The sequence below is a fragment of the Manis pentadactyla genome, chromosome 17 (assembly GCF_030020395.1).
Source record: "Manis pentadactyla isolate mManPen7 chromosome 17, mManPen7.hap1, whole genome shotgun sequence".
In the NCBI taxonomy this organism is placed as follows: domain Eukaryota; kingdom Metazoa; phylum Chordata; class Mammalia; order Pholidota; family Manidae; genus Manis; species Manis pentadactyla.
Window position 1 is genome coordinate 24,289,917 of NC_080035.1, and position 72,089 is coordinate 24,362,005.

Genomic DNA, 72,089 nt, shown 5'->3' on the forward strand with positions numbered 1-72,089 from the left:
CTGTCATTTCTACCCATTGAAATCCTATTTACCTGTCAAGCTTCAGCTAACATGTCACCTGCAAAGAAGCATTTTGTAATCTTCATCCCTCAGTACTCAGCAGGGACTGCTCCCTTCTCTGAACTCAGATGGTATTTTTATGCCACTCATACAACAGGTTACCATGCATTATAGTCATTTGCAACCCAGAAAGAATATATGCTTCTTGAGGATAGATATTATTTATTTTTCAGTCCCTAGAGTATACAAACGGGTTTAGGTAACCAATAAACAGTTGGTAAATAAGTATAGGGAAGAAAAAAGGCATTTCTTGTCTCCCACACAATTCAAAAAATAAAAAAATTCACTCACTTATTAAACATTTATTAAAAGATAAGGATATTTTATAATTTCATTACACACATTGGACCAGTTAATTCTCTTTATGATAGACTGATTTCACTGCTGGCTCTAATTCTTCACCCTTTTCTATATTTAAACCTAATAACTCACTTGACTTTGCAGCTTCTGCCATCAAGAGGATGACTGGGTGACGTGGCTGTCCTCCACATGTCTATCATCCCTTATCAGGTAGTCAGGCATGTCTTAGCCTAGGCACGCCTAGAAAAGCTGATAGCCTACTGATCCACACCCCAACATATAAGGAGCCCGGCCAATGTCAGCAAAGCCATTTGACAACCATTGCAGATGTGTTAGCAATAAGTACTTCATAACATTTACTGCTGTTTTACTCTGATACTCCTCTGAAAGCTCTTGCAGTCAACTACAGTATGAATATTTGTCTTGTAAAAAAGTGTACTTTTGGGTAGTGGTGTCTGTGCATCATCTGTAAGTTAAGGAATCACTTCAAATACTTTGAGACTGTACTAGCGGACTGAGTCAGAAGTTCCAGGACACTAACCTAGCAGCACATAGATTCGTGAGACTGCAAGCCAAGGTGAAGCAGAACAAGAGGTACATGGGATGGAATGAACTGATTCTAGGTTTTGTTTGAAATTTTGTTGATCTTTTAATGTTATACTTTCTGAATATATAGACTTCTCTTTCCCTTAAGCTACATATAAATTATAACAATTTAGTAGACTGTTATTGCAAACAGAAATTAAACATTTTAAAATCATATATTTTTCTCCTCCTGCCTGACTCCTCCAGAATTTGGGAACTCTCACTAAGGTTTCTTACATAGCAGTATGCTTGTCTGCATACGTTCATTATGAATCTATCATCCTTTTTACTAGAAATTGATTTAGAAACATTAGATATGTATCCAAAGTCTTACCTAGATGTTGTATTTGAGAATGATACTCATTTAATAGATATAATAGCTAGGCATTTCTAAGGAACTAATAAGCTTGACTTCACGGAGTCATTTTAGGAAAACTGGCCTGCTACCTGACTCACAGTGTTCATGGATTTATGTGTTACCTATTAGACAGGTGAGTAAGGAAGGTCAGTTCTTGGCAAACACAGGGTTCTTAAGATATTTGAAGACCACAGGAAGAGAGAAATTCACCCAAATTTAAAGGTAATATAGGTGAAATGTCACAGTGAGAACTTCGCTCGGCTTCCTCACCTCAGGAGGTTTTAAAAGTCCAATCTGAGATTCCTGATAAAAACTTCCAACACTGAAAACTGAAGGAGGCCAATATGGTAAATTATCATTCTTGTTACAACTGTGTAAAGAATCAGGTCAAATCTGATAAGACCAGCCTCATTTTATGATCACTAATACAATTTCTATGAAATTAATTATTATGAACATATAGAGTGGTAACTGTAGGGAGAAATTTCCTATTTCAATAGAAAACCATGCTTAATCTAAAGTCCACCCTGCCTGGGAAGGAAGTTTTGGTATCAGCCTGCAAATTAGTCTGGAACCTGTTACTTTACCAATCCCTTTCCAAATTTTCAATTCTTCCATTTTTCTTAATATGTAACTACAACTGTTCAAATTGATGTTTACAATTTTTCCTGACTGACATCACCAAAAACTAAATTCCAACTGCCCAGATCCCTATAGGGCTGGCAGTCACCTTCCAGGTGGGCTTTTCTGCCAGGATGTGAGGAAGCCCTGGAGCTGAAGCCCAGCTACTTGTGTGAGCCTCAAAGGACTCATCACCAGGAGACCAGGCATAGGCTGGATTCTTGACGGATAAGCCATTATGGGGCCCACTAAGGAAGTCCTGGAAAATGTTCCAGTGATATATGCCCTTATGTAAGAGACAGATAAGATATTTCTGATATTAATGAAATAATATAAAAAGATATACTTTTAATATATTTCAATAATAGCATTTTTTCCCCTCAGAACTAGAAGAGGTTTTCTTGTTTGTTTTTGTTTCCTTAGTTTGGATGCCTGTCAATATAGTCAATAAGAAAAAATAATAATCTGAGTTGTCTTGATTTTGTTTTTAGATTCCTTAAATATTCTCACTTGAATCTTCAAATAAATGTCACTTTACAATCTCATTATATTTCCAATAATCTTTAAGAAACTTGTGACTTAAAATGAGCAAGAAGTCAGTATAAAGAATGGTTTTAAAATATAAACCAGTCTTCTTGAGCAAATTGCCCCATGTGGTGAAGTCATAAACGGATCTTCTCTACTGCCTTGCTGATTGTAGTTTCCAATGACTTCATTATTATGGTGATTTGGCAGTTATTCTTAAATTGGAGTTTGATTTCCATACTTCACTGGACAATTCTCTAATTTCTCTAATTTTCAGGGTAACCTGATTAGAAATTTCTCTGTTCAAAAGGCGGGCCTGGGACATTCGCTCCAGTGAAATGAGGAAGAATTGGCAGACTTCCCAAAGTGAAACATAAATAATGACATTGACATAGAAGGAAAGCAACACGTGTATGTTTACTTTAACTTTTTTTTTTTACAAAGGAAAATGAATTGGGAGTCCAGTGAAAAATCTATGATATGGGATTCATAAAATTGTAACAACTTTTTGAATAGAAAGGCCAAACAGTTAAAAACCAAATATCCTTCATATCAATTTTATTAAAATATTTTAATGAAATATTTGGTTGGAAATTTATACTTCACTTGCTAGTAAAAGAATTACTATACATTTAATAGTATTAATTCTGCCATCTTGGAAAACATGAATTATCAAAAGGCTGTTCAAAGAGAGCCAATATCAAAGGCTTCTCCCAATAGAACAACATTCTAGTCAATTATAATAGTTGGTTTGAATAAAAAAATGAAAACTTGTTCAAAATGTCTTAAATAGATATTTCAGAAAGCAAATATATATATCCACCCACTAAGTTATGTGGCAAAAATAAATGACTATGTAATTTTAATACAGATGATATCTAAATAGATTTTCAGGATCATCAAATAGGTACAAACATTTTGCTGTTACACCTTCTTCAGCACATCTTAAGAACAATCAAGTTTTCAGCCTTGTCCACATGACACAAATATATCAGTTCTGATAAATACCTGGTCAATTTCTTTGATAAAGCTATGGATATGATTTCTTATTTCTTAAGAAGAAAAACAAGTTTCCAGCAAAAATAATTAGGAATGAATCAAGTATCAGTTAACAGACAAAATTCTAAAGACAAGACAAAGTAAATTTAAATCTTATCTTTGTGCCCTGATTGTTTTAAGAAGTTGAACAAGTTATTTATCCTTTGTAATCTTCATTTTCCTAATCAATAAAATTGGGATACTTATGATTAATATGCATAATTTGCATAAGGAGACAGAGTACTCAAACAGTGTTTCCCAGTTTTCTCATTTATGTGCTACTCTCACAAACCAGGTCTTTCCATCATGCCACTTTTCATATTTATTATTTAATATTTATAAAATTTGTATATATAATTAAATGAATACAATTACAAATACATTTTACAATAAAACAATTGAGTAAAATCCACTACTATTATCAACATAAACATAAAAATTCATGAAAAGTAAAACACAGTAGAATTCAAAAATTACATTTAGACTTCTTTTCCTAATGACGGCTCTGATCAAGAGACTTGAAATCTATCTGTAAAAACAAAAATAGGAAATTGGCAAGTTTTAGAATTTACCATTGGCAACTGAATCAAAAGACATGTAAGGTTATAATAAATAGAATAACTATTCACTATGCAATCCTTATTAATTTGTGTAAATGGAAACATTTTCCAGCTTGATCTGTGAGTCTGGAGATATTTTAAACATTTCAAAGGCTAGAAGAAAAAACCTACTAACTAATGTTGCTCATGAACATATATGTCAAAATTTTCAACAAAATATTACAAAGTTAAGTCCTATTTAGAAGTGATAATACAACTTGAAAAAGTGGGGCATGTTGCAGTAATGCAAGATTTGCTTAATGGTAGAAAATCAATTAATATAGTTGACAATAGATTAAAGGGCAGAGACCTATGATCTTCTCAAAGGTGCACAAAAATACTCAGTGTAATACACAACCACCTATTAATGATATAAACTCTCAGAAAACTAGGAGAAGATAACTTACTCAACCTGGTAAAAAGCATCTGTGAAAATACCAATAGCTAACATTTGATTTAATGATAAAATAATGAAAGCTTTTCTCCCTGAAGTTAGAAACAAGTATTAGAGCATAGACGTAAATTTAGGAAGATCACAGAATGCAAGGCTAACCTATGAAAAATCAATTGCATTTCTATATTTTAGCAACAAGCAATTGGAAAATAAAACTTTTAAAGATGGCATTCAGGACTTCTGCTTCTGACATGTCATGAAAAATGTCATGAAAACTGTATCTTTCCATTTGAGATGAAAAAAGCAAGCAAAGTATGTGAAACAATATACTTCAAGACACTGAACATCAGACAGTGAAGGACAATGATCTCTGATGGATAGGGAACAAATAATGTGAGTATTTTTATTGCAAAAACTTACTGCCTCAAGAGAATTTCCAAGCTGTGGTGCAGAGAAGGATAATTCAGATGAAGTCCATTGAGCTTCCTGAGTTGGAAGACTGCCCGAATATTCAAGGACAGCCAGGTGATATGAGTTTACTGGACAACACACCAGAGAGGAGAGACTTGTATGGAGAAGGATTCTGGAAATCTGTGAAGGGTCCTTTTCAACCTGGATAGCAGAATACTGTCTAGAACCAACAGGTTAGGTAATTACCTGATGCATGGAAAGAATGTCTAGAATACACTAGAGAGAACAGTGCTCTCTGTTCATATAAGAATGGGAATAGTGCATGTTCCCACCAACTACACTGGACAATATCTTGATTCACTGGGCATCAGCTAGAGTGTTCAGAACAGTTTTGCCTCAGAAGTAGAGAATAATTGGCTCTAGACTAAACACTGCTATTGTGATGCCTAGCAAATTTTAAAAACAAGACCAGAAGCTGCTTTGAAGTAATTTAATGACATCTCAGTAAAAGCTCAATATTCTTACGGGAATTCAAAAACATCAATCACTCAACAAGATAAAATTTTCAATTTATGTCATTCAAACAAAAATAAATAGGCATGTTAAAAAAGCAGGAAAATTCTTCCCATAATAAAGAGAAAGATTGTCAATAAAACTCTGAACTTACCAGATGTCAGAATTTATAGACAAGCCTAAAATCAGTTATTATAATTGAATTCTGTATGTTCAAAACTAAAGTAGAGACATGGAAGATATTAGTGACATAGAATATATCATGAAAATCTAAATCAAACATCTAGATACATAAATTATAAAAACTGATAAAAAATTACGTTGGATGATGTTAATGGCCTATGAACCAGCACTCAAGAAACTACCTTGAAAACATAACAGATAACATCCAAATTGACACACAGAAGGAAAAATGAATTAAAAAAATAAAAGAGCAGCAGAAAGCTTTGGGAAAAGTTTAGGTGGCCTGATTTATGCAATACAGAGTCCGTAAAAGAGAATAGAGAAGATAAGCAACAGAAAAAATATTTGAAGAAGTAATGGATGAAGACTTTCCACATTTGATGACAGCTATTAACCCACTGGTCCCAAAATCACAATGAACCACAGGTATAAGAAATTTGAAGATAACTTCATTAATGCACTTATAACTACAATTTAGTTATTGTTCCATAACAAATTACCCCAGAACACAGTGGCTCAAGACAATACAAAGCTGCTATTTCACATTTTCTGTTTGTCAGTAATCTGAGCTCAGCTTAACTGGGTCCTCCGCTTTGGGCGTCTCTCACATGTCTCAGTCAAAGTATCTGTGGGTGCTTAAGTCTCATCTGAGGACTCCACTGGGGAAAGATCTAGAGGCAAGTTCACTTACATGTTTGCAGGATTCAGTTCTCCAGCAGTTGTTGCTCTGAGGGCTTCAGTTCCTTGTTGGCTGTTAGCTGGTGATCAGCCTCAGTTCCTTGCCTGATGAGACTCTCCAACATGGCAATTTTCTTCATCAAAGCTGGCAAGAAGGAAAGTCTGCAAACAGAGCAAAGTCAGTCTCTTATGTAGCTTAATTATAGAGATAGTATCCCATCATTTTTGCCATATTCTATGGATTAGAAGCAAGTCACAATTCCGACCCACTCATTTAAGGGGAGGAAATTCCATGAGCATTTAAATTCCATTAGGTGAAGATACTTGGGGGTCTTTTAGAGTGTGACTACTGCAATAATAAACTTGCTCATATTCAGTATTTAAGAGAAAATAATTAAAGCAAGCAGAGGGAAGAAATGAAAGCAGTTATGGAGAGAGGGACAAAGAAAAAATATAATGTCAGAATTCTTATTAAAAGCAATGTAGAAAGAAAAGAGAAAATCAACATCTTTAAAATATTAAAGGAAAAGATACTATTAACCTAGAATTTTATACTTAGCAAATAAAATAAATATGAAATAGAGATTTTTTTCCAGAAATGTAGAAGTACAAAGTATTTATCACCATCACACCTGCATTACAGAACTATTAAAGGAAATTCTTCAGGCAGAAGACGTATTAGATATCTATTCATGAATAGCACACTTCCCCAAAACTTAACAGTTTAATAAGCATTTATTATTTCACAAACTTTCTGAGATTCAGACATACAGGAATGTCTTACCTGTGTGGTTCTAGGTCAGGGACGCTCGCAGACATTCAGGCATGTTTTCAGCCTGGGCTTTGGCTCTTTCAACACTCAGCTGGAGCTTGAGAATCTGCTACCAAGGTCTGGCAATCAGCTGCTAGCAGGTCTCAATCCCTGTGAGCTCTTGGCGTTAGACTTCTGTTCCATGCCAGATGGGTTTATCCATAGGGTGCCTGAGTGTCCTCATGACATGGCAGCTGGTTTCTCTCAGAACAAGTGATCAGAAACAGAGAGAATGAGAGAGAGAGAGAGGCCCACTCATATTGGAATTAACAATCTTTTGTAACGTAATCTCAAAAGTGGCATCTGTCACTTCTGTTGTATGTCATTGCTCTCGCAGACAAATCCTGATATAATGTGGTGGAAGACTACACAAGGCTATGATTACCAGGATGTGGGAATCACTGGGTCCTATCTGCTGTGTTGCTACCACAGTCTGCCCTTAAGCCCCAAAGATTAATGTATCTGCCTCCTGCAAATATACAACACCTTCCCCAGGCTCACAAAATCTAATCTCACTAAAGCATCACCTCCAAATCCAGAATCTCATCCTCTAAATTAGGTCTAAATCTGGATTAAGTTCTTTGGTTTCCTTCCTTTAGTACAGCTCAACTATGGCTTCTCTTAACCTGTGAAATTTGTTATTTGACCCCCACCCATCCAAAATATAATGGTGGAATATGTATAGGAAGTCCACTATAGACCTACATGTCCCAAAGTGGGGGGAATCAGAGGCACAGGGCAGAACCTCAGCCACAGCAGTTCTGAAATCCAGCCAGGCAACTTTTAGAAGTACCTTGATTCATTCTTGAAGCATGGGAAATATTCTCCATGCTCTCAGCTCTGCAGTCTGGGCTCTTGTTTTCATCTTCTCAGCCATTCTCCCTTTGCATGAAAGGTGTCCCATGTCTGTAGCTGAGTAATTTTCTCAGCCTTCTTCCCAACAGTGGAATAGGAGGGGGTGTGCAAAGGCCTCTTTTCATTGTGTCTGGTCTTTGTTCCTTGTCAGTTCAAACTGGCGATGTTTCTTCACACCTAAATCTTTTAAAAACTTTGTGAGTTTTCTGTGAATCTTACTGGAGTCTACTCAGTCCAACAAAAGCTACACAGACAAATCTGCAAGGATATGCTTAATCTTGGATGGGCCTCTGCTGAGGCACAGCTCCCTTGCTTTTCCTAGGAGCACTAATATTTAGGAAGGTATGTAAAACATATCCTTAATATTTTTGGAGAGCCTTTTTCCAGCTATGGCACTCTGAAGCCTCAGTGTCACTGTTTTTGAGGTCTGAACAGAATCTGAAAAGGAGGTTAATATATATATTGTAGTCACTTTTTAGGAATTATCATTTTATCATAGCAGTGTCCTGGATTTGATCTTTCCTCAGAAGCTATTCATTAATTATGTAGCATTTGGCATCATCACATTCCTGTAACACTATTTTCTCCCCTTATGGCTCCAGACTTTGGTGTTAGAATAATATCTCATGGGTACCTTTCTCTGAATATTTCACAATTTCCTCAGTCCTCACCTAACCCTGATCATAAATCGGTGAATGGTCCCTTCCTCTGTACCATCTGGGGGAATTCTCTTTCCTCAGTAACACTGACTGATAAAGTGTATTATTAAAAAGTTTGTTTTGATGAAAGGACTGCCATTAATTTTTTATAAATACCAAATTTTTTGTTTTAAGTAGCAAGTATATTTAATATTAGTATAAAGTAATATATAAATTTTATTGAAATTTAACATATAATATATAATATTATGAGCAACATATATGTATTATCTTTCAGTCCTCACAATAGGTTGCAAAGTGACTGAAATCAATCTAGCAGAGGTTCATGATTGTCAGGTTCTTTCAGTAAATATTAGCCCCTTATAGTGGTAGGCCATACAGAGTTATTTTCCAACTTCATGAACATGTAGTGTGTGAAAAAGAGGAAATTTTAGACTAAATTCTGCCAATGATACATTAGACCTGTTTTTAATAGGTTTAGTGAAAGGCCTACACTTTATCCAGAAGCACAAGTCAGGTTAGGAGACAGGGTCCTCTATGAAACAGGTGAAAAGCCAGTACTATCCAGATTTAGAGTATGAGCCCTACTCAGAAGGAATTAGAATAATCAGCTTTCCAGTTTCTTATAGCTCATTCATGTAACACGAGTGAGTCCCATAAATCTGTGAGAACCATAAAAATAAGAAGTTTTTGAACACCATTTATTTCACCAATGAAAATTAATTTCTAATATCTCTCAGGTTAATAGACATACTTTCTGGTACAGATTTCAATAACAATATTTAATGTGCCTGGGAAGCAAATCTGTTGATGTATTTCAAATGTTAATTAATCACCCCAAATGATAGATTAGAGGTAACATAATCATATACTATAATGCTTAGACAGAGGTATTTTTGATCATTTTTTTCTATCAGAAAATAATCACAGAGCCAACTGCTACAGAGAAACAAAGCTTTTCTTATAATGAATAAGAGATAAAGAGATCATGCTCAAAGAATCACTATAGCAAGTGTGGGAATAGGTTGTATATATAGTCTTATAAAGTACATTCTGTTTTATGTTTTGGTAGTTCACTAACATCTCTCTCTGTCTCTTTCTCCCTCCCTTTATCTCTCCTCTCTGTCTCTTGCCCTTGGTCTCTTACATATGTACACACACACACTCCCATTTTGCTAAACCATTAGATAGTTGCATATTATTTGATGTTTTTCCCCTGAACAATTAAGTATCTTCTAATTACAAAGATATTGACCTACATAATCATAATATAATTACCAAACTCAGAAAATTTAACATTAATACTACCAAAGCAAGAAATGTACCAGTCAAAAGTAAACAGGGTCCGAACAGTTTTATTCAAGGCTACTGCAATAGTGAAGAAAGATGAAAACACAGTCTGAATTCAACTCCACAGAAATAAAAATACTGGAGAGTTTCTAAGAGCTGGGGTAGGCCTCCATTTGTTAATTGGCCTTCCCAGAGGGAAAAGTAAACTTCCTCTAATCTTCAGGAGGACATGTATTTATAGTCTGAAGCAAGACACCTACCACAGTTAGGTTCCTGCTCTCCCACAAAGACTGGAGACATGGGCTCTGTCTTTGCCAAGGATTACATTTCAAAGAGACGGCTCCAAGATCCTTGAGAAAGACAGTCCTGGTCTGTAAAACTGACAAGAGGCTTTAAAAAGATTTGTGTATCGAAGAAACAGAGATAGAATGTGCAGTTACAAGTTTTCTAAAGTAAGTCACCTGAAGAAAGGGAGGGGAGGGATCTGTTAGGTTGGGCCACATGGATTCCCTTAGAGAGAGTGGCCTAGAGAGGGTAGAAATACACAGAAGGTCAGGGAGCTAGAGGCAGGAAGAAGTCTGTCTAAACTTCAGTCAAACTGAGGGAAATATTAAGACCATCTTGTTTAATATAACATTAACCATTAAATACTAATTATTTGCTAATGGAAAATCAATGTTAAAATTTCCTCGATTGTCCCCAGAGTGTCCTTTATAGCTATTTTTAAATTCAGGATCCAAGAAATGCACATGACTTATGTTTATTTTCCATGGATCTCTAGTCTCTTTACATCCAGAATAAAGTTTCAGCTGTTATTTCTGTGTGACAGTGACATTTGTGAAGAGTGCAGGCCAGTTGTTTTATGGAAGTCCATCTATACTGTCTGTTTTTAGGAAGTTAGCACACATAGGATATAACAAGTAGGTATTGTCAATGTCCTCTTTTTGTGAATGAAGAATCTGAAAAGGAGGTTAATTCTGTTGATCCAGATCATGTAGTTTCTAAGTAACTAGAAGAGTCAGGATTTAATGTAAGTAGTGAGATTTACTACTCCTAATCATTATAAAAGTATAATTATAATAATGCATGGTAAGTATGCAAAAAATACCCCAGATATGAACTTCTATTGTTCTATGCTCATTCATCAAAGAATAGATGGTCATGATTTATGTTATTCAGACATTACAGACATATATATATATATAAATGTACTTACACAAGTAGTGTGCATCCACCTGCCAGGCTTTGCTCCTGAGACTTCTGTATGCTGAGACACATAGAATCAAATAAATGCCTTAAAAAAATATTGACAGGGAGGAACAACCTAAGACAGGCACAGTCGCAGGGGGCCATCTGGTGAGAAAAATGGGGAGCAGCAGAGGTGAGGCTTAGAACCTCCCTCCTCCTGTTCTGAGAGAAATCTTCTGCATACGTGGATGTTTTATTGCCCTGGTCTAGCTTGGATTAACACATAGTCTACAGGCACACACCTGATCATCTACATTTGCTCTCTTACAACACTAAACTCTGTTTTCTACCTTTATCTCGTATCTACCTACCACTTCAGCATTTTATTAAAAATAATAATAATAGAGAAATGTGGTATCCACATATAAATCAAGTTTAAAAATCAAATGAATATTCATATTTGAACTGACTGTTTATAGTTCATAATGCATGAGCAAAACCGAAGGTTTCTGTGATGGCTGCCCTTGTACTATTCACTATGTAAGAATTTGTACTCCATGTAAGAACTTGTTCGTTATGCATCAGAAGATTGGAGACTGACAAAAATTAGGCTTGGGGTGGATTAATGATTGTGCATTGAGTATTGACCCCCCTATACAGAAATTTATTGTTGTTAACAACTATTTGATCAATAAATATGAGAGATGCCCTCACAAAAAAATATATATATATATGTATATGTATATAAACACACTTCCAATTGTAAAATAAATAAGTAACCGGGATGTAATGTATAGCATAAGGAATATAGTCAAAATATTGTAACAACTTGGTATGGTGATAGCTGGTACCTAGAATTATCATGTATATAAATGTTGAATCACTGTGTTGTACACCTGAAACTAATGTAATGTAATACTGTGTGTCAACTACCCTTCAATAAAAAAAAAAAAAGAAGAAGAAGATGTTAAAACATAAAAAAAAAAAAAATTGACATTAAAAGACTAAAAATAGGCAATCCAAATCCAAGGAAATAGATATACAATTAAGCTAAATATTTCCTCCATTAGAGCAGCTTAATCCAGAATTCAAAATCTGGAAAGATTTCTTAAAGGAGAAGTAATGAATTGTCATTCATTACTTTTTCCTGATAGTTAAGCTTGCAAATACCTAACAATAAATTTGTTTACTTTTAATTGATAGTTCAATAAACTAAAACCATTTTGTGACAATGTTAATAATGCATTTTAACTTTAGCAATTTTTAAGGTTTCACACAAATATGAAATAAATTGAAAGTCCAAATATAAGAATTCATGTACATCATAAAATGGTGGATTAGCATAAACTGCTGACCTCTTCCCTCAATAGCAGTCCTAAGTAAACTACAGAAGTGAGAGAGAAGCATGGATCTAAAAAACAAATATAAACACTGAGAAACTGCAAGGCAGATGAAGGACTGTCCAGGACTCATGTGGAGTGGCAGGAGCTGGTAACAGAACACCCCCAGAGAAGCAGTGGAGATGAAGTTTGGGGGATAACTTTCAAGTTCTGTTCTTACATCTTTCTCATAAACTCAAACCACCCGTTTTAGTGTTGGTGTGAAGATGTCAGGGCTGAATAAAGGACCCCTGTGGAAAGGACTAACTTCTACCCCAGACCTGATGAATTACGGTCTAATACTTCCAGTTCAAATTTTTTCATAAGTGATTTATGGCTGAGAATTTACCCAGAGACATTGCCATTTGACAGTCAGGAGAGGTGGTTGATTCTAGTTTGTAATGCCTGGTGTACATATCCCTGGAGTTCATAGCCACTCATCTTTGACCAAGAAAACCAACAAGATCAGCAAACAAATAAGACCATTAAAAAGAAATTGAAAGAAGATCCAATTACAAAAGTCAATTGTATTTGTCAAAACCAGTAATATCCAACTAGAAAATATAACACACTCACAACAAAAACTGAATTACCTAGGAATTAAGAGGGAATACCTAAGCTCTAAAAAGAGAAATAAGTGTTACTATATTAAGGGGTATAAAGAAAGTAATGGAGAAGACTTGAAAATACTTCCCATTCTATTGGTTTGGATGATTTAATTATATAAGGATATTAATTTTTCTAAGATGAATTTATAAATTCAATGCAATCTTAATTCAAATTCCAGCTGGAAGTAAAAATCTCCGTAACATCATTCTAACATTTATATATAAACAGTTCATACACAATGGAGTTAAACTCTTTTGAAATATAGTTTCTTAAACAAGACTCCAAGTGTGCAAACCATGAAGAATAAAATTAATATATGATTAAAATTAAGTTATATTCAATGATGGCAAGATAGAGTTAATTGACAAATGACATGTTTAGAAAGATATCTAAAAGCAAGAAGGGCTCATATCTAGATTATATAAAAGCTCCTAAAAACCAGTAAGGAAAAGGAGGACCCAAAAAGGAATAATATGTTAAAAATATGTAATACATAAAAGAATAAAGGCAATAAGTAAAAGAAAAGTATGTGCTCAAACCCATTCATTAGTTAACATTATTTTAAAGCAATTTTGCTCTATACTTTGCATTTTTCAGATTGGCAAAAATTATAAAGTTAGATATACCATGTGTCATCAGGGGTATGGAATATGGAAGATTCATGTACTCTTGGCAATGAAAAAGGCACAGGCAGCCATTCTGGAAAGCAATCTGGCAGCATTTGGTCAAATTAAGAGTATGAACACTACGATCCAGGAATCTTATATTTTGGTACATACCCAGAGAAATTCTTACTCATGTTAAAATGAGTATATATACTATTATAGATTGCAGTGCTGAGACATGAGAGAAAAAAATCTAGTTGTCCATCCCAAGGGCAATGAGTCAGGACAGTTTAATAAAGCGTGGTTGAGCACTGTTAATACTCATAAGCAATATAGACATATATTTTAAAAATTCATTTGATTTTATAAAAATAAAAACTATGAAGTCAATTGCAATGAAACTAAAAATACACATAAACAATGGCTAAGGATACATAAACAAAAGGGTCTTCACCAAATGCATTAGACAAGTTGACTGAAGGGAAAATGAAAAGGCACTTGGATGGGGAATAAACAGCAAATAAATGTGTCTATTAATTAGTGAGGTACAGAAAAAAAAAAGAGTTCTTTCCTAAGTGACTTTCCTTCCTCACAAATCTGGGTCTCAGGCTGTGAACCCAGAATGCATTCCAGTGCAGCAAATGGGGACCCTAGGGAGCTGTATCTGATTTTCACAGACCACAACTGATGGGACTGTATCCCCCCAAAATCCGTAAGAAAGCTCCATGTTATGCAAAACCTGGAATGTTTTCACTTTCTTTCCCTCCACTTCTCTCTCTCTCTATTTATTTATTTCTCTTTACTCTTTTCCTTCTTCTCTTTTATTCATCCACTCATTTATTCATTCATTTTTACAATTTAACATTTTTGTGATAGTGTAATTGTTTACAATAGCGGAATTTTTTTCCAATCATTACTAATGTACTTTTCATCAAAAAAGAAAGGGGGATAGAAAAAAATGTGATATTTTGATTCCAGCATATCAGTCTATGCGTCCCTGCATGGCTTATATGTGGGTGAATATTTGAAACAGATTATTTGGGACAAGTCTGAACAAAATTTGGATGACAGACCTAGGAATTGGTTAAAGTATGAACAAAGGAGCACCAAATAAAGGGGGAAAATAACTGGACTATTTCCTAGCTATTGTGACAGCACTGTTAAAGAAAAAACAAACAAAAACAAAAAATGGTAAAGATGGAATAAAAATAGAAACTTAAAGACAATAAATAGTACTGGTTCTTCCAGTTACTGGGACACCTTCTGATACTTTTCTTGTTGCTACTTGACTAGACATGATATTTTCTGAACAGGTAGTTCATGACTATTCATAATCCCAAAGACTCGACAGGTAAATAGGGAACATAACTAGGTAGCAGCAACATACAGGTTCATGAGCTCTCATATGCTGCTAAAGAGCTGGGACATCTTAATGAGAGTACTTGCAGAAGATCATGCATCCTTGCAAGCACGGATTCTCAGGATAAATGATTAGAAGAGTACATCACTTAATCTCAGGTATGTCCTGAATAGAAAGAATTATTCCATTTCCAATGTGCCTACACACTTTTGTGAGTAGACACTCCCAGATTGTATTATAATTAACTACTTGCAGTTTTAGTTGGTGCAGGTGGAAATTTAGCCAACAACCAGAGAGAGGCAAACTGCTCTCCTGTCTCTCCAAGTAACAGCATACTCTTTCCAAAACCATAAGAAAACATAAGAAAGTTAAGGACACCAGCAGAACTCCAGCAGCAATGTGCTAACAAGGGAATAGTCCCCACTTGGTACTGTTGATAGAATTGTCTCATCCCCATTCTCTGGCACTTGATGTAACTGGCCTTGGAGGTGGCAAAAGGATATGCAGAGGGTAGTCACCATACATGTGTCAGGTGATCAGTAAAGATTGGTACTGTTCCCGATTCAGCAACCTCATCCTTAAAAAGGTGCCATTAAAGTGAAAATGAAAAAAAGGAGCAAGAGCTAAACCAGGTGAAATTGTTAGATGGCTATTGAAAAAATGGAATTAAAAATAAAGAACATTGGTAGAGTTGCTACTTAGGAACTCATACTAAAACATCGGTGGTTGAGTGGTTGAAACCAACTTCCACTCTGACCATAACATTTGCTCTATGTGGTCTACTTTGGATTAACTGAAATTCAATTAGAGAATCACAAATTAGACATAAAATGGCTGATGAGGGGCCAAATTCCTCCCCCTTCAGTTAAACAGGAAAGAATCTGAAAATGATTAACCAAAAGACAAGTATCTTCTAGCCAAGGTCTTAGCCAGTGGTATATGATATATGTCTACAAAGAACATGTGAAACTTGTAAGATGACCATATATAAGCAGTAAATGTGCTATGCCCTTGGGAGATGGTGAGACCATTCTAAGAGGCCCAAAGGTAAAATGCGGAGAATACAGATATGCTCTGGCAGAAAATTGAAAAAAATGACAGGATAATGTTTTGTGTATGTCACCATTACATTATAATTGAGATGGTATTATGTGCAAATGAAGAAATCTGAATCTACCATTTTTAAATTGTAGTTGAACTGAAACCTTTGAAATTTCCCTGGCCCTCTCCTCTAATAAATACTAACCAATACAGAATTCTGAGATGGCAACTAGAGATTATTCCTCTGAGTAAGAAAGAGATTGAAGTGAAAGTATTGATTTCCACTATCTTTTTAACAACTCCATGGTGTAGATAAACAAGGCAGATGGTTCATAAAGACTGATAGTAAGGCTATTGGGATCAAAGAAGGCAATTTCCCTAAGAGATTTGTCTAGAACAGATATGGCAAAGCCTGTATAACAAGAAATGCAACAAGACAAGGGTTACTAATATGTCATATGAGATTTGACTAGCCCCTTCTAACCCACTCCCTTTCTTTGTAATATAGGAAAACATTATCTATATTTATGTGGAGTGGACTTCAGTATATATATTTTTTATTCTTCCAAAGGAATATTTAATTCATCAGCATACTGTCATAAAGTACATAGCACTTAAACTTTAAAATCCTTAGAATCCATTGATGCATTAAGTTGAAAATATAATGATGATTGCTTCCTTAGAGAGACAGGAAGCTAGAAGGACAGTAGTCACCATATATGACAAATACTGACTGGCTGATTGAACCAGGCAAAGTTTATGATCCCTCAGATTCTGTGAAATGTTGGACATTCATAATGAGCTGGAGTTTCTCTCCAAAAACAAAACATACTTTACTATTTTGTGTTGACTCCTGTACAACAAAGTAAGAAGTACTGAAACTAACGGGACCATCTGGGTTCTGGTGAAACACATTTCTCACTTTGGGATAATTCTGGACCCTATCCACACAGTCCTGAGACTTGTACTTAAATGAAATCTATGAATGGGGCCTGAAAATAAATTAAGATTTAAAATGACTATAGTTCGAACTTTGCTTGTAGGACCTTGTGATTTAAACATTCAAATCATTTAAAAAGTTTCTGAAATTAAAAAGAATAAATAATGGAGCCTTTGGGCAGGAATTGGAAACTATACCTCTGTAAAGATGCTTGAGTAACGGCTTTGAAATATGCCTATTGTAACCACTCTATGTAATTGTTTTGAAAGACAATTGTTATCTGTTACTGGGAATACAGAGAGACTGCTTTAAGACAAAAGGACATCAGAAAACCTGAAAACAGAAAAACCTATCATGTCACAAAACATCAGAGATATATTTGAACGAAACGTCAACAGTGCAAGATTCAAGATCATGTGATAAGAAACGTTAAGGGAAAGGAAAAGCTTGCTTCAGTTCCTTTATGGCCCGTAATGAAGGCCCCAAGGCCTTCCTCCTCATATTGTTGTGAGATGTGAAACACATTTTCCCTTTCAATGGAAGCCATGCAATTGTTTGGAAATCAGTGAGAAAAAGCCCTGCATGTCAAGTTTTGGGGAAGGAGGTGGGAATAAATTCATACCATAGAGACAGCTGAATGCCCAATATTGAGCAATGCAAGAGGAATTATATATATACATATATCTTCAGAAAAATAGTAGAATATTTACAGATTCTTGGGCTAGCTATTATTAATAACCTTGAGATGCAGGGAGGCAAATGGACCCTAGATAATTGGACACTATACCAATACAGAGTATTAGGTTATGGAGGTTCTTGTGGAAATTTAGAGGAAGAGTTAAGACCCAGGAGTTGGCACGGGAGGGGTTTGGGATTGGGATTCCAAGGCAGATGCCTTGGGCAGATCCTTAGTACCAGATGCCAAGGTTAATAAAATAAGGTAATACAATGGTGTTCACTCAACCCAAAAATAGGTCAAATGATGAAATATTCCTTTTGTATTCAGTGAACCATTGTTGTGTTAAGGATTTTACTTTGTGTATTGGGAAATAAAGTGCTTGCAGGTGGCTTCGAATTCCTTGAGGTCAAAGACCTGCACACAATGCTAAGTGGACTATGTTGGACCTTACCGTCCACTATACAATTTCCTAAGGCAACTCCTAACTTGGGGTGCACTTTTTACTTTCATATTATACACATTTCTTACTTCCCTATGATAAAAATATATATTATAGTTTAATCAGTACTAGCTCCAACAGGCCATGCAAGGAGCTTTAGGAATGAAATTCAGAATTCTGAATCAAACCAAAATTAAATCCTAGAGGCCTGTCATCATGTTGAAAATATTTGCTAATCTTAGTATGTGCACTAATGGAAGCTCTCTTTTAATAGCAGTTGTAACTGGTGTTCAGTATAGAAAGAAAATAAAACATTTATGATAAACTGAACATGTTAAATTGAAAGGACACCACAGATATCAACCGTGCTGGGAGAGGGTGTTTTCTGTTAACTCAGGTACTGTGTATACATACTATGTATGTAAAGGAACTTACATTCCGTGTGGTTTACTTTTGTTCATGCCAGGAATGAAGGACCATACTATGTCCTTCCTATGGGCCTAAAGTGAGAAGCGTTACTTAATGGCAAATGGAAGCCTGTGTTATCATAGCTGAAATATAGTTAGCTCTAGACCCAACTGGAATCCAGAACTTAATGAGCGATGGCTTCTAGACAAACCTGCAGGCACTAGACATGTCATTTCTATGGAGAAAGAATGGAAAATCATACCATATCATGTATGGGTGTTAAGCTTTTTAAAATCTCTCTGCCATGGCTATAATGTAAAACAAGGATTGCTAAATTCTAATTGACTATATGAAAACAAAATTTAGGTAGGTTATGATCTCAAAGATTAAAAAACATTCGGGGGAACTATTCTGAAATCTTATGTGTTGTGGTACCTATGCAAAATGACAACTGGCCATAAAAATAAATCAATTTGGTCTTAGAATATTGCCAACTTAATGAATCATGTTATACATATAAAATGTTTCAAATAATGGTGGATTATGCAAAAAGAGAATATTCTCATAAATGCATACCCAAATATCTACTAAGGGATATGGTCACATTTAAAATAGTTATGTAAGGAATTCACCATATTTATGTAAGGAATACACACTCCTCATTGGATACTGGTAAATGTAGGGTTAAGAGTACAATATATTGATTCCTTTGTAGTACATTGATCTTTTTGTTTGCAATCTGCCCTGTATTTAATCAGCAAATGCTTATGAATGTCCAGCTACATTTAATGATTTGTTGTTTCCTATAGTTGCTCTTATTCCCAGGCCTCTCTATCTTTAAGGTATTTCTTATAAAGATCTTCATCTTTTGCAACATTTTTTAAGCATTCTTCAAACTAAGCCCTGGAAGCTTTCCTTATTCCCAAATTGGAGCTAGGTGCTCTTTCTATTTGATTCTATAGAACTATAATCAATCCTTGTCCAAATCCCCACATTTAGTTATTCATCTTGATTTTTAGACCAGAGTGACTTCACAGAGTAATTCATAGGCCACAGCATCAAAATCATATGGGAAGTAATTTAAAAATATGTGTCCTTGGTTCTCACCCTAGACTTATTAAATCAGAAACCTTGGAGCCTGGGAATTGGCTCTGGTGATTCTCATGAACACTAATATTTGAAAAACTTGTGCTCTATTCTTAATCTCCTAGACAGCCTATGTGCTAAGCCTTCTGACGCAAAGTCCAATAAAGCGGTGGAACTTCATCCCTGCTCCTGATACCAATTAGTTTCTTACTGTATCATATTTCTCAAATATAAGTAATTTAAAATCCCTCTAATAGGAATAATAATAATCACAGTGATAATAAAGTAGCATATACCACAGTGTTTATTTGCCATATCATTTATTGTGTTTTAAGTACAAACACAAATCTAGGTATAATATGAATCAGACAATTTAATGATTATATACAAATGAGAGTGGAAAACAAAAATTAAAATGAGCAATTTTAATTCAGTGCAAGAGGTCTAGTTTGCTCACATTAAATTGCTGCATGCAGAATAAATCTGATACAATTGGCAGTTGGGAATGCAGCTTTTTTTGAGCTTATCATGATTAACATTGTGCCTTTTGATGGGTCTATGCCACCCCCAAAATTTAAATGTAAATGCCATGACACTGTTTTGGATAAAACAACACAATAATTTTTGGTCTTTTACAGCCAGAATACTTAATTATTTGACCAAAAAAAATTTAATTAAAAAAATGTAGTATTTAATTTTTAATAATTTTTTTTAAGGTTAACTGCTGTTTTATTGGAGGCACCACCATGGAGCTGGAGGCCAGGGCTGTCACCATCTCCCCTGTCATGGAAGTGGTGAGGTGTGCACTTGCTGAGAAGCACCGGCAGTTCCCCATCAGAGCCTCACCAGCCTTAAAGGTAGGAAGGGGCTGGTCGCCTCACACTCCCAGCCCCCACTGCCTTCCAGGTGGGGAAAGCAGAGCAGTGGAGGGGGCCTGGAACAGAATGTGCAAGTTTCAGGTAGCCCTAGTGTGCTGCTCTTCTAAGGAGGGGCCCAGCCTGGCCCAAAGCTGGTGGGAGTGCAGGAGTAGAGGTGGAAGAAGAGGATGGTTTTGCCAATGGGTTTCACCCCGGGCAAGTTTGCTATGGATTCAGTGTGACCAAAGAAATGATAGTTAAACGTTCATGGGGTGAAAGGGTTATACCCAACTTTATTTCCACAATGACAGGTCAGTCACTAAAATCCCGTTCACTCAGAGCTAGTCTGCATGCAGCAAGCCAGTCTCTGCCTCCTGGCCACTCTGCCCACACAGCCATCCTCTGGCTCTGTCCTCGGCGCTGCCACCACTCCAGCCTCTGCTCTGCTCGCCTGCAGCCTTGCAGCCGTGCCACCATGTAGCCCAGAGCACTGGGTGAAGCTCTTTATATACAGTCAATAACAATGCATTGCCCATACGTGTGTAGTGAGCACGCCAACCAGGGCCAGGTGAGAATCCTGGCCACCGGAACCTTCATTTTATCCACAAGGGGGCTCTCAGGAGAGAAGGTGATGAGAGTGTAGGAGAGAGTTCCCAGAGTGCCACAGGGATGGTGAAGGGGTGAAGAACCCTTGGAGTCGCTCTGAGCAGGTGAAACCACTTCTGGAGATTCCACCCTCTGGTTCCGGCTCCAACATGCTTGGAAGGAGTCGTTCCAAATCTCACACAGGTCAGAGGATGGGGAAGAAATGGGGGATGGGTGGCAGAGGCCCTTGCATGGCAATGCTCTTTCCCTGAATCCAGCCCCAGCCGCCCTGCCAAATGCATTTGCAAGTGTAAGTAGCTCCACAGTAGGAGCCCCTGCTCCCAGCCTGCCCTGCAGGGATGTCCTAAATCCTCTGTTCCTGATGGTACGGGTCCACCCACTGGAGCCCTGGGCCTCAGGCCCCAAGTTAGGCGGGTGTGGATAAAATGAAGGTTCCTATGGCCAGGATTCTCACCTGGCCCTGGTCGGCTAGCTCACTACACACGTGTAGGCAATACATTGCTATTGACTGTAATGAGCTGCGCTCAGTACTCTGGGCCACAAAGTGGCACAGCTGCATGGCTGCAGGGCTGCAGGAGAGCAGACTAGAGTGGTGGCAGCGCTGAGCACAGACACTGAGATGGCTGCAGGGGCAGAGCCCGGCTTGTTTCATGCAGACGTGCTCTGAGTGGATGGGATTCCAGTGACTGACCTATCACCGTAGGAATAAAGTTGGGTATAAACTCTTTCACCCCAAGAACATTCTACTGTCATTTTTCTGTCTCACTGAACCCATAATGAGCTTGTCTGGGGCTGAAACCCATTGGCAAGCCAGGTAATATTGGGAGAAGCAGACTGCCTGGAGGAAGTGTTTCTGACAGCCCCAGGTCATCTATCTGCAGTGCACCCAGCTGCAATCGCAGAGCAGGGGCACTTCCAGGCTAGCTTTCCCAGCTTGTGCTGGCCGTGAAGCAGACATTCAGGAAATAATATATACCATACTGAGATTTCACCTGGGACTGATCTGGTGCAAGACACTCAGAGCCTTTCTGGTCAGTTTTACTTGACACCATTGCAACCCCAAACAGAAATGCAAACCTAAGTATCGGGAGTGTATGGAAGTACTGGTTCACAAAACAGTTTTTCAGATGATGTAAAATTCATTATTCAGAGAACTTCCTCTTCAAAGTCAATATTCACTAGCAAGGAAATAGACCATAATTGGAACTAATATATATATATATATGAATGGCTTTAGACATTGTACATGAGGCAGTGCAAAACTGAGAAAGGGAAATAAACAAAGTGAACCCTAAAAGTGCCCCTACTAACTGCCTAAAGAGACTTTCCTGGCAATAGTGCAGCAAAGTGGGGCCCAGGCAGAACAAGCTGTCACCTGAGTTGAAAAGCTGAAATTGGGAGTGTGTGGAGATGGAGGCAGCTAGAGCCTTTAGGGAAGAGTACTGTAAGAGGTAAGCTGAACGGAAAGAGAGCTTCAGAGATTGGCAGAGAATTCTACTCGACTATGTAGTATGTTTAGAAAAAAACCTCCAGATCTCAAACAGGGCAATGAGTAGTTTGTGTTTCACCAGCCAAAGTAGGAAAATGTAAATTATGGGGCATGGAGTAAAGTACTCAGAAAGGTATTGCCTCAGTAGTGAAATAAAATTAGCTCAGACTAAAGACTTGCTCTGGGTCTATATAAGGTTCAAACTACTTCCAAGTAACCTAGTTGGGTTGCAAACAAATCTTAAGAGTATTTTAAGGTATGTAAAATATTCAGTGCTAAAGAAGGTAAAATTCAATGTGTTTATCAGTGAATCAAAAATTACCAGACAGGCAAAGAAAGATGAAAATATGACCCAAAATGAAGGGAAAGTAAATCAAAAGATACCAGAAATGACACCAATATAAACCAGATGCTGAATATCATTTTATACACATAATATTATATAATATATATTACATAAAATATAGTTTTACATATTATATAATACATGCTATATAATATATAATATACAAAAATATATATGCCAAACCATATCTGTGATGCTGTTACATTTTTTACATAAATTATTACCACAGCCACATGTAGACTATTTATGTCTTTTTCAATAATTAAGTTTCAGTTGTTAAATCTCTACTAAAAATCTACAGTTAAAATAAAGTTTATTGTCATGTGTTTTGGAAATTCTTAAAGGTTTTATTGTTATTAAAATTATAGTTTTCTAATTACCCCTTATGCATATAGTTTTTAGTTATTGTTATTTGATGTGCATTTGTAACTGTTCACTTAAGAAACAATAGTGGTGATTGGGGTTTTACTTTTGACATTTTATCTTACTACAACCTATTTGGGAAATTGCAAGTTATTGTTTTTATTTCCCTAATCCAGTACTTCTGCTACAAAGGCTCCTTTAAACTATTGATTGCTCCTGTCTGCAACCTACATTTATCACAGCTGCATCACTGTTTTCTATTGCATAGTAATTTGTTCCTCACTTATTTCATTCTGTAACACAAAAGGAAAAAATCATAAACACCCTTAATAGGGGAACATAGAGAGAACATATTTAACATGAAATTTTTTATGATCATTTTATTCAGAACATAAATGGCTTTGAAATATAGACATTATTAACAGGAACAAATTTTAAAAATGGGTTAAGTGACTGAAAATGAGATGTTCCAAAGTATTAACACTGGTGATAAAAAGTAAACTAATGATATTTCTCCATTTTAACGTATATTATAATATGCGCTCAAATATATTGAGGTTTACTGGACTACCCTTATTCTACTTATTTCTAAGTCATTACCATATGGTGTTTTCCTTTTAATCATTGAGTTTTCCCTATCCTTCCAATTCTGCTTAATTTAGCCTGTTGATTGCAACCAAAGAAATCTTGAGACACAGAGCTTTCAGGCCCTCAATACTTCATCATTATTTCACATGTTATATGCTAGATATTTTGTTAAGTTCTATGCAGTATTCAAAAATAAATAGCATAAATTTTAAGGACTTAAGATATGATAGAGATTTTAAGTATACATTTGTATAAACATTTAAATCATAACAACTTGGACAAATTCAAAAACACTTGACAAAATTTCTAAACCACTGTTCATAATGAAAGTCTATGAACAAAAAGGTTCATAGTGAAAATTTAGCCATACACTGATATTTTACTCTACAACAATTTACCTTTTCACTTATTTTCCAGAGAAAAGCCAAAGAAAAGGGGAAAACAAAAAGGACTGTAGTTCATCATTAAGTATTGCCAATTAAATTTGCTTGGATAGGAGGAGTTCCTGGATAATATGACCTTCCCTTTCTAAACTATTATCAGAGCTCTATTAGCTCCAGCCATTGTTCTACAAATCGTCAATTATTTTAAGAAAAATTAATAGCCTCAATTGCTACATAGTTAAAACATGTGGGAAGTAAGAATTTGTTGAAATAGGAGGGAAAGTGTATAGTCAGGTATGGGTAGCTCAGATAGCTAGGCCGGTCATTTCAGTAAGCAGCCTTATAACTTCCAGGATAAAAATATCCTTGCTTTCTTAGAAATCCAGAAACTGGATTTTTTTAATTAAGGTATTATTGATATACACTCTTATGAAGGTTTCACATGAAAAAAACAATGTGGTTACTACATCCACCCATATTATCGTGTCCCCACCCACACCCCATTGCAGTCACTGCCCATCAGTGCAGTAAGATGCCACAGATTCACTGCTTGCCTTCTCTGTGCTGCACTGTCTTCCCCATGATCCCCCCACACCATGTGTGCCAATCATAATACCCCTCAAACCCCTTCTCCCTCCCTCCCCACCCACCCTCCCTACCCCTCCCCTTTGGTAACCGATAGTCCCTTCTTGGAGTCTGTGAGTCTGTTGCTCAGAAACTGGATTTTTCAACCATTTGGATTTTTTAAGCTTTCGAGCCAAAATTGAATTGATGCTAGCTAAGCTCACAAAAGATTGATAAATAAATAAGATTTCCAATTTATTAATTTACTCCCATGATCATATTTCTAGCTAGAGCAGCTCACTTTCTGGTATTTGAAATATATAAGAAAATTAATTATTGATCAAATGGCTGCCTGCTGACCACAGAATGAACAAATAGAGAAACAGATACCCTCAAGAGATAGTTCATCTATTTCATGAAGAAGTCTAGTAAATTATTCTAACCTCACAGAGCAGAGAACACTATCAGGGGACCAAATTTCTCATATTTCCCCAATTATTTCTCATTTCTGAACAGCAGTGAATCCATACTGCTGAATATTGCTTCTCTGAAATCTTTCTTATTCTATCCATTCCTCTATTGACAATTTCCTTGATATGTTATCACCACTAAGCACACTGCATATATTGAATTATTAGATAAAGAGAACACATTAAATATTTCCTACTTTTGAGAAAATGATTAACTTTCAGAGGTTTACTGGAACTTTATTTAAATTACTGAGAATAATTTCATTTCTTCTCTAATTGACTTTTATCCTTCTTCAACCTCAAATCTTCCATTTCATTTCACACATGAAAATTGGTAATGTATTGAAAAACTATGTTGTCATTCCTAGGATAATGCCACCATTATCCTCCTGGGAATACCAAAAATGGAAAATATCTTCCACTGTTTTCTCTCTCTTTCTTTATATCTTACCTTTTAAGAGTAATAAATTCTCGATGTGCAGTATTTTGTGCTCACTCTTTTCCATATTAATTATTGCTGTCCTGACTCAGAATCTTTTATTATTTTCCCTTGAGTATAATATTTATTTATTTATTTGTTCATTCACTCATTCTACAAATAATTCTTGAACCACTATGTGACACTCACTGGTCCAGCTGCTGAGGATAAAGAGGTAGACAGACACCTACCTGCCTTCATGGTGTTACATTGTTTTGGAGGAAAACAAGAAAGTATACCTAGTAAGTAAATAATATAAATATTAAGAAAAAATAAAGGGTAGTAGGTAACAACATGATGGGGAAGCAGCATTGTGATATTTTGGATGAGTAATCAGGGAAGACCTTTCTGAAGTAAAATTTAAGCAGAAAACCTGCATGATGTGAAAGAGCAGAGGGATGGGGAATAGGTGTGAGTGAATAGTCTTTCAAGGATCAGGAAAAGTAAAGGAGAAAATCTTGGGAATTCTGACATATAATGAAAGACAGTGTTGCTGACATGGATTGCAAGAGAGAAAACTGGAAATGAGGCTTAAGAAATAGTCAGGTGCCAGGTGGCATAGGCTATGGTAGAGATTTGGAATTTATTTTATAATTTTTGGAAATCATTGGAATGCTGTGCACCCTAAAAAGCATCAAATATCTCCTAGTGCTGTTCAGAGAATGCCACTTCCAAAAAGCAAACATGGAAGAAAGATGATTGGACTTAGGATATTTGGAGGTAGAGTCAGTAAGACTTGTTGATGGAATGGAATGTAAGAGAAAAATAAAGAAGGACACTGTTTTTAATTTGAGAAACTGGTGAGTTATATTATCATTTATTAGAGTCAGAAAGGTTGAAGGAGACATGGTATGAGGGAGGACACAAGCTTAATTCAGAAAAATTATATGGGTATGTTTTTCAGATTTTATAATGTAAATATAATAAAGACTTTCTGACTTATCATCTTCATTTTGGGTGGTGAACTTCTAATTCAGCCATAAAATTCAACCATATAAGAAGTGATTAGAAATGCACCAAGCAACTTGGGTTTGAACCTTCCAGATTGAATGAGTATCTGGAATTCAAATTACAAGTTGAATGGACATGTTGGAGTGGATATAACTTCTGTAACTCTCTAATTGTGCCCTGGGAAACAACAATAATAAATGCACTGGTGAGAGCATCAGTGTACTTTATAAATGCTGCAGTGATGATAATGGGGATGGTGGTGCTATTGAAATGGGCTTCCTTACAAGGAGGGCATTGGCATTGTGGCGTGGCACATGCCCAGAATCACTACTTTGTGTCCCCAAAACAAGTAAGGCTGGAGAATGGTAATGAAAACATTTTGATTGGCAGGTTTTTTGGTGGAGGCTGAGAGATCATGAGGGATTATGAAGCAAAACATATGGCTAGGTTTCTAAATTGCTATTTATCTATAAAGCAAAAAACTCCCAATCTGTCCTGCTTTCATCCACAAGATATGCCAAATGAACTTATGAGCAGAGCTGCCTGTAGAGAAGGCAGAAACAGGAAAACTAATTGTGATATTTTGAGTTCAATTCTTAGAGAAATCTCAGGCCTGGAGCGCAGTTGAATTGCGAAGGAGTTCAAAAAAAGGCAAGAACATGGGGAATCTCACTCCATTTCCTGAGATGAGGATAATAATTATTGATGTCTCAGAGTATGTTTGAATTGAGAGCTCAATTTAGGGAAAGCAAGGCATCTAGGCTGGGAGTCTGAGAAGCTGAGCTTAAGTTGGTTCTTGACCAAGGCAGCAATCTCATAGCAGAAAGGGAATTCCCCATAATAGCCTCTAAGAGGTAAAGAAGGAAAGATTTTCTAGGAGGATCCACTTCTCAGAGGAGAAAGGAGGCTAGTGAAGGGCATCCCCCATGGCAGTTTCCATTCTGGAATTAATGAGAGGCTCGCTAAGAGGGTGTCTCCTGACCTGGGTAGTCTCTTGGGACCAGCTCCCAGCAGTGAAGTGGACAGGCCTAGCACTAGGACTTTGACTTTCTTATTAGAGAGGCTGTCCACTCCTAAAATGGGTCCCAGAAAAACTCAGCTCTGCAGGAAAGTGAAGGAGGTATCCCCCTAGGTCCACCAAAATGTTAGGTCGAGGAAGCCAAGGAAACACTGGAGTCCAGACTGGAGGCAGCAAGATTTAATAGAAGACTTCACTACAGAGATAGTGAAGGGCTAAGTCAGAGAGATGAGAGCACCAAAGGAAAAAAGTTCTGTGGTTCTTCAGAAATCAGTCTTTAGCCAAGGGGATGTTTCCAAGGATCTGGGAAGAATGCAGGTGCAAGAATTTCCGTCTGTGGTTGGTGGAACTTGAGCCCCGCAGATGTTCTCGAGGTCTGGGCAGGATGTTTTCCGGCTCCTCTCTGGGCCTGTGATTTCTCTAAGAATTGAACTCAAAATATCACAATTAGTTTTCTTGTTTCTGCCTTCTGTGCACTGCCTATCATGAAATGAGTACAAACTGATCCACCAGGCCATGAGGTCAGGCGCGATCAGCAATAGTACATTACCAATTAAAAATTATATTCCAAATAGGGTTTCTGATATTCTGACGACATAAAGTTCTGTAAGCAGATGATTCAGTGTTCCACTGGCCTACTTCTGCTACACTGTTATTCCTCCTACAACACACAGCTACTTGGGGGGTCATCTATGTGAGGTGACCAAGGAGGGGAGCATGCTGTCGCGAATGGCCCTGCAAAGTATGCTAACACAAGTCTGAATCCTCCTGATCTGGAGTTTCTGGACCAGACTCAGAAGGGATCCTGAAGACCAGTTGGAAAGATAAATTCTCCCCATGGGCAGAATATCAATTAGTATATCTTGTGATCACTTTTCAAATAAAAAAGAGACAGTGAAGTTAAGTTCTACTTTGATTTGTGGGAAGTGGCTAACAATAGTATCAGCTAGTGAGCTACTTAAAAAGATCCCTGTTGAAAGATTTGTGATAAAAAGCTTTGGGGAAAATTCATATGAGAGAATTCATAAAGAGAGCAGGATGTGAAAATATCAGTGTCTCTCTGCTGGGTCACTGGAGGGTCCTTATACCGAGAAGTGAACTACAGGCACTTCGATATGAATTGCAAGCTCTTTCCCTAGCTTCCCGAATGCTTGCTCAATGAATGTTATGCACAAATAAATAACAGTTTGTTGATACCAAACCAATGACAATTTGTTGAGTTAAGGATAGGCTTAAAACTTTTCAGTGGTTTTCAGCTAGTATAAATAATAATGGGCATCAGACGTGAGCTAATTAGAAGTTTGCATGAGCTAGTCGGGACCTTGGAGAGCATAGGTAGTAAACACAATTGTGCTTATAAAATGACATTCAAGGAAAGTGTCAAAAAAGAAAATTACAGGGTGCTAAGGGTATATTTTAATTCAGCTCTCCAGCATTTCCTCTAAACCATCATTCACTTGTCCTTAACTCTTGCTGCATTACACATGTGCACTACCCCCCACCCCCGCCAGTATGTGTGCACACACGAAGTGTGTAAACCAGTCCTTTCCTCTCAGCATCTGTGATTTGTTTCATTACAGTGTAATTGCTGTTTATCTGCTCTAACTCCCATAGAAGAAAGGAATTGTATTTAGTTTAACTTTGAACCCCATGCCCAATACATACTCTATTGTCTAGACTCAGGATGCTGTTAACCAAGTATTTGTTGAAGATTCAGTACAAATGTAAATTAATCCAGAAGACATTAATAATCTCTAGGATTCTCTAAAATCCACATCCCACTCTGAAAATTCTGTGGTTGTCTTGTTTAACTTCTCATATTTGTATTACTTTTACTATTTATTATGTTTTAATTTTTACATATATTTTTTATCATATATGTAAGTAACCACAACTCTGTCTTCCAATTGGCGTATATATTGACAGGGTCAAGATAATGATAATTACCTTTTACTGAATGTCTGTTTTGAGGATATCAATGCTAAAATCGCAGTCAGTGAGAGGGAGAACCTATATTCAAATCTAAGTCAGCCTGACAAACTCTTGTCACACAAAACTGCCTTATGTTCAAGTTAAAAAATGCCTGAAAAATAAGGTCTAAAAATTACTTGTAGATTCATGTTCACTCTCCTTTAACTCTCAGAATGACTCCGCAGGCTCACCGTAGTAGAAGGAGCAAGAGAACCACGGGCAAAGTTCTATCAGGTGTCAGATTCAGTCCCCAGATGGCCATGCCTCCTTGCCCACATCAAAAGCTCTTTGGGTGTTTAAGTTGTCAGATGATTTCAAGCTACAAAAATGCTAAAACTGGCTAAGAAAGTGAATATTTGTTACAAGGAAAATGTATACTTTTAATATGGACATTGCATATTTTATTACTCAGTTTAAGCAACAACTGTTTTCACTTTTCAAAACTATTTTACTTTCAGACATATAAATCAATATTTTAATATAAAATTCATACACTACTGATTTAGATCACAATCTGCTGTGTTCCTTTTATTATAGACTACTTATGACACAAAAATATCTTTCTACACCAGTCACTGAAAAAAGGAATTAAAAAAAAAATTGGAATATATCAAGAAATTTTGACCAGCAGTTTCTTTTTGAAAGAAAAAACACATTTTTCAAAGAAGCATTTTTCTCTAAAGAGAAGTGAACATTATTTCCAAAGTACCAATTTCCTTGTAAAACAAATTTGGAGGAAGCTGTTTTTACCATGGTGACAAAATCTAGAGGCAGATTACTTCATCAGAACAAGGCAATTTTCCAGAATCAGTTGAGCTCAGAACTCTGACAGTATGTTATATTGAAGTTTTGATATAAAACTACTTTTGCAGATATTTGGTAGTGTCTTTGTTCTTATGGCTTCAGAAGGATACAAAGTAAATAAACTGATGAATAATCTTTAGGCAAAGCAAATGTAATTTTCATAACAAGGAAGTTAAATAGTTTTTAAGACTTCATGAGCTAAGATTAATTACAAAGAGTGTAGTGTCTTAAAAAAAAAGACATATTGAAATTACTATTAAAATGATAAAATGCAGATGGGGAGATGGGGAGTGGCTTTCTTTAATCTGTGTGGCCCTGTTTCACTGCTGCTTTCTGGTGATATCATGTGACACAGCTGAGCATGACCCCCAAGTTCCTACATACGTTCCTATTTGTGTTAAACATCACACAGGCCAATACAAATGGATGCAACAAGAATGTCACTGGAATTCCCGGTTCAAATGCAGAAAGCTGGGTGCATATTTTATATATGGCTCTGAGCTTCTTTTCTCTTACATGTTTCCCAGGTTTGTTTTCGAAATTGAGAGAAAGACCTGAGCAAGAATTGCCTTGATGTGTTTATGGCAGAATCTGCCTTTTAGTATTTCTTTTTTCTAAATCGAATCAGTGGAAAAACTATCAGTTTTTATCAATCTATCCAAGACTAAAGTTGGCCATCAAATTTCTACCTCCTAGATTTGAATGTTTACTTTTCACTTGTCTTTTTATTAATTTTATAGAGTTATGTAGACTAAATAGCTGTATGTGTAAGTACATAATTTTGAGTAGCCTGGCAAAATTGGTTAGGATAAAACATGACTTTCTGAGAAAGCTCATTTACTCATTTACTCATTTGCTCAACAAGTAGTTATTCAGAATCTATGCACCAGTTTTAGGCAACTGGGACTCAAACATGTATAAGACAAACAAAATCCCTTCCTCATGAAGCTTATAGTCTAATAAGGAAAAAAATAAACAAGAAATGTTCTGTAATCATCCTCTGTGATACATTTCTGAAGAAGTACTAATTACTTCAGCCTTTAGATTCAGGCCATTTTGTAATTTTCTGTGCAACATAATAAATAAATATACAGTTGTTGCAAAGCATAAATAAAGCTTTATAACTGGCTAAGTCATTGAAGACGCCTAGAATCATGCAGCAACCATTCCTACTTCCTTTAGTTACCATTATACCACTCTCCTCTTGCTGCAGTATGCTAGTGGGAGGGAGCTGTGGTCAGCTTTTTCTTCTGTCTTGCCCAAAGTTTCGACCCAGTCTCCCATCTTGCCCCTTCAAGGTCAAAATGTTGGAGAGACAGAAAATGGGAAATACGGCAGAAGGTTCTTGATTGAGCATAGCTGTGAATGTGGTCTTACACTCTTTACATTTGCCATATGTTTATCTGTGATTTGCATGTGTGTTTGTGTGTGAGTCTCCATTATACTTTTCGTGACCCAGGTGATTAATTTTCCTTGGACAAGGAAAATTGGCCCATTGTTTTCCAGTGGCCTACTCTCCCTCTCTCTAGTCCAGTACAACCTCCTACCTACTCTAGGCTGTCCTACCAGATGATTTTAAATGACTTCAATGCAGCTCTCTTGGATGTATCTGCCTAAAGGCAAAGAATCACTTTGCCCCAGAATTCTCTGGTGCAGGCTGATTTAATACAGCAGCAACTTTACTTTGCTCTATGACCAAAGCAGAATATAAAATTAACTCTGCTTTTACCTTCCATGTTGAAATCAGGCAGCAATTGCCTAACTATTGGGGCATAGGTCAAGCTCTTTTAGCCATTCTGTTGAAAGCTCTTCTATTTTACATAAGGTTGGGTCCAGTACTCACAACCCAAAATGGAGGTACTCACAGAAGAGTGCTTTTCTAGGAAATCCTGGTCATGTCCTCTCTCAATATTCAATCTTCCAACCATTTTAATATTCACTAAGGTGAGGAGATTTTATACTTGTGAAACTACTTTGTAAAATTTTGTATGAAAATTTGCTTTGTATCTAATTATTATCTATTATAGTGACTCAGTCCAAACTTCCAATTTTGCATTTGTACTAAAAGGATATCAAGTCCAATTTAGTGTTTTCATTCCAATATTGTACTCACACTGAAAATAAGTGATAGTACTTTAGTTAACACATTTCTTCTTGAAGGAGTTAATAATTTAAAAAAATACAAGATCAATAATTTTTTTCAAATAGACCATGTTTTGATCAGTGTGGTTATTTTGAATTTCTTCTCCACATTTCACTTTTAGTCTATGCATCCTAAAGTTAACTTTGAGGTCAGAAAAATTATCTCCATCAGCATCATTAAAATCAACCATGAACTGACTTGGTAGAAAAGTAAACTTCAATATGTGAAAGGAGTTCAGCTTTGCTAATTGTCAGTGAAATGTAAATTAAAGCACAATAAGATATCACCTCCCACCTGCAGGAATTGCTGCTATCAGAAAATGAAAGATAAATAGTGTTGGCAAAAATGTAGAGAAAATGGAAACCTAGTACACTGTTGATGGGAAGATAAATTGGTACAGTCATTATGGAAACCTGGTTTTTCTTAAAAACTTAAAAATTGAACTCTATGATCCAGCAAATCCATTTCTGGGTATATATCCAATGAAAATGAAATCAGTATCTCAAAGACATACTTGCACTTACATGTTCATTTCACTATTATTCACAATAGCCAAGATGTGGAAACCAACTAAATGTCTGTTGACAAATGAATGGATAAAGAAAATGTTACATAAACACACACAGGAATATAATTAAGCCTTAAAAAAGAGTGAAATCCTGCCATTTGCAACAACATGGATGAAACTGGAGGACATTATGCTAAGTCAGCCAGATGCAGCAAAACAATTACTGTGTGATTTGTCTAATAAATGGAATTAAAAGGAGTCGAACTCATAGAAACAGTAGAATGGTAGTTGCCAGGGCTGAAGGATGGGGGAAATGGGGAGATGCTGGTCAAAGGGGGTACAGAGTTACAGTTTTGTAAGATAAATAAGTTCTGGAGATCTAAAGTACAACAGTGTGACTATAGTTAATAATACTGTATTGTACACTTGAAATGTGCTGAAGTAGGTCTTAAGTGTTCCCACCCCACACAAATGGTAACGACGTTAGATGATGGATATGCTAATTAGATTGATTGTAGATAGTATTTCACAATGTATACACATAAAAACATCATGTTGTACGTCTTAGACATACACAACTTTCAAGTGTCATCTGTACCTAAATAAAATTGAAACAAAATTAACCTCTATCTCCTATTCTGAAATGGTTGGAAAAGGCATAGTGCTCAGAGTAGAACAAAAGATCCCATTATTTGAATCTATTATACGATCCTACTTATGATACTTCAGTGAAGTGTTTGGGCACATAACCTTTTCTTACTGTTAATTCTCTCTATCTTTATCCCTTAAAATATTTTAGTGTTTATTTATTATTTCTAAATATGCATTTCCTTTATAAACTGTTGTAGTTCACAAAGAAAACTTTCAAATGGCAAGAGCTATTTGACAGGGCAGTCTCTGCTGTTTCTGTTTATTTCAAAGAGAATTAAAAAGCTTAGACAAACAAATGACAAAACGTATTTGGGACCCTGAGGGGTTTCTGAAAAATTTATAAACTGGCTTCATATATTTAGTAGTCCTTAGAGGAACTGCAATTCAATTCATTTTAAGAATGAGTTGGGAAATATGTCCAAAATTACAATATGAAAACTCATTCCCAGAAAATGTATCTGGAACAATTTTCATACAGCTTAAAAAAACCATACACAAAAATAGTGCTTGATTTCAGTTTATATTGGTTTCTATCTTATGACTCCAGGAGAATCGATAAAACCCAGTATTTTACAAGTAATTTTCAGACATTGTTAGAGAGGCCATAGGATATTTTATATCTCAGCAAACTGCTATCAATAGAGAATCTTTTTAAAATTTAGGGGGAAAAGAGTCGAATATTTGCATGGATGCCAATATACAATGATTATGCTCATACTTTGCTGTCAGTAAAGTGTGAACCTTTTCCTTGAATGATAAAGCCAGAAAACTAGCTAGATGTCTCAGAAAATACCTTCTATTTGAATAACAATAATCAGATAAGAAAATCTCAAGCCAAGAAAAAATAAATCAGCCATTTCTATTGAAATATTTGAAATCACAAATTTTTATAAAATTATATGATAATTATTTATGCAAAAACTTTAGTAATAAAGTGGAAGACACCTGGATAATTTTCAAACAATTCCTGCTGTGATTTATTAAAGCAAATTAAGACCAAACTTATGTTTGTTTATAACTTAGTATTCTAGCCTTAAAAGTATTGCTTATTGCTACCATATTTTATTTATCTGTGTCTCCCCCATTCTGGATGACCTCCACAAAGCCAGTTTCTGAAATATGTAATATTCCAGAGAATACACACCACACACATACACACCACACATGCAAACACACACATCACTGAAAGACTAAAAAGGGGTAGAAAGTAAAAAACAGACAAATATCAATGAATGAATGAAAATGTAGCTTTTGTGATATTAAATTAACTTAAAATTATACTGTAAAGAATAAATAGATACATTGTTAAATCATGATAAATGTGTTCTTCACATTTAAAAAAGACTGAAGTTATTACTATTTAAAAATTTAAAACTTTCTTGAAGTAATTATAGGTATGAAAATAAAAATTACAATTTTAGAAATCTAGGAACATATTTTAGAAATTAATATCTTTGGGTTTGCATGTATTTCTGAGCTTATTTAGATTTCAGTAGTGCATGTGGTAGTGGATTTCAACAATTATCTAGCCATCAATCTTCTCTATAAAATGGTTATAATATTAAGATAGATAAATTTATGTATCTTTGGATATTTTGTGTTTTAAAATTCTATGTGAAATGAAAGCCTTATGCAAGTATTAGCCATTATTTTGTTTGGTGATGATTCCATACATATAAACTCCTTGTCTTCTTTGGATTTTTCTTATCTATTGCCAAAAATAATTTGCAGATTTTTAGGGACTATTAATTCTCATATTATTATCCTTAGGACTTCTTCCACCATCCAACTTAAGTTAAAAACCTGAAAGTCATTCTGTATTTTCCCTTATAAGTTTATACTACAAAATATCACTATGCCTTGGAAATTTGCCTTGCTTAATGTCTCCTTTTTGCATTTCTTATTATCTCTTCCCATCATCAATTCTTTGAGTCCATATTAGCTTCTTTAGTGGATTACTTCAATATTTCCCTCCATTTTATTCCTCATCACCACCACAGCTATATATTTTCCACAACACATATTTTACAACCAAAGTTCCCTTGCTTAGAATACATCAGTGGCAATGTTTTCAAAATAATGATTATAATCTTGATCTTAAAATTCCATGTAGTCTTGGACCACTTGAAGTCTACCTTTTAATTTTAATTTTCTCCAAAAGCTTAAATGGAACCTTTTTAGCCTGTTTAAATGTGATAAAGAGTGTTTCAGACAAAAAGAACTGGAATGCAAAGTCTTGATAGAGAATAGAGTCTGGTGCTTACAGAAAAACGAGGAGGTCAGAATGGCTGGAGTAGATTGAGTAAAGGAGAAATCTAAGTGTGATGAGATGTCATTGGATTATTTCATGTAACCTATTAAAGTGTCACTTCCCTTTAAAAGGGGTTCACTCATAGATGGTGCATGAACAGACTGTGTGGGACAAAAGTGGAATCAGGAAGACCACGTAAGGTGTTGTCACAATGGTCCAGGCAAGAGATTATAGTGATCTGAGGCGGTGGTCCTAAGGTGCATCAGATTCTGCCTACAGTTAGAAGGCAGAGTGAACAGGGCTGACTGACGGATTGGGTCTGGGGTGTGAGAGAAAGAGAGGAGTCTAAATGAGCCAGCATTTGAGGCCTGAGCAACTGGCTAATATCATTTACTGAAATGGGGATTAAGCCTCAAAAATGATATTTAAATAAAATATTACAAAACACATCAGGAACTAAGCTGCATGAATTCAAATCAACAACAAAAAAGCATATTTAGATTCCCAAGTAATTCTGAATTAGTAATAAGAAATCTAGAAAAAATTATTTGAAATGTTTAGAGAAATAAAATGTGTCTGTGTGTGGGGTGGGGAGGGGGGTGTAATGAGCAAAACAAAAAGAACCTGTAAATAGTTTTGATATTAAAGAAAACCTATAATCAAAGAAATGGATAAACATATAAGCAATTCTAAACAGTCTGCTTCCATCAAATGGACATGATATTTTCAACATATTAGATTAAAAAAGAAGTGATATATAAACTGAACAAAAACAATATGCAAAATCAACATGTAAACTGAAGGGCATACATTTTCTTAACAGTGCAGATTTAAGGATGAGGAATATTTAAATTCAGCACCCCATAAGATCCTCCATCTCCTATGCCCTTCGCTCTCTGAGATACACACCCAAGTGCACCCAAAGAACCACAGCCTAATGGGCACCTCCCCACTGCTGGAGGTCTCCCCATGTTTTCTGGCCTTACTCAGACTATCTTCTCTGAACAGGTGCTCTATTATTTTAATTGATTTCTTTCTGGGGCTTCTGAGAAGTCATCAAAATGGCTGAGTTAAGGAGGAATTGACACTATATTTTGTTTAAAGACCTATAAATTATTAAGACATATGATTTTTAATTTGTAAAAAAATTTTTGTCTTTATTAAAGATTTATAATGTTATTGTATTAATCAGGAGATAATGGTTTATATGACATCACTGAAATCTGAAATCTGCTTAATATCTCAATACACTCTCATCTCCTTTAAAGAGAGAAATGTGAAATTAGTAAGAATGTGTATTTTCTAATGCAAGGTAATATGTTTATATTCTACCTATTGATAATTTTTAATAAGTATATTTTTTATTTTGTTATCATTAATCTACAGTTACATGAAGAACATTATGTCTACTAGGGCCTCCTCTTCACCAAGTCCACCCCACAAACCCCATTACAGTCACTGTCCATCAGTGTAGTAAGATGTTGTAGAATCACTAATTGTCTTCTCCGTGTTGCACAGCCCTGCCCTTTTCTCCCCCCAATATTATACATGCTAATAATAATACCCCCTTTCTTCTTCCCTGCCCTTATCCCTCCCTTCCCTCCCATTCTCCCGAGTCCCTTTCCCTTTGGTCATTGTTAGTCCATTCTTGCGTTCTGTGATTCTGCTGCTGTTTGTTCCATCAGTTTTTCTTTTGTTCTTATACTCCACAGATGAGTGAAATCATTTGGTATTCATCTTTCTCTGCTTGGCTTATTTCACTGAGCATAATACCCTCTAGCTCCATCCATGTTGTTGCAAATGGTAGGATTTGTTTTCTTCTTATGGCTGAATAATGTTCCAATGTGTATATGTACCACATCTTCTTTATCCATTCATCTACTGATGGACACTTAGGTTGCTTCCATTTCTTGGCTATTGTAAATAGGGCTGCAATAAACATAGCGGTGCATCTGTCTTTTTGAAACGGGGCTGCTGCATTCTTAGAGTAAATTCCTAGAAGTGGAATTCCTGAGTCAAATTGTATGTCTATTTTGAGCATTTTGAGGAACCTCCATACTGCTTTCCACAATGGTTCAACTAATTTAGATTCCCACCAGCAGTGTAGGAGGGTTCCCCTTTCTCTGCAACCTCTCCAACATTTGTTGTTGTTTGTCTTTTCAATGATGGCGATCCTTACTGGTGTGAGGTGATATCTCATTGTGGTTTTAATTTGAATTTCTCTGATGATTAGCGATGTGGAGCATCTTTTCATGTGTCTGTTGGCCATCTGAATTTCTTCTCTAGAGAAGTATCTATTCAGCTCCTCTGCCCATTTTTTAATTGGATTATTTGCTTTTTGTTTGTTGAGGGATGTGAGCTCTTTATATATTTTGGATGTCAATCCTTTATCGGATCTGTCATTTATGAATATATTCTCCCATACTGTAGGATACCTTTTTGTTCTATTGATGGTGTCCTTTGCTGTACAGAAGCTTTTTAGCTTGATATAGTCCCACTTGTTCATTTTTGCCTTTGTTTCCCTTGCCCGGGGAGATAGGTTCATGAAGAAGTCACTCATGTTTATGTCCATGAGATTTTTGCCTATGTTTTTTACTAAGAGTTTTATGGTTTCATGACTTATATTCAGGTCTTTGATCAATTTGGAGTTTATTTTTGTATATGGGGTTAGAGAGTGATCCAATTTCATTTTCTTACATGTAGCTGTCCAGTTTTGCCAGCACCATCTGTTGAAGAGACTGTCATTTCCCCATTGTATGTCCATGACTCCTTTATCATATATTAATTGGCCATATATGTTTGGGTTAATGTTTGGAGTCTCTATTCTATTCCACTGGTCTGTGGCTCTGTTCTTGTGCCAGTACCAAATTGTCTTTAACACTATGGCTTTGTAGTAGAGCTTGAAGTTGGGGAGTGAGATCCTCCCAACTTTATTCTCCCTTCTCAGGATTGCTTTGGCTACTCGGGGTCTTTGGTATTTCCATATGAATTTTTTAACTATTTGTTTCAGTTTGTTGAAGAATGCTGTTGGTAATTTGATAGGGATTGCATCGAATCTGTATATTGCTTTGGGCAGGATGGCCATTTTGACGATATTAAATCTTCCTAGCCAGGAGCATGGGATGAGTTTCCATTTGTCCTCTTTAATTTCTCTTAAGAGTGTCTTATAGTTTTCAGGGTATAGGTCTTTCACGTCTTTGGTTAGTTTTATTCCTAGGTATTTTATTCTTTTTGATGCAATTATGAATGGAATTGTTTTCCTGATTTCTCTTTCTATTGGTTCATTGTTAGTGTATAGAAAAGCCACAGATTTCTGTGTGTTAATTTTGTATCCTGCAACTTTTCTGTATTCTGATATCAGTTCTAGTAGTTTTGGAGTGGAGTCTTTAGGGTTTTTATGTACAATATCATGTCATCTGCAAATAGTGACAGTTTAACTTCTTCTTTACCAATCTGGATTCCTTGTATTTCTTTGTTTTGTCTAATTGCTGTGGCTAGAACCTCCAGTACTATTTTAAGTAACAGTGGGGAGAATGGGCATCCCTATCTTGTTCCTGATCTCAGAGGAAAAGCTTTCAGCTTCTTGCTGTTCAGTATGATGTTAGCTGTGGGTTTATCATATATGGCCTTTATTATGTTGAGGTACTTGACCTCTATACCCATTTTCTTGAGAGTTTCTATCATAAATGGATGTTGAATTTTGTCAAATGATTTTTCAACATCTGTGGTGATGATCATGTGGTTTTTTGTCATTCTTTTTGTTGATGTGGTAGGTAATGTTGATGGATTTTCTAATATTGTACCATCCTTGCATCCCTGGAATAAATCCTACTTGATCATGATGGATGATCTTTTTGATGTATTTTTAAATTTGGTTTGCTAATATTTTGTTGCATATTTTTGCATCTGTGTTCATCAGTGATATTGGTCTGTAATTTTCTTTTTTGTGGTGCCTTTGCTTGGTTTTGGAATTAGAGTGATGCTGGCTTCATAGAGTGAGTTAGAATAGTCCCTCCTTTTCTACTTTTTGGATAATGTTAAGGAGGACAAGTATTAGGTCTTTGCTAAATGTCTGAAAATATTCCTCAGTGAAGCTGTCTGGTCTGGGGATTTTGTTCCTGGGTAGTTTTTTGATTACTGATTCAATTTAATTGCTGGTAATTTGTCTGTTAAGATTTTCTGATTTTTTCTAAGTCATTCTTGGAAGGTTGTATTTTACTAGTAGGTTGTCCATGTCTGCTAGATTGTCCATTTTGTTAGCACATAATTTTTCATAGTATTTTCTAATAATTCTTTGTATTTTGGTGATGTCTCTAGTGATTTTTCCTTTCTCATTTCTGATTCTGTTTATGTGTGTAGATTCTCTTTTTTTCTTGATAAGTCTGGCTGGGGGTTTACTATATTTTCTATTTTCTCATAGAACCAGCTCTTGGTTTCATTGATTTTTTCTATTGTTTTATTCTTCTCAATTTTATTTATTTCTTCTCTGATCTTTATTATATCCCTCCTTCTACTGACTTTGGGTCTCATTTCTTCTTCTTTTTTCAGTTTTATTAATTGTGAATTTAGACTGTTCATTAGGGATTTTTGTTCCTTCTTTAAAAAGGCCTGGATTGCTATATACTTTCCTCTTAGAACTGCTGTTGTTGCATCCCCCAGAAGTTGGGTGTTGAGCTGTTGTTTTCATTTGTCTCCAATATTACTTGATCTTTGTTTTAATTTGGTCATTGATCCATTCATTATTTAGGAACATGTTGTTAAGCCTCCATGTGTTTTGGGACCTTTTTATTTTCTTTGCTCAATTTATTTCTAGTTTCATACCTTTGTGATCTGAGAAGTTGATTGGTACAATTTCAATCTTTTTTAATTTACTGAGGCTCTTTTTGTGGCCTATTTTGTGATCTAATCTGGAAAATGTTCCATGTACACTTGAGAAGAATGTGTACTCTGTTGCTTTTGGGTGGAGTGTTCTGTAGATGTCTGTTAAGTCCATCTCTTCTAATGTGTTGTTCAGTGCCTCTGTGTCCTTACTTATTTTCTGTCTGGTTGTTCTGTCCATCAGAGTGAGTGGTGTGTTGAAATGAAACATTACATTCTGTTTCCCCCTTTAATTCTGTTAGTATTTGTTGCACATATTTGGGTGTTCCTATGTTGGGTGCATAAATATTTATAATGATTTTTTTCTCTTGCTAGATTGACCCCTTTATCATTATATAATGTCCTTATTTGTCTCTTTTTACTTTGTTTTGAAGTCTATTTTGTCTGATACAAGTATTGCAACTCTTGCTTTTTTCTGCCTATTGTTTGCATGAAATATCTTTTTCCATCACTCTATTTTTAGTCTGTGTATGTCTTTGGGTTTGAAGTGAATCTCTTATTGGCAGCATATAGATGGGTCTTGCTTTATTATCCATTCTGTAACTCTATGTCTTTGGATTGGTTCATTTAATTCATTTACATTTAGGTTGATTATTGGTAGATATGAACTTATTGCCATTACAGGCTTTGGATTTGTGCTTATCACAGGTTCAAGGGCACCTTCTTTACTTTCTAACAGTCAAACTTAACTCTTTTATTATGCTAGTATAAACACAATCTGAAGAATCGTTTTTTTTAACCCCTTCTTTTTATTCCTCCTCCACTCTTTATATATTAGGTGTTGTATTCTGTACTCTTTGTGTATCCCTTGACTAACATAGTGGGTAGCTGATTTAGTTTTGCACATGGTTAGTAATTAATTGGTGCACTTCCTTTACTGTGGTTTTATTTTCACTGGTGACAGCTATTTTGCTTTAGAGGCACTTCCATCTATAGAAGTCCCTTTAAAATACACTATAGAGATTGTTTGTGGGGTGTAAATTCCCTCAACTTTTGCTTATCTGGAAATTGCTTAATCCTTCCTTCAAATTTAAATGATAATCTCTTGGGTAGAGTATTCTTGGTTTGAGGTCCTTCCTTTTCATTGCATTGAATATATCATGCCACTCCATTCTGGCCTGTAAGGTTTCTGCTAAGAAGACTAATGATAGCCTAATGGGCTTTCCTTTGCAGGTGATCATTTTTTTTCTGTCTGGCTGCTTTTAATATTGTGTCCTTGTCCTTGATCATTGCCATTTTAATTATTATATGTCTTGGTGTTGTTTTCCTTGGGTCCCTTGTGTTGGGAGATCTGTGCACTTCCATGGCCTAAGGGAATATTTCCTTCCTCAGATTGGGGAAGTTTACTGCAATTGTTTATTCAAAGACACTCTCTATCCCTTTTTCTCTCTATTCTTCTTCTGGTATCCCTATAATGTGGATATTGTTCTGTTTGTGTTGGTCACACAGTTTTCTTAATATTTTTTCATTTCTAGAGATACTTTTGTCTCTCTGTGCCTCAACTTCTTTTTATTCCTGTTCTCTAATTTCTATTCCATTTACTGTCTCCTTTACCTCATCTAATCTGCTTTTAAGTCCCTCCATTGTATGTTTCATTTTGGCTACAGTATTTTTTAAGGTGTCTGTCTCCCTCCTGAATTCACCCCTTAGAGCTTGAATATTTTTCTGTAGCTCCATTAGCATGCTTATGACTTTTATTTTAAATTCTTTTCCAGGAAGATTGGTGTTTCAGTTTCACTGAACAGTGTGGTGTTTCAGGAATTTTGGATTTAGCAAGGTTCTGCCTTTTCATAATACTATTGCATAATAAGAAATATTAGGTTTGTGTAGGCAGCACCCTTTACAGCTGCCCAGCATCTGGGGCAATAGTAGTGTTCACAGGCCAGCAGTGCCAGTGCCTTCCCCAAAGAGCAAACTCTTTCCTGCTTCCAGGCTGCAGTGCTTGCCTCTGCTCTCAGGGCCAGTGAGTCATGTGCAGGGAGTAACCTCTATGTTAATCCCCTAAACTTCTGTAGGCTGGAGTGCCCTCCAACTGGTCTGGAGCGATGGTGGGGTTCACAAGTAAACAGTGCTGTTGCCTGCCAGGAGAACAGTGGCCTTTCCTGTTTCCAGGCCACAGTGCCTGCCTTCACTGTTAGGGCCAGTTAGCCTCATGCACAAAGAGCAGCCTCTGTGTTAAGCCTGTTGTGTAGTTACTGTCAATGGGGCTGCCCTCTAGCTGGCTTGGTGCTATGTTGAGGTCAGCAGGTTTGCACGCAGGTGCCAGTGAGGAGGAAGGAGTGGCAGGCTGCTTATCATTGCGGGAGGGGGCCTTGGTGCTGTGTTGCCAGCCAGGGGGATGGAGTGCCTGAAGCTCCTGAAAGTTTCCCACCTGCTGGGCTGAGTGTGCCCAGATGATTTTGTCCATTTATTTCTTCTCCTGAGCAGCAAGCTCTCTGTAATCCTTGCCTCCTTAGTGGTCCTCTCACTGTTGGGAAGTCTTCCAAAGTGCCTGCCTTTATTTTGTCCCAGAGCAGCCGGCTGTGGGAACTTGTTCTCCATAAGTGGCTGGAATCTCCGTCTCTGACTTTATTGTTCAACCCCTCTAATCTCCAGAGCACCATGCAATGTGGGTTTCTGCTCCTGGAATAGATTTCTAGGGCTGAGTACTTAGCAGTCCTGGGCTTCTACTCCCTCCTTGTCCTATTTCTCTTCCTCCCACCAGTGATCTGGGATGAGGAGAGTGCTCAGGTCCTGCCAGGTTGTAGCTTTGTTACTTTATCCTTTTCCATGGCATAGATTTTCCATGATGTTGATTTTCTGTTCTCTTTTCCCAGATATAGACTGGCTTGTGCAATCTTATTTCTGGTCACTCTTTTAGGAATAGTTGTATTTGCTGTATTTTCATATTATATGTGGTTTGGGGAGGAGATTTCTGCCTCACTTCTCATTCTGCCATCTTTTTTCCAAACCTAATACCTTATTTTTATAAAGATTTACATCATTATGTCTCATTTTGGACTGGCTAAATTTTACTTTTTACATAATTTTATATTCTTCTACTGGAGTAACTATATATAGTCAGTATCCATTGTTATGATTCCTTCCTTTAAAATGCTAGTATGCCTAGTTTTTAATCTTTAAAGTTAATTGATATTTCTATTCCCTTCCCAATTAGCACATATACTTTAGAATTCTGTTATTCTGATGATTTTGTCCTCTTTTAATATAATGTTAACTTTATCTAAAGTATTAGTGTAACTCTGGGGGGAAAATCCCAAGGCAAATTACCTTTGAAACCAAAATCTGTCAAAGGGAGAAATAAAGTAGGAAAAACCCATATACTTTTACAAGCAGTCCACTTCGGCTCCCCCCCACCTTCCATGTCTCTCGTGACCCAGATGCAGAAAAAGGAGCCCCCACCCAACTTATCTGGTCCAGATAAGTCCTTGCTTGCCCTTGTAATCATCTGTTGGTATGGAGATGGACTACTTCTCTCCACCCATGGGAAACACCTATTGTGTGGAGATGCACTAAAACCAGGCAAGTGATTCTGGAAATATTGCAATTTTACCCTCAATTAATATCTGCTTTTGTTTGTTTGTTTTCTCAAATAGTCTATGGTACCTTTTTTGCTTATGTATACAGTAATTTTATATTTTGAATTATTATTTTCTGAGTATTTACCTATAGGAATTATTGGGGTTTTAATCTGAGCTTTTGCCCATCAAGAAAATATTGGTATTTCAACTTGGTATCTTGGTGCCTACCTTTCTAGAAACACATTGTATTATATTCTCAATTTGAGAAAACTCAGACTATGCAAGTAGATTAGGTATAAACTAAAAACTCATGTCAGTTTCAGACTTGCGTATCTGTGTGTGTGTATCTATATCTTTATCTAATTCATGGAAATTTTTCTTTTTCTTTAAATAAAGCCCTGGGAAAGTAGGAAAGCTTTATTGTTATCTCTCTGCCATTTAGTGATATATTTTCTTCTATATAATTTGCTAAAGTAGCTGTTCAGAGGTTGATATCCTTGCTTCAGATAGGAGCTTCAGGTTTAATACTCTGCTGTTCACCCAAGGCCTTTTGTCCTATTTCGTCTTGGCTGTAATACTCCAGTCTCTTTTTTATTGAAATCAGCAAACACTTGCAGAAGGGCCATACTGTTGGCATCATCTAAACATTCTTCTTATATTTATCTCAGCTCACTCCCTCCCTAGTCTTTGGACTTAAAAAAAATTATTATTTCAATCTTAACTGTCCATTTAAATAATGTTTATTTTATGCAGTTGTTCTTGATGTGACTATTGAAAGACTTTTTCAACATAGCATGTACATAATATTACTAAAGGTTTTTCTCCTTAAGCTATTAAAACTGTATTTTTATCATTTAAGACATGTAATCTTGGCCTTGAGGCTATAGCAACTGAAAAGCTTCCTTTACAAAACTGTCATTTGTAATTAAATATACTCACAATATGATTGTTAATAGAAGTTCAATTTGTTAGAAAGTTTGTTGCCGGCAATTCAATTAATTACCAAAGTTTCAATAACAAACTAGGATAGTGATAATTAACTTGCTACTTACTACTTCATTAATTGTTTTTTGGGTAACCAAATCTAATATATATGGATAAACTTACATTTTAAGCAGATACACTGAGAAACCTTATCTTGGCTTTTACTCTACATTCTTAAGTAAGAAAATAAAATTTGCTGATTCAATTCTAATCCAAGGAAAATTATATTTCTTCAACAAATTAATGAATATAGGATGTGAAATGAGCTTTAATGAGTTCCAATACTTTTTCTTTGCATAAACCCTAAGTAGTCAGTGTGCATTTAACAATGTCTTCAAGGATGAATCATTTAATTGATTAAAAAATGGGGAAGAGGTACACTCCAAGAAAGAAAGCAACCAAGTAATTCCTTTATATTCTTCACTTTACTAGTTACCACATCAGCATTTGATTCAGTTAACCAATTATTGTTCTTTATTTAATAGCTCATTTCTTATTTTCAATATTCAATATTCATTTGAAGTATCTATGCTTAATGTTAATATCCAGTATTCATTTTGTTCTACTTTGTATGTTCCCTTTGGTTTCCCTTCTTACTCACTGTCTTCTGCGGGCTCCCCTTTTGCAACAATACCATGTAATGCCCAAGGGCCCCCACAGTTTGATCTTTAAGTCTCTAATTTTTTAACTGTATTAATTAGTAAATTAACTGACTCGAAATACCATGTAAGTGGCTTTTAAAATATTTTTTTAAATGACTGACTGGAGGGATCTCCGGGGTCTGGCTAGGCCCCGCCACCAATCTTTAGCACCTTTAGTATGTTCATGAATGTAAGTGAATTGCTCAACCAATGATCCAATATTTCAACCCAAAAATTTCAAATTCTTGCCTTTCATTTTTTCATCACTTGCTCTTCAAAAGGAATTTCTTTTGACTCTACCTCCAAACTGTATCTACAATGTATAATCTTATAACCCTCACCCTCTCCCTTACTGTCATCCTAATTCAGTGCAGTACTATTTCTCCCTTGGAAAAGCCTAATAGAGTTTAATTGCTATTTCTACTTACATTCATGATGTCCTCCAGTACTCTTCCTAATCCCTCTCTTTTTCTTTTTTTGCTGCTGAAGTAACTCTTATAAAAACCTAAGTCAACTATTGTGAAAGCAGTATGGAGGTTCCTCAAAAATCTCAAAATAGAAATACTATTTGACCCAGGAATTCCACTCCTAGGAATTTGCCCTAAGAATGCAGGAGCCCAGTTTGAAAAAGACATATGCACCCCTATGTTTATTGCAGCCCTATTTACAATAGCCAAGAGATGGAAGCAACCTAAGTGTCCACCAGTAGATGAATGGATAAAGAAGATGTGGTACATATATACAATGGAATATTATTCAGCCATAGAAGCCAACAAATCCTACCATTTGCAACAACATGATGAAGCTAGAGGGTATTATGCAAGGTGAAATGAGCCAGGTGGAAAAAGGAAAGTATCAAATGATTTCACTCATCTGTGGAGTATAAGAACAAAGAAAAAACTGAAGAAACAAAATGGCAGCAGACTCACAGAACCCAAGAATGGAGTAACAGTTACCAAAGGGAAAGTGACTGGGGAGGATGGGTAGGTAGGAAGGGATAATGGGAACAAGGGGCATTATGATTAGCAGATATAATGTATGTGGGGGCATGGGGAGAGCTGTACAACACAGAGAAGACAAGCAGTGACTCTATAGCATCTTACTATACTGATGGACAGTGGGGTATGTGGGAGGGACTTGATGATGGCAGGAGTCTAGTAAACATAATGTTGCTCATGTAACTGTAGATTAATGATACCAAAAAAAAAAAAAAGAATATTCACACACAAAAAAACACAAAAAACTGAAGTCAGATTAGTTCATTCTCTTTCTTAAAACTTTCCAAGCAATATAAGGCTATATTATGAGCCAGCCTGTACATACATATCTGAATTCATCCCCATGTAGGATTCCCACTAATTTAGGTTTAACCATAATAGATTTACATTTATTACATAGGAAGTAAAATTTGAACATAATAGAAGATTTAAACACTTTTTTTGCTTTTGAAAGCTTTTCTTTCAGATCTTCACATAAGTGACTCCTTCAAATTGTTTAGATTTCAACATCTGTTCTGGAAGGATATTCCACACCACAATTAAAAATAACCCTCACTTCTCCTCCCCTCTATCTAATTCTATACCACATCACAGATTTAATTTTCTTCATGGAAGTCATTGGTATCTGAAATTATCTTGCTTGTGTGTTTGTGCATTGACTGAACATCCCTATTAGATTTTAAATGCCATTATAGCAGGGAGTCTTGTCTGTACATATTCATCAAGAATAGTACATGAAAATAACATCAGTTTTAAATGAAAGTGATATAAGATTGATCTAAATTGAAATATTGAGGCAGAGTATGGTATAAAGACAAAGTAAACTGATGATGTGTTTACTGGAAAATTAGATGGGGGAATTCAGATTTAAATTGGCAACAAAAAAAAAACATCACAACCCATTTAAATAATTTACACAGATTCATTCCCCTGGCATGTAGAACCCAGGTATTTAGTGTTACACATGAGAAGTAAGCCTATTTAAAAGAATAAGTAGGATACTGAGTATTTGCTTATATACGAATGCACTATATTTTAGTCACATGAGTAAATACTGAGAAAGTATGAAAAATAAACAATTTATATATGACTGTGTGAAGTATCTTTTTTTTTATCACTTTCATACTTGTCTACTGAGAAATTCTGTTGTGTTTTTACCTCAGAGATATTTGAAGTCAAGTAAAGGCAATTTGGCTTTTACCATAGGGATTTATAATGCATCTTTGCAATAAAGAAATTCAACCATAAAATATACCAACTGAAAGGATGTTTAACTGTCTGTTGTAAAAGCTCCCTGACTTTTCATGTAAAGTTATCATAGTATTTTCAACTTTACCAACACAACCACCATTAGGCAATTACTCAGAAAGTATCATTTTTACTGGTTCTTTACAAGAAAGGTAGAATTATTCTGCTTAGCAATCAGGAAGGAACTATTCCACACAATGCTCACAATAGACATTTAAAACAATGTTTCTGAAGAAAAAGTGGTATTGACTAAAAATAGAGTGGGAAAATAGTCAAAAATGAACTAAGAACTTATATTTTCCAGTTATAGAAATTTTTTTGTCCTTATATGCAGCTATAAGTAGAAAGAGAAAAGATTTATATTTGCCTATGAGAGATGATACATATATAAACAGACAAACAGACATTGTGCCTAATGCAACAACCTCTTCTAATATTTGTTGAACTAGCACCTTGCTTTCAAATGTATTATTCATTTTGAATATGAAACGCACATAATTATGAAGAACAAACATAATATAAACAATATGGCACAATGTTAGTAAAGTCGTCACAGACTTAAACAAAAGAGTAAACTTATAAAATACCTAACTTTATTACAAATAATAGAATGTCAGAATTAAAAGGTCACATAATGATTATTTAGGTCAGCTAACTAGCTTTACAACAAAGTTATAGGAAAACAGAGACTTTGACATGCTGATCTTAAACTGCTGGCAGAAGCTGGAATAAAAACCAGGATATTGAAAGATGGCGGCTTGAGAGGAGAGACAGAGGCTTCCTCCTAAAACTGGATACAATTAGAAAATTTAATTGGCACAACTAATCCTGAGAGAGCAACAGGAAAGAGGACGGCGTCAGACTGTACACACCTGGAGAAAAGAGCAGACCTCAGCGAACAGGGTAAAGTACCAGAGCTGTGGCTCACGTGACCCGGGCCCCTCCCCCACCCCAGCTGACCGGCGGGAGGAAGAGAAACAGAGCAGGGAGGGAGTGGAAGGCTTGGGACTGCTGAATACCTAGTTCTGAAGTCCTCCGCTGGGAGCACAAACCTACATTTCATGGTGCTTTCATGAGACTCACATGACTACCGAGTTGGAAAGTTAAAACAGGCAGAGTCCCTAAGGAGACTGGGATTCTGGCTGCTTGTGGAAAGCAGGGATCCATATCCGGCTGCTCTGGGACAAAAACATACCTGTGTGACTGGCCCACTGGCTCAGGCAGTGGAGACAGGCACAGCAGCCAGGAGGCAGGGAAACAGCTCTTTCCTCCCCCCAGACACCAGTACTGCTCCCCTGCGACACCCGACATTGCTTCACGGGCTGAGCAGCTCCAGAATAGAGCTTCTGGACACTAGAGGGCGCCATATACAACCATGAAACGCCAAAGGAAACTTGCCCAGAGTAAAATTGTTAATACAACTCCCGAGAAAGATTTAAATGATATGGACCTCGTGACTCTTCCTGAAAGGGAGTTCAAAATAAAAATCATAAACATTCTAATGGAGGTATGGAAAGACATCCAAGAACTCAGGAATGAATTCAAGTTGGAGATTCAATTGTTGACGAGCACGATGAAGGGTATTAAAAGCAGGTTGGATACGGTGGAGGAGACAATAAGTGAAATAGAAACTAGAGAAGAGGAATATAAAGAGGCTGAGGCACAGAGAAAAAAGGATCTCTAAAAATGAAAGAATATTGAGAGAACTGTGTGACCAATCCAAGCAGAACAATATTTGCATTATAGGGATACCAGAAGAAGAAGATAGAGAGAAAGGGATAGAAAGTGTCTTTGAGGAGGTAGTTGCTGAAAACTTCCCCAATCTAGGGAAGGAAATAGTCTCTCAGGCCATAGAGATCCACAGATCTCCTAACACAAGGGAACCAAGAAAGACAACACCAAGACACTTAGTAATTAAAATGGGAAAGATCAAGGATAAGGACAGACTGTTAAAAGCAGCCAGAGGCAGAAATAAGATCACATACAAAGGAAAGCCCATCAGGCTAACAATAGACTTCTCAGCAGAAACCTTACAGGCCAGAAGGGAGTGGCATGATGTATTTAATGCCATGAAGCAGAAGGGCCTAGAACCAAGATTACTTTATCCGGCAAGATTATCATTTAAATTTGAAGGAGGGATTAAACAATTTCCAGATAAGCAAAAGCTGAGAGAGTTTACCTCCCACAAACCATCTCTGCAGTCTATTTTGGAGGGACTGGTATAGATGGAAGTGTTCCTAAGGTTGGATAGCTGTCACCAGGGGTAGTAAAACCATGGTAGGGAGGGTGGAGCAGCTGATTGCAAGGCAAATGCAAAATTAAATTGACTATACCCAAAGTCAATCAAGGGATAGACAAAAAGTACAGAATTTGATACCTAATATATAAAGAATGAAGGAGGAAGAAAAAGGAGGAGAAATAGAAAAGAACCTTTAGATTGTGTTTGTAACAGCATACTAAATGAGTTAAGTTAGACTCTTAGATAGTAAGGAAAGTAACCTGGAACATTTGGTAACCACGAATCTAAAGCCTGAAATGGCAATAAGTACATAGCTATCGATAATCACCCTAAATGTAAATGGACTGAATGCACCAATCAAAAGACGTAGAGTCGCTGAATGGATAAAAAACAAGACCCATCTATATGCTGCTTACAAGAGACTCACCACAAACCCAAAGACATGCACAGACTAAAGTCAAGAAATGGAAAAAGATATTTCATGCAAATAACAGGGAGAAGAAAGCGGTTGTTGCAGTACTAGTATCAGACAAAATAGACTTCAAAACAAAGAAAGTAACAAGAGATAAAGAAGGACATTACATAATGATAAAGAGCTCTGTCCAAGAAGAGGATATAAACATTATAAATATATATGTACCCAACACAGGAGCATCAGCATATATGAAACAATTACTAACAGAACTAAAGGAGGAAATAGAATGTAATGCATTCATTTTAGGAGACTCCAACACACCATTCACTCCAAAGTACAGATCCACCAGACAGAAAATAAGTAAGGACACAGAGGCATTGAACAACACACTAGAACAGATGGACCTAATAGACATCTATAGAACTCTACACCCAAAAGCAACAGGATACACATTCTTTTCAAGTGCACATGGAACATTCTCCAGAATAGACCACATACTAGGCCACAAAAAGAGCCTCAATTAATTCCAAAAGATTGAAATCCTACCAACCAACTTTTCAGACAACAAAGGTATAAAACTAGAACTAAATTGTACAAAGAAAGCAAAAAGGCTCACAAACACATGAAGGCTTAAAAACACGCTTCTAAATATTCAATAGATCAATGACCAAATCAAAATGGAGATCCAGCAATATATGGAAATAAATGACAACAACAACACAAAGCCCCAACTTCTGTGGGATGCAGCGAAAGCAGTCTTAAGAGGAAAGTATATAGCAATCCAGAAATATTTAAAGAAGGAAGAATAATCCCAAATGAATAGTAAAATGTCACAATTATCAAAATTGGAAAAAGAAGAATAAATGAGTCCTTAAGTTAGCAGAAGGAGGGACATAATAAAGATCAGAGAGGAAATAAACAAAATTGAAAAGAATAAAACACTAGAAAAAATCAATGAAACCAAGAGCTGGTTCTTCGAGAAAATAAACAAAATAGATAACCTTCTAGCCAGACTTATTAAGAGAAAAAGAGAATCAACACACATCAACAGACTCAGAAACAAGAAAGGAAACATCACGATGGACTCAACAGAAATGCAAAGAATTATTAGAGACTACTATGAAAACCTATATGCTAAGAAGCTGAAAACCTAGAAGAAATGGACAACTTCCTAGAAAAATACAACCTTCCAAGACTGACCAAGGAAGGAACACAAAATCTAAACAAACCAATTACCAGCAAAGAAATTGAAGTGGTAATCAAAAAACTACCCAAGGAAAAAACCCCGGGCCAGTTGGATTTACCTCGGAATTTTATCAGACATGCAGAGAAGACATAATACCCACTCTCCTTAAAGTTTCCCAAAAAATCGAAGAGGAGGGAATACTCCCAAATTCATTCTATGAGGCCAACATCACCCTAATACCAAAACCAGGCAAAGACCCCACCAAAAAAGAAAACTACAGACCAATATCCCTGATGAACATAGATGCAAAAATACTCAATAAAATATTAGCAAACTGAATTCAAAGACATATATAAAGGATCATACACCTCATCCAAGTGGGATTCATCCCAGGGATGCAAGAATAGTATAACATTCAAAAATCCATCAACATCATCCACCACATAAACAAAAAGAAAGACAAAAACCACGTGATCATCTCCATAGATGCTGAAAAAGCATTTGACAAAATTCCAAATCCATTCATGATAAAAACTCTCAACAAAATGGGTATAGAGGGCAAGTACCTCAACATAATAAAGGCCATATACGATAAACCCACAACCAACATCATGCTGAACAGCGAGAAGCTGAAGCTTTTCCTCTGCGATCGGGAACAAGACAGGGATGCCCACTCTCCCCACTGTTATTTAACATAGTACTGGAGGTCTTAGCCACGGCAATCAGACAAAACAAAGAAATACAAGGAATCCAGATTGGTAAAGAAAAAGTTAAACTGTCACTATTTGCAGATGACATGATATTGTACATAAAACACCCTAAAGACTCCACTCCAAAACTTCTAGAACTGATATTGGAATACAGCAAAGCTGCAGGATCCAAAATTAACACAGAAATTTGTGGCTTTCTTATACACTAACAATGAACCAATAGAAAGAGAAATCAGGAAAACAATTCCACTCACAATTGCTTCAAAAAGAATAAAATACCTAGGAATAAACCTAACCAAAGAAGTGAAAGACCTATACCCTGAAAACTATAAGACACTTTAAGAGAAATTAAACAACAAATGGAAACTAACAAATGGAAACTCATCCCATGCTCTTGGCTAGGAAGAATTAATATCATCAAAATGGCCATCCTGCCCAAAGCCATATACAGATTTGATGCAATCCCTACCAAATTACCTACAACATTCTTCAATGAACTGGAAAAAATAGTTCAAAAATTCATATGAAAACACCAAAGACCCCGGATAGCCAAAGCAATCCTGAGAAAGAAGCATATAGTGGCAGCGGATCTCACTCCCCAATTTCAGGCTCTACTCCAAAGCCATAGTAATCAAGATAATTTGGTACTGGCACAAGAAAAGAGCCACAGACCAGTGGAAGAGATTAGAGACTCCAGACATTAACCCAAACATATATGGTCAATTAATATTCTATAAAGGAACCATGGACATACAATGGGGAAATGACAGTCTCTTCAACAGATGGTGCTGGCAAAACTGGACAGCTACATGTAAGAAATGAAACTCGGTCACTGTCTCACCCCATACGCAAAAGTAAATTCCAAATGGATCGAAGTCCTGAATGTAAGTCAGGAAACTATACAACTCTTAGAAAAAAACATAGGCAAACATCTCTTATATTTAAACATGAGTGACTTCTTCATGAACATGTCTCCCCGGGCAAGGGTAACAAAGGCAAAAATGAAAAAGTGGGACTATATCAAGCTAAAAAGCCTCTATACAGCAAGACACCATCAATAGAACAAAAAGGTATCCTACAGTATGGGAGAATACATTCATAAATGACAGATCTGATAAAGGAGTGTCATCCAAAATATATGAAGAGCTCACACACCTCAACAAACAAAAAGCAAATAATCCAATTAAAAAATGGGCAGAGGAGCTGAATAGACAGTTCTCTAAAGAATAAATCCAGATGGCCAACAGGCACATGAAAAGTTGCTCCACATCACTAGTCATCAGAGAAATGCAAATTAAAACCACAATGAGATATCACTTCACACCATTAAGGATGGCTACTATCCAAAAGACAAACAACAACAAATGTTGGCGAGGTTGTGGAGAAAGGGGAATCCTCCTCCACTGCTGGTGGGAATGTAAATTAGTTCAACCATTGTGGAAAGCAGTATGGAGGTTCCTCAAAAAACTCAAAATAGACTTATCATTTGACCCAGGAATTCCACTTCTAAGAATCTACCCTAAGAATGCAACACTCAAGTTTGAAAAAGACAGATGCACCCCTATGTTTATCGCAGCACTATTTACAATAGCCAAGAAATGGAAGCAACCTAAGTGTCCATCAGTAGATGGATGGATAAAGGGGATGTGGTATATATACACAATGGAATATTATTCAGCCATAAGAAAAAAACAAATCCTACCATTTGCAACAACATGGATGGAGCTAGAGGGTATTATGCTCAGTGAAATAAGCCAAGCGGAGAAAGACAAATACCAAATGATTTCACTCATCTGTGGAGTATAAGAACAAAGGAAAAACTTAAGGAACGAAACAGTAGCAGAATCACGGAAACCAAGAATGGACTAACAGTTACCAAAGGGAAAGGGACTGGGGAGAATGGGAGGGTTGGGAGGGATAAGAGTGGAAGAAGAAAGGGGATATTATGATTAGCATGTATAATGTGGGGGTGGGGGAAAGGGGAGGGCTGTGCAACACAGAGAAGACAGGTAGTGATTCTACACCATCTTACTATGCTGAGGGACAGCGACTGAAATGGGATTTGTGGGGGGACTTGGGGTAGGGGAGAGACTAGTAAGCTTTCTTAGGGTAGTAGACATGTTCATGTAATTGTAGATTAATGTTAACAAAAACAAAAACAAAAATCAACAAGAAAACCAGCCTATTTACAGAAAAAGTAGTAGTAAAACCAGTAATTTTTTACATAATGTAAACTATCAGTAGTTACTCTAGGTAGTGTAAGAAGTGCTTGTTTTTCTTTGTTTACATTGGAATGCATGTATGCATATTTCTTTGTCATTTGCAGACATGTATTCCAAAATGTTTTAAACCTTTGCTTATTATGGCTACACGTTTAACTTATGAATGCTAAGATTGATAGCAAACACATATTTGGGTAAACTATAAAACCTGGGATTAAATTAATCTGTGGGCTTCCAATTCTGCTTCTTAAATATAAAGAAAATATAGAAATAATTTATAATTAATAATATTTTAAGTGGCTCTTAACAATCTTAATTGTATGGTCTCAGTAAAATTGTACTACTGTTGAACTCATAGGAAACCCTTGTGAAGAGAGAGACATGTGTGTGTACATGTATAATTAATATATTAAGTTATCAGATGTTAAAGATTATTGCTATAGGTTATCAGAGAACAAGTAACCACTGGTAACCTAAGGGAATTTATGCTTTTGATTAGTACCAAGTTGTGGTCTATTTTATTTTCCTTCCCAAACCAGTGGTGTTATTGATGGTAGACTGGAAGAGTGAGTGATGAGTGCAGATATGATGAATACAGTGAACTGAAAATCCCTTTATATGGTTGTTTTAGGTTCTTTGTTGGCTATCATTTACATCCCAACAAGCAGTACTATGAAAAATGGTATTCTGCTTGTTTGTGTAATTAAGTTACTTATTTCCAGAAATGAAATCCAGAGAAATTAGTAGTTTCCTGACATTCCTTATAATAACCTTCATGAATATTACTGGAAGTACCTAAATGAAAAATGATAAATTTTAAATAAATGTTTCAACAATGATAATAAACCAAAATTCAGTAGTAATCAAGACTTTGTTGTGCAAATAGAACTAAAAGTGAGAACACTTTTTTTATCATGAGAAGAGAAGAGATAAAAATAAATAATAGTAACTGAAATGTATGATCTGTACAAAATATTTGATACATTTTTCCATAAAATAGAACTATATATATTATATATAGGTATGTCATATAGTTTTATATATATACATGAAACATACATAGTTTGTTTTCTTTACAGTATGTAAATGGAAAACCAATGCTACTGAATACTATGTACACATACTTATTATTGGATTTCTACCCAAAACTACAATATAAATAAATTCTCTTGGTAGAATTCATTGAGAAAAATAATTAAGAACAATGTTTATATGACTAGAAATGTGCTAATACTGGTTTTGAGAATGCAGAAATCCTGTCTTTTGGGAGATATATCAAGTATGAGAATATATCTCAGTATATTTTTTAGATACTTATATTGGTAAGTCATAAGCAAAAGTAAATCCTTATTTTCAGTTTAATAAATTACAAATTGAAGAACTAAACCCCATCTCAATACTTTAGTAATAGTATTGCATTATTTGTGTGTGTGTGTATGTATAGTAGTATAGTGACTAATTTGGCCTGGATTATGAACCCCCTATTATTGACTATGGAAGTTGGTAGATGATAAAAATAATCATTTATGGCATCTTTTACAGAAACTGGAAACTACACAGGAATGTAGGTCACTTTGGAGGGAGGAGAGAAAAAAGAGATGATTTTGAAATAATGAATTTCAGTAAGATCTTGAGAGCAAAGATTGGAAGGAAAGAAAGAATAAGCTCTTACTAAATAAAACACAGTCTACAGGAAAGAAGATGATGTTTTCCAATCTGGAAGAGAATCTTAAAATCAATAAAGTTAGGAGTGTCTCTTATAAACTTGATTTGTTTTATTCCCAACTCCTTTTCTATTTTCTTCTTGCCTGTAACTAATAATTTTTTGAATTTTTCCTAGGATGCCTTCTCTGCCTCTCTTGGAGCATATATAAAAAAGACAAAAGTTGATTTCAGTGACAAATAACATTCAAGCTATTGAAAATTAGATGGGGCCTTAGCTATTTCCAAAGTTCCATGATTCCTTGAGAAGATACATTACACTAAAATTAAGGCTTTATTATTTGTATTATAATCTGCTACTATATGGTATATTTTAAAATGCATGCCTTACATATTATTCTTTTCACCCATTTGAACCCAAATATACACTGTTTAAGGATCTACATTTCATATCTATATATATTTTATATAATATATATTATATATATGTTTAAACATATATATATATAGTGTACATAAACATAATATACATTTTTATTCCAGAAGGAAAGTGAGTGTAAATAAAGGGTAGATAAATACAAACATACACACACACATGGACACACACCTATGCATTCATATTCCTTAAAACACTATCTTCCCTTACTCATTCAGGCAAAAAATAATATGCCAGTAGAATCTAAATTGTTAGCACAAAATGTACTACTTACAAAATCTGGGAATAGAGAAACAGGGTTTATACATTATGTTGCGTGTATAAGATAGCAGCATATTTAAGGTCTGGAACTGAATTTGTTTCCTCTTGCTCAGTGACCATTCAAGCAAAAAATATTCAGGCAAGTTTCAAAAATAAGACCTAAATTTGAGTCAGTATAGAATATAATGGATTGGAGATTAGAAAATTTGGATTTAACTTTAAAACTTTCACTGAGGATATTTATGGAACATTAGCATTTATTTGTTGCCTATCTACCACATAGCAAGGCCTTTTATCTGGGTAATTTAATAGACTTTTATTTATTATGCTTCCTTTATTAAAAAAGAGCCTCAAATTGAGGTTCAGGTTGTTTCCTATTAGGTTAAGTTTAGGTTAAGTTATTTAAAAATCTCCTTTCCTGATAGGGGAAATTGATTGAGCTAAATACACCCTGGGTGTTATCAGGTACTATCCTGATGACAGACATTAGTTTTCCAATATAAAAAAACTATTATGTTGTGAGTTGTAATTGATAGACTTTGCTGTCATGAATCTAATTCTCATTTTGAAGGCCACCCAGAACCCATGCTTGGACCTGGATATGTTAAAACTGTTATGAAGATTCTGGTAAAGATAATGCAACCAAGTACAGTCAAGTTGGAAATGAATCATACATCTTTGCAGTAAAGGTGAGATATTCCAATGATTGTTTCTCTTGGTTGTCAATTTTGTAATCACCTCCAAAGAGAATTACACAAACCATAAGAGGTAATATGTGCAATTCAGTAATCAGATATATGGTATTCTGAGGCTATAGTATGGATTAATTATAACCATACATTACTGTAGTCCATCAATTACCTTGATTAATTTCAGGATGAGTCAATATTGAGATAGCCTCAATACTTTAAAATGTATGACTTCAAAATAGTATATTGGAAGGAATTTTATTTTATTAATATATCATGAAATTTTCCCAGAGAAAAGTGAGAGAGGGTAAGAAAAGAAAAAAAAAAGGAGGAGAAATTGGATAAAGCCAGATGCACAAATATAAATATACATGCAATTACCACTGTAGAAGGCTAATTATCTTTCTTTTGCAATGAGGGAGAAAGCTTTTATTTTATAGGTCTTCAGCATTTCAAAAGATAGAGATAGTTTAATCAAGAACCTGGTCTTTGAGAGTTTCTTCAAGAAGGTACTATTAAAATATTAGTACTAATTATTGCTGAATATAAAAATGAAGGAGTGTCTCCTTGTTAAACAAGATATCTCACTTTCACACAGCTCAGAAATAGAATTTCTCTATGAGTGTTTCTTTTTTGTTCTAAGGTAATTTTCAATTTAATAATTTTGTTGGTATCAAAAAATTCCCCCCACAATAGCCGTTGCAATTTGAAATTCTCCAAAGTTGGGCCATTTAGAGAGATAAACACAATAATAGTATAGGAATTCTTACAGAAGGTAGCACAAATTTATTAGAGAACAAACCCGTGAGAAACTGCTGCTGGTCAGCCGAAAGCAAAATGACTTAATGTGATTATTTTGTGTCAGATAGCTGTCTCCTGGTGAGCAAATGAGAGGAGAGGAGGTTGCCATCAAAACAAATTTCACAAATCCAGGACTGAAGAACTTCCTATTTTTTTTTTGTTGTTTCTTTGTTTGTTTGTTTTTGTAGATAATTAGTTTTTACTGAAGGGTAGTTGAAACACAGTATTACATTAGTTTCAGGTATACAACACAGTGATTCAACATTTATATACATGATAATTCTAGCTACCAGCTATCACCATACAGAGTTGTTACAATATCTTGACTATATACTATATTCCTTATGCTATACAGTACATCCTGGTTATTTATTTTACATTTGGAAGTATGTACTTTTTTTTTTTTTTTGAGAGGGCATCTCACATATTTATTGATCAAATGGTTGTTAACAACAATAAAATTCTGTATAGGGGAGTCGATGCTCAATGCACAATCATTAATCCACCCCAAGCCTAATTTTTGTCAGTCTCCAATCTTCTGAAGCATAACGAACAAGTTCTTACATGGAGAACAAATTCTTACATAGTGAATAAGTTACATGGTGAACAGTACAAGGGCAGTCATCACAGAAACTTTCGGTTTTGCTCATGCATTATGAACTATAAACAATCAGTTCAAATATGAATATTCATTTGATTTTTATACTTGATTTATATGTAGATACCACATTTCTCTCATTATTATTATTTTTAATAAAATGCTGACGTGGTAGGTAGATACAAGATAGAGGAAGAAAACATAGTTTAGTGTTGTAAGAGAGCAAATGTAGATGATCAGGTGTGTGCCTGTAGACTATGTGTTAATCCAAGCTAGACAAGGGCAATAAAACATCCACGGATGCAGAAGATTTCTCTCAGAACAGGGGGGGTGAGGTTCTAAGCCTCACCTCTGTTGATCCCCAATTTCTCACCTGATGGCCCCCCTGCGACTGTGCCTGTCATAGGTTGTTCCTCCCTTGAGGAATCTTACCTGTCTCTGGCTAACCAGTCATCTTCTGGGGCCATACAGGGACATGTAAAGTTGGTAAGTGAGAGAGAAGCCTTATTGTTTGAAATGGTTAGCTTTTTACTTCTTTGCATATTTATGTCCTCTGGCTTCTATGCCCAGCATTTCCCTTGAGGTGTCTTTACCACTTGAAAGAGTTATGATATTCGGTAAATTCGATATGAGGCACGAATTCTATTTAAGGGTTGTGATTAGGTAGGAAGAAGAAAAGCTATAGAAGTAGCAGGCAGAAGAAAACCTGGGAAGATTGATTATTTCTTTGACATATCTTCTTGTAGAGTAACTTCAGCATGGATAGGTTTTAAACTACTAATTAAATTGCACACACACATTAACATAATAGGAATATAGTTACATAACCAAAGCAGACCTATTATTACCAGCCATCCCTAGTGAAACTAAGAAAACCAGTTAGGCACCTTAGGCATTTGTGAAAACTTATCTATGATATGGTGGATATTGTCCAACTGAACTTGAACAGTCTGAGAGAAGTCAGACAAATTAAAACAACCCATTCCTGGGGACTGTTCACAACCCATATGTTCTTTTAACAGTAGATAGTGTGTAGTTGTAAGATTTTGGAGCACTACAATTGGCATTTCTCCCAATTCTTCGTTGAGTTCCAACAGTGTAGATCCAATCAAATTTGTTGTTTTATTGTATGCACAGGCCAGCCTAGATATCTCCTTCTTCATTCCCATGGCAAGTCCAGGAACCAGTGGCATGAGTGCATCTACAGCCATAGCAGCGCGTGGATCTTTGTTGGGGTTTTTTGATGATCATCTTCTGGTATGAGTCTTCCAGAGAGTGCTGATGCTGGAAGTTCTTTTTCATATCATATCTAGTTCATTTTTGGGGTAGCCAAATTAGGCTTTGATCCTCTGTATAAACACAAACAGACCCTTTGCCTACACTTTTATATGCCCTTTATACCATTGTGTAGAATTCATTGGAGGTCACCACACAGGAACTACTTTCTTTTTTTTTTTTATTCATTAATCTACACTTACATGATGAATATTATGTATACTAGGCTCTCCCCTATACCAGGTCCCCACTATAAACCCCTTTACAGTCACTGTCCATCAGCATAGCAAAATGTTGTAGAATCAATACTTGTCTTCTCTGTGTTGTACAGCCCTCCCCATTCTCCCACACCCCTCATGCATGCTAATCTTAATACCCCCCTTCTTCTCCCACCATCCCTCCCTACACACCCATCCTCCCCAGTCTCTTTCCGTTTGGTACCTGTTAGTCCATTCTTGAGTTCTGTGATTCTGCTGCTGTTTTGTTCTTTCAGTTTTTCCTTTGTTCTTATAGTCCACAGATGAGTGAAATCATTTGGTATTTCTCTTTCTCCACTTGGCTTATTTCACTGAGCATAATACCCTCCAGCTCCATCCATGTTGCTGCAAATGGTAGGATTTGCCCATTTCTTATGGCAGAATAATATTCCACTGTGTATATGTACCACTTCTTCTTTATCCATTCATCTATCGATGGACATTTAGGTTGCTTCCAATTCTTGGCTATTGTAAATAGTGCTGCGATAAACATAGGGGTGCATCTGTCTTTCTCAAACTTGATTGCTGCGTTCTTAGGGTAAATTCCTAGGAGTGCAATTCCTGGGTCAAATGGTAAGTCTGTTTTGAGCAATTTGATGTACCTCCATACTGCTTTCCACAATGGTTGAAATAATTTACATTCCCACCAGCAGTGTACGAGGGTTCCCCTTTCTCCACAGCCTCACCAACATTTGTTGTTGTTTGTCTTTTGGATGGCAGCCATCCTTACTGGTGTGAGGTGATACCTCATTGTAGTTTTAATTTGCATTTCTCTGATAACTAGCGATATGGAACATTTTTTCATGTGTCTGTTGGCCACCTGTATTTCTTTTTTGGAGAACTGTCTGTTCAGTTCCTCTGCCCATTTTTTAATTGGGTTATTTGTTTTTTGCTTGTTGAGGCGTGTCAGCTCTTTATATATTCTGGACGTCAAGCCTTTATCGGATCTGTCATTTTCAAATATATTCTCCCATACTGTAGGGTTCCTTTTTGTTCTATTGATGGTGTCTTTTGCTGTACAGAAGCTTTTCAGCTTAATATAGTCCCACTTGTTAATTTTTGCTGTTGTTTTCCTTGCCCGGGGAGATATGTTCAAGAAGAGGTCATTCATGTTTATGTCTAAGAGGGTTTACCTATATATTTTTTCAGGAGTTTAATGGTTTCATGACTTACATTCAGGTCTTTGATACATTATGAGTTTACTTTTGTATATGGCATTAGACAATGGTCCAGTTTCATTCTCCTACATGTAGCTGTCCAGTTTTGCCAGCACCATCTGTTGAAGAGACTGTCATTTCGCCATTGTATGTCCATGGCTCCTTTATCAAATATTAATTGACCATATATGTCTGGGTTAATGTCTGGATTCTCTAGTCTGTTCCATTGGTCTGTGGCTCTCTTCTTGTGTCAGTACCAAATTGTCTTGATTACTATGGCTTTATAGTAGAGCTTGAAGTTGGGGAGTGAGATCCCCCCTACTTTATTCTTCTTTCTCAGGATTGCTTTGGCTATTCGGGGTCTTTGGTGTTTCCATATGAATTTTTGAATTATTTATTCCAGTTCATTGAAGAATGTCGCTGGTAGTTTCATAGGGATTGCATCAAATCTGTATATTGCTTTGGGCAGGATGGCCATTTTGACGATATTATTTCTTCCAAGCCACAAGCATGGGATAGGTTTCCATTTGTTAGTGTCCCCCTTAATTTCTCTTAAGAGTGACTTGTAGTTTTCAGAGTATAAGTCTTTCAATTCTTTGGTTAGGTTTATTCCTAGGTATTTTATTCTTTTTGATGCAATTGTGAATGGAGTTGTTTTCCTGATTTCTCTTTCTGTTGTTTCATTGTTATTGTATAGGAAGCCACAGATTTCTGTGTGTTGATTTTGTATCCTGCAACTTTGCTGTATTCCGATATCAGTTCTAGTAGTTTTTGGGTGGAGTCTTTAGGGATTTTTATGTCCAGTATCATGTCATCTGCAAATAGTGACAGTTTAACTTCTTCTTTACCAATCTGGATTCCTTGTACTTTTTTGTTTTGTCTGATTGCCGTGGCTAGGACCTCCAGTACTATGTTAAATAACAGTGGGGAGAGTGGGCATCCCTGTCTCTTTCCCGATCTCAGAGGAAAAGCTTTCAGCTTCTCGCTGTTCAATATAATGTTGGCTGTGGATTTATCATAAATGGCCTTTATTATGATGAGGTACTTGCCCTCTATTCCCATTTTGCTGAGAGTTTTTATCATGAATGGATGTTGAACTTTGTCAAATGCTTTTTCAGCATCTATGGAGATGATCATGTGGTTTTTGTCTTTCTTTTTGTTGATGTGTTGGATGATGTTAATGGACTTCCAAATGTTGTACCATCCTTGCATCCCTGGGATGTATCCCACTGGGTCATGTTGCACGATCCTTTTGATGTATTTTTGAATTCGGTTTGCTAATATTTTGTTGAGTATTTTTGCATCTACGTTCATCAGGGATATTGGTCTGTAGTTTTCTTTTTTGGTGGGGTCTTTGCCTGGTTTTGGTATTAGGGTGATGTTAGCTTCATAGAATGATTGGGAGTATCCCCTCCTCTTCTATTTTTTGGAAAACTTTAAGGAGAATGGGTGTTATATCTTCCCTGTATGTCTGATAAAATTCTGAGGTGAAACCATCTGGCCCAGGGGTTTTGTTCTTTGGTAGTTTTTTGATTACCACTTCAATTTTGTTGCTGGTAATTGGTCTGTTTAGATTTTCTGTTTCTTTCTGGGTCAGTCTTGGAAGGTTGTATTTTTCTAGGAAGTTGTCCATTTCGCCTAGGTTTCCCAGCTTGTTAGCATATAGGTTTTCATAGTATTCTCTAATAATTCTTTGTATTTCTGTGGGGTCCGTCGTGATTTTTCCTTTCTCGTTTCTGATACTGTTGATTTGTGTTGACTCTCTTTTCCTCTTAATACGTCTGGCTAGAGGCTTATCTATTTTGTTTATTTCCTCGAAGAACCAGTTCTTGGTTTCATTGATTTTTGCTATTGTTTTATTCTTCTCAATTTTATTAATTTCTCTCTGATCTTTATTATGTCCCTCCTTGTGCTGACCTTAGTCCTCACTTGTTCTTCTTTTTCCAATTTCAATAATTGTGACATTAGACCATTCATTTGGGATTCTTCTTCCTTATTTAAATATGCCTGTATTGCTATATACTTTCCTCTTAAGACTGTTTTTGCTCTGTTCAGCAGTAGTTGGGGCTTTGTGTTGTTGTTGTCATTTATTTCCATATATTGCTGGATCTCCATTTTTATTTGGTCATTGATCCATTAACTATTTAGAAGTGTGCTGTTAAACCTCCATGTGTTTGTGAGCCTTTTTGTTTTCTTTGTACAGTTTATTTCTAGTTTTGTGCCTTTGTGGTCTGAAAAGTTGGTTGGTAGGATTTCAATCTTTTGGAATTTACTGAGGTTCTTTTTGTGGCCTATTATGTGGTCTATTCTGGTGAATGTTCCATGTGCACTTGAGAAGAATGTGTTTCCTGTTGCTTTTGGATGTGGATTTCTGTAGATCTCTATTAGGTCCATGTGTTCTAGTGTGTTGTTCAGTGCCTCTGTGTCCTTACTTATTTTCTGTCTGGTGGATCTGTCCTTTGGAATGAGTGGTGTTTTGAAGCCTCCTAGAATGAACCCATTGCATTTTATTTCCTCCTTTATTTCTGTTAGTATTTGTTTCAGGTATGTTGATGCTCCTGTATTGGGATCATATATATTTATAATGGTTATATCCTCTTGTTGGACTGAGCCCTTTATCATTATGTAATCTCCTTCTTTGTCTTTTTTTACTTTCTTTATTTTGACGTCTGTTTTGTCTGATACCAGAATTGCAACACCTGCTTTCTTCTCTCTGTTGTTTGCATGAAATATCTTTTTCCATTCCTTGACTTTAAGTCTGTGCATGACTTGGGTTTGAGGTGAATTTCTTGTAAGCAGCATATGGATGGATCTTTCTTTTTTATCCATTCTATTACTCTGTGTCTTTTGAATTGGTGCATTCAGTCCATTTACATTTAGGGTGATTATTGAAATGTATGTACTTATTGCCATTGCAGACTTTAAGTTTGTGGTTACCAAAGGTTCAGGGTTAGCTTCTTTACTATCTTACTGTCTAGCTTAACTCGCTGGTTGAGCTATTATATACGCGGGCTGATGATTCTTCATTACTCTCCCTTCTTATTCCTCCTCCTCCCTTCTTCATATGTTGGGTGTTTTTTTCTATGCTCTTTTTAGGAGTGCTCCCATCTAGAGCAGTCCCTCTAGGATGCCGTGTAGAGGTGGTTTGTGGGACGCTTATTCCCTCAACTTTTGCTTGTCTGGGAATTGTTTAATCCCTCCTTCATATTTAAATGATATTCGTGCTGGTTACAGTAGTCTTGGTTCGAGGCCCTTCTGTTTCATTGCGTTAAGTATATCATGCCATTCTCTTCTGGCCTGTAGGGTTTCTGTTGAGAAGTCTGATGATAGCCTGATGGGTTTTCCTTTGTAGGTAACCTTTTATTTCTCTCTGGCTGCCTTTAATACTTTGTCCTTGTCTTTGATCTTTGCCATTTTAATTATTATGTGTCTTGGTGTTGCCCTCCTTGGATCCCTTGTCATGGGAATTCTGTGTGCCTCTGTGGTCTGAGAGGCCATTTCTTCCCCTAGTTTGGGGAAGTTTTCAGTAATTATTTCTTCAAAGGCAGTTTCTCTCCCTTTTTCTCTCTCTTCTTCTTCTGGACCCCTATAAAGCGGATATTGTTCCTTTTAGATTGGTCACTCAGCTCTCTTAGAATTCATTCATTCCTGGAGATCCTTTTATCTCTCTCTCCATCAGCTTCTCTGCGTTCCTGTTCTCTGTTTTCTAGTCCATTAATGGTCTCATGCATCTCGTCCATTCTGTGTTGAAGTCCTTCCAGAGCTTGTTTTATTTCTGTATTCTCCTTCCTTAGTTCTTGCATATTTCTCTGCAGGTCCATCAGCATGGTTATGACTTTTGTTTTGAATTCTTTTTCAGGAAGACTGGTTAAATCTATCTCTCCACGTTCCTTCTCAGGGGAAGATGTAGCAGATGCCAAAGCTGTCTGGGTTAGTCTTGTCTGGATCATATTTTTTTGCCTTTTCATGTTGACAAGTGCTATTGACTGTCAACTGGGAGGGCCAAAATTTTCACTTGCTACTGGCCTTTCTTTACTGCGACCCCTAGTGGCTTGTGTTGGGTAATTGCGTGTAGACTGAGTCTTTTGTTTTGCCCAGCCGGAATGGGGGAATTTCCCTTCCTGTGGGTGTGGTCTGTCTTAGGCTGCTTCTCTGGTTTTGCAGCTCCCGGAGGGGTAATGGACAGGGGGGCTCTTTGCTGTTTTCCTCCGTGAGGGGTCTCAGAACTGTTGCCCAGGGGGTTAGTGCACCTGGTTTTCCCTGTAATTTCCAGTCACTGGGCTCTGACCTGTGTTATTTCCATCCAGCTGTTATGTCCCTGTCCCTTTAAGACTTTCAAAAAGCACTCGCTTTTCTTTGTCACAGGGGCATCAGCTTCGGAACCCACTCAGAGGTGTTGCTGCCCTGTTTCCCTAGTTTCCAGCCCTCCACGCATGCACTTTGTCTGCGCTCTGGTGCGGGTGGTTGTGGCTGGGTGTTTAGCAGTCCTGGGCTCCCTCTCCCTCCCGCCAGGAGCTGGGGGGAAGTGTGCTCGGGTCCCGCCAGGTGGGGGCTTGTATCTTACCCCTTTCACCAGGCGCTGGGCTCTCGCACGTGTGGATGTAGTCTGGCTGTTGTCCTATGTCTTTTGGTCTCTCTTTTAGGATTAGTTTTATTTGTTGTATTTTCAAAAATACATATGTTTTTGGGAGGAGATTCCTACTGTCCTACTCACACCACCATGTTGGCTCCGCCTCCGTGATTTTTTGTTTTAATTGAAGTGTAATTGACTTACAGTATCCTATTAGTTTCAGGTGTACATCATAGTGATTCCATATTTTTATACATTATGAAATGATCCATAAGATGTCTAGTTACCACCACTCACCATACAAAGCTACTATAGTATTATTGACTATATTCCCTATGCTGTACATTGTATCCCCATGACTATTTTATAACTGGAAGTTTGTACCTCTTAATGCTCTTCACCTATTTTCCTGACCCCCAAATACTCCTCACTTTGGTAACCAATAGTTTGTTTCATGTATTTATGAGTCTTTTTTTCTTTGTTTTTTGTTTAATTTCACATATAAGTGATATCATACTAAGTTTTGAAATGAAAATCAACTTTTGAACTTGTTCATCTTTAATACTGGTTCTTAATATGGGCTTGAAAAACCTCCATCCACGTTCTATTCTCCATAAACTTATTTCTTACATATAAACAGTGGTTAAGATAGTAATTAGGCAAACAGAATAGTTGGGGGCAAATCCATGGTTTGTCAAAAGTTAGAAAAGAAAATAAGCACAAATCTGATGAGATAACAAAAAAAAAAGTTTTGGAGTCTTTATTCTTATAACAAATAAAATAAATCTAATGCCAAATGGCCTCAACAAAATGTTCAGAGTTGAGATCCAGGACAGAAGTTGTCTCACTATTAGAAGCAAGGTGGCTGTGAGCATATAGAAACTCAAGGGTCTTGCTCTGAAATTTAGTAGAGAGTCCTAGTCTCTTGTCAGCAAAGGTCTCAGGCAAGTAATAGCAAAGCTCCACTGATAAAGCCAACTGGCCAGATCTACTGGAAAAATAGTTGTGTTCAAACAGTTAGGTTTATCAGCTTACTGCATCAAGGAGGAATGCACACCAGAGGAACCATATTGCATTTCAGGAAAGATGAGTAGGGAGGGTGCTCTCAATGACTTTGGGCTTTTATTGAGCGATTCTAATGAATGATCAAGGAAGCATGGTGTGGATAGAATGTTGCTTAAAAGAGAGGCAGTTAAGCAATTGGATATCTCAGTAATCTTAGTTCAAGACTTGGGAGGGAAGAAGTAGAAGGGGGGATACCATTAGAATGATATCAACATTCTCCTGTAAGAATGATTTCTCTGTTATTTTGAAGTTTGGGCGTGGTTTTTGTTATATTGTGTTAGAAACATTGTTTTCTGTTGACCTATTTCCCATTGGAAACCAGATGATGTTCTTTAGAAATGTCACATTCTGATTTTCAGGAAGGCTGAATTTTAATTTCTTAAGACAAATCACTTGTGCACATAGATGCCTTGAGAGAATGAGAAGAAACCCTCTCTCTCTCTCTCTCGTAACACCACATATTACCTAATGGCCAGGTTGGGCTTCCCTACACCATGATATCTTCACTACAGTACTCTTGGACTTCTTACCTGGCTACTCAAGGCTCCAAATTTAAGTGTTCCAAGAAACAAGATGACTGAACGTATATTTTCTTGATCAAAATGGTCATGGGGCCTGTTCAAATTCAAGGTGGGAGACAAATACCCCATCTTTTAGTGGGAATATTGTGAAAATTTGTGGCCACCTTTAATATGACACATTAGGTAAAAGAACAATAACATGCAAGTGATCTACGTTTAACATGATTGTACTCAACAGGAATTTCTTTTGTTAAAATGATTGAAAAAGCTAGGAAAATATTTGAAAAATGATTTTTAGTCAGAGTAATGACACCACTGGATTAATTTAGGATTAGTAGTGACTCAATCTGTACTTAAACCAGTTTCTGAGAATAGCAGTAACTAAAGCTGTGAACCCTCGCAGAGAATAGGGGAAAGATTTTGTACTAATTATTATTCTGGAAAAAGAGAAAATAATTTTGGTGATTTCTTTTATCACTGATAGAAAACATTATTTGTTTTCCTGTTCCAAATGAATACAGTGTTCAAAGTTAAGGATTATCTTCATAGTTAATTCTCTAAATTACATTTAATTTCTAAAGAAAATTCACATGAGTTTGAAATAGTCACACCATAGTGATTTGGGTTATATTCACAGTATGAGTGTTGAGTAATATAAACAAGTATTTTAAACTCTATTGTCTTAAGCCTAGCATAAAGTCCAAAATCAGAGAGATCACTGGCATTTAAGGATCAACAGTGATATTACAGCTAGAGCCCTGAAGGTAGTCTTGCCTTTCTTCCTAGTGATAGACAACATAATTGAGAATTATAAAGAGATACAATTACTGTTTCTCTTTTGCTTAAAATAACTTGTGGATTAAATGAAAGAAGTGACTTGTAGAAAGGAGAAACTGATATCAGTGTCTAAATACAGAGCCAGTGAACTTAGGCCCCCTTCCTCCCACTATTTAAAGGCTCTACTTAGAAAAGTTGGTATAATTCCAAAGTAAGTCAATGAGTTTTTTACATGGACAAGTTAGTCTGTTTTGCAAATAACACTTTTACTCTCCTGTACTTTCTGTAAGGACAAGTGATGGAAAGTTATATATACTTTACTATGGTGCCTGATTATCAGTCACTCTTGCTTTCATAGGTAATCAACTATAGAAAATAGGGAATTTAAAACTCAGTGCACCCAACCTATAAAGTTATAGCTATTCTGGGAGAGAAGTTTCAGTAATAATAGCAAGAGGTCAGCTTTTTATATATCTTTACATGTATGTGTCAAAAATATTTTTAAAGTGTCCAACACATGAGGGACCCACATTTTGATTCCATGTAATGAAAGAGATGGTTGAATTAAGAAGCCCTAGATTTCTATTCTCTATCTATATTGAAAATTTTGATTCTCCAGAAAGACAAAGATTAAAGTCATTCATCTGCCACTTATGTAATTTGTTTAAACCGAATTTGAGTATATAAAACTAACCCTCCTACCTACCAAGGTCTGTGGAATTTGCTAATATGCTTCCCAACTCATAAAGCATTTCTTAGTGCTCCTCAGACCACCCCCTAAAGCAACCATGGGATTAGATGTGGACATAGTTTATTTTTTCTAAAGCAATTAATATTTTTAAAAAATTCATGAATCTATTTTAGTAGGAGCATCTCTACCCCAAACCTGCTGAAGTATTTCCTTTGGAAAACTGACATCTCATCCATGTTCCAGTGATGATTGAACCCTCACAGAGTGTAGGAGATATTTTTGCTTCCTTGTCTAAAACACTAGAGTTTTAAGTTTCCTCTGACCTGTTTATAAGCAAGGAAGACTGGGGGCCCTGCAGTCTGCTCTCTTTTCCTTCATCAACATTTAATGGAAAGAGGAAAAAGAGAATGCATGCTGTTAGCTATTATCTTTACAAATGACTTGTTAGCCTTTTATTTGTTTGCTCATGCTTCAAACACTCAAAGGACATTTTCAGAATCTCAGTGGATGAAGGTTCAATTGTGAAATGACTTGACAGGCTGCATCTTCCTTAAGAGATTTTGACATGATATTAAGCCATAGTTACAAGCCAATACTTGAATGGGAAGCCCAGGGGAAATCTTTCAGAGTTGGAACACAGCATTTACAGCAGGAGGCAGGTGTCTGCACCAGTGAAGCAAACAACAATATGATATATTTAGTATCGAAAATGGAAGCAAAACTACTGATTCTTTACCACTGGGGACAGTGGAAGAAGTTGAATGAGGAAAAAAATATAATCTTTTGGGACCCCTGAAAATGTTAATTTACTGACAATATGAAATATACTCTCATCACGGCAGGTGCACCCAGAACCAGGTGCTGCTCTCAGTCTTGTCTTTGAATTTATGTGTTTCCTTTGCAATGATAGGATGTGAAGCAGATGTACTGGCCATGTGGAGAGAAAGCAAAGAGCTTTTAATTAGCAGTAAGAGGGCTGTTAATTTCTTTTGGGATCTCACTGTCTCTGTCTTTCTGTCTCTCTTTTTCTCTTTGCACTTTTACTGGTATCTTAGCAGGAGTTTCTGCGTATCTCCAAATTACAAAGAAAAACAAGCAACATACTGTGGTAGATTCAGGGCAGGGGTTATGTGCTATTGGTGAGTAAATTTAAGAAGCCTAGCTGAAGTTGTTTTGAAGATCAAATCCACAACTAAGGTAATATAATTGTTACCTTGAACATTCTTTTACTAATAACACCATGTGATCAAATTAAAAGATAAAATGAATCCATTGTTATTATTATAGTCAATCACTCTGTCCCATTTTTTTTAAGTCTGCTACATACAAAGGACAGAGAGAGAGCAATTAATTTGAATGTTTTCACTTTAATTCTAACATATTTAAGGATAAAAGCAATTTGATATCAAAAGTGTTGTCAGTATTCATATTAGGATTTTCTTTCTCATTATGTTTTGTGTTTTTGTGTTTTTGTGTTTTTCATGTGAATGGTCTACACATTTCAGTTACTAATGATCAATAGTCATTAATTACTGTAACTGAATGATAGCAATGTATATGTTATATACATGCACATACACATACACACATCTATAATCTAAAATTCTTATAGGTCTGGAGAAAATAAAATTTACTTTAAAACTTGTTTTGTAATTGAGTGTAGCCATCTGATAATTTAACACATTTTTTTCTAACTAAAAATAATACATTTCTGTTCCACCTATTTCCATTTCTAGAGTTTTAGGATTGTAAGGAATTTTTTCATATGTAATCTAATGTTTTAATGATTTAAATTGTATTTCTATTTTTTAAATCATGAAACACCTCTTTATTTTGATATCTTTCCATAATCAGCTTTCTCTTTCTTGCTATACTTAGACACCCTAAATTTGTACTAGAGAACAAGATGATAATAACAAAATATATTTGACTAGTAAATGAATTGATGTAAATGATAATGCATGATTGTGTGATCATATTTTAATAATCATTTAAATATTTCTTTTACATTTCTCTCAAAGAATAGTTCTTAATGTTGTAATTAGAGCGTGGACAAAAGTAGTCAAGTTAAGCCCAGTTGGACTGGGAAACTTGAGTTGGTCTGGATCTTAAAATCATGTACTTTAGGAATAGGCACACAGAAAGGGTCACATTGCTATCAGAAAAGGGAACAGCTGAGCAAAGAATAATATTCAGAGACAGAAATAATACAGGCCTATATATGAGACAGAG